This window comes from Mustela nivalis (assembly GCF_964662115.1).
Source record: "Mustela nivalis genome assembly, chromosome: 16".
NCBI classification, from domain to species: Eukaryota; Metazoa; Chordata; class Mammalia; order Carnivora; family Mustelidae; genus Mustela; species Mustela nivalis.
The window spans coordinates 51,777,426-51,849,514 of record NC_139035.1 but is presented as its reverse complement, the minus strand read 5'-3'; the positions used below and the strand labels follow the sequence as shown (position 1 = coordinate 51,849,514).

Here is a 72,089-nt window from a genome sequence, read left to right as displayed (position 1 = left end):
CAGGAAGTAAATACAACTACAGTACTATACTTGGTTCTTCTAGCATACATGGTGTGAAAACAATCCTCCCTATTTTAGAAGGGTAAACCAGAAGTCTGCAATCTGCTGGCTACAAGCAACAACATGACCTTCTGAACAACCTGGAAGGTAAGAAGAAAGAAAGAAAGAAAGAAAGAAAGAAAGAAAGAAAGAAAGAAAGAAAGAAAGAAAGCAAGCTTGTTTGAATTCCATTTTGTAGTATTTTATCTTTAAGATAGAACACCATGGACTATACATTGACTTATTTTTTAAAAGAGGGAAGCAAATTTATTGTGACATAAATTAGTTCGCTAAAACATGTTTAAAAGTCTAACCCGTAAGATTTGCCTCACCAAAATGAATATGCAGTTCAATTTTCTATATCCTTTCTCAGTTCAAATGTTCCAAGAAGGAAAACTAGAACAGGCTCTACAGAGCATTGTATGTTAGATGGCGAAGCGACCTAACTACATCAGTCTCCTGCCCATAAACCTGGGAAAGTGAAACTCTCTGAACAATATTATTGGCTATATAATGAGACTATAGAGAAAGAATGATTATCTTTAAATATATATTTTAATACCCTTGGAAATGATCAAGCATCATCTCATATTTGAATTGATTGCCCAGTAATACACATGGAAATGTGTGTGTAACTACAAAATGTTTCCTGCTTTTGAAGTAATAGTTCAGCTAACATCTCTACAGGGCTTTTCAACTTGTATAGCAGTTCTATATGCACGATACCATTTAAATCACTGTGAAAAGAGGCCCAAAAAGATTAAGTGGCTTGCTGGAAAATTCACAATCTGTGAAATGTCTACAATTTGAACCCATCTTCTGCTTTACATTCCCATGTTTTTCCTTAACAAGTAAAAAGATTAAACCAAAACAGCAATACTGTGTATTACATAAAACACTGCCTGGTTCATAGTGAATTATAATAAATATTTGTTGAAGGAAATAAATGTATTTTACAACTATTAAAATCTTTCAAGTTAAAATAAGAACAACTTTCAGTAAAGTGCCCAGGTGGACTGGGCCCCTCCCAGGCCCTCAACCCTTCACCCAACCCACCCCCAGGCCATCATTAGTGGCTCTTTGTCTGGCCCCAAGAAGAAATACAGGGAAGGCCAGACACAATGACTGAATGGTGCAAGTGGGAAAGTTTATTAAAGTGAGAGTACATTCAGGGTTCCTGCGTGGCTCAGTCAGTTAAGTGTCATGTCAGCCTTTGGCTCAGGTCATGATCCCATGGTTCTGGGATCGAGCCGTGCAACAGGTCTCTGCTCAGTGGGGAGACCTTTCTCCCTCTCCCCACCTCCTGCTCATGCTCTTTCCTGTGTGCTCTTTTCTCTCTCTCTCTCTCTCATAAATAAATAAAGTAAGAGTACACTCTTTACATGTGAGAGTGGGCAAGCTCAAGGGAGACTTGTACACCCTACCTAGGATTTGGGTTTCTATCTGTTATCGATGGTGGTTAACTAGGGAGTGGAATATTGTCTGCTTGGGGAAGGCATTTCTTGGGAGCAGTGTTTCAATTTTGTCCCCTTTCTTTGTCAAAGTCTCTGACCTTGGTCTTGAGCCTGCCTTGTTTGATCTAGCTTCCTGTGGCTTTGTGTTGAGAATGCTGACAGGGAAAGTTTTTAACTTTCCCCATAGGAGACCATGACTCCCCCTTTGCTGGCTTCCAGGCTTCCTGTTAAAACCTAACTAACTGACTATTCTAATAATAAAGGTAACAGAGTCTATTGATTTGAGTTTTTTTGTTTATTTTGTTGTTGTTGTTGTTTTGTTTTGTTTTGTTTTTCTGGTTAGATGACAACAGAGCCTATTGATTTGGATCTTGATCTAAGGATGCTGCTTTGAATGTTACATTGCCAGATTGGTACGGTATCGGTATATATGCTAGATTATGCATGGTCCCTAACACTTAGCATGCTCATGTATGCTAACGCCCAAGAGTCCAGTAAGGTGTTAGGCCTCATTTTTCATTTTGGAAGAAAAAAAAAAAACAGTTTTTTTCTTGACATTCAGAGAGATTATTTGTTATGAAATCACTCAGGTAGTTCTAAACAATTTTCTCAGTGAACAGTCTTGGCATTTTGTGGGGCTTTTTAACCATTTTAGCTGGAGGAAGTGTAATAATATCATAGTCATGGCCATTGAGATGGAGGTTTCTGAACTGCCAACAGGCAGAACATTATATAAGGAAAACTTTGGATATCAGAGAGTAAAGGCATTCTTACTAAATCTTTAAAAACCCACTGGTAACAAATGGGGGAAAGTTTATCTCACTAATATGCTCCCCATTTGAGTCTTCCATCTGGAGTATATCTTTTTAAAATTATGGTACAGGGAAATACAAATATATAATATACCTTTTTATACTTTACTTGTACTTAAATCTTAGATATGACGAAACCATACATTAAGTTGGCACAGAGGATCCCACCAACAAAGTCACATTAGCTTCCCTTTTCCTCTGAAAACCGTACCCAAACATCATTAGTTAAATTTAGTATGACATAATTATGCCAAAGAACCAAGCTAGATTGCAACTTGGGTTCCTGTATCTCACAAAACCATACACGTTTGAATCTCTCTCCTATGCAAATTTCCCCAACTTACTCAGGTGTCCATCACTTTTGATCCCCTGTGGGGAAAATAATTCCATTTTTACTCTTATTTCTCTGTGCAATATTAAGGTTATGATAGAGGGAGAGGAAGAAACTTGGGGACATTAAAGAGAGAATGGCTCTAACTCATTTACGGTCTTTTTTGAAGGAAATTAGTGGCTTTTATGATTCCCCTAAACAAATTTGTGATGTTTCCCATTCACCCAAATCTTTAAATCATTATGACTGACACTTAATTTTAGCTTTGGGACCTCATGACTCAACTACAGCTACATTGCTTTTTGGCTGAAATTAACATTTGCTGCTGGTTGTGAGAGCACTCCTTCCTCTTCCAGCCCAGAGGAGACAGGAAAAACCAAAGCATCATTGCATCATGTAAGCAGCCTCTTCCAGTCCTACTTCAACTGAGCAGGCTCTGAAGAGTCATTAACAAGAAAGACAAATGCTCAGTGACAACAAAGGTAAATGTCTCAGCTTCCTCACTCACAGCTTGACTAAGACATTTACTAGAAGATGCCAGGACAGCTTCTCATATCTCCTAAAAAGCCCAGAAAACCCTCATCCATTTTCTTTAAGAAATGCATGTCTTTGTTAACAACCCATTCTCTTTGCCAAAACTTCCCTAACTATGAAGGCCTATGTGATTTTATCCGACTTTGATGCCAGCAAGCTAGCCTACTCTGTGTTATATTGTGATTTATAATAAGAAATACATAGCTGACCATCTCCATTTCTGGATGAGAATAGTTAAGGTGCCTTTTGTTATGTTAAAGAAGTGACATTTGGAAAACACCTGAGCCTGAGAGCTGGTTATTAAAGAGAACCAAGAAGGCAATTAGAGGGTTAGAACTTTCAGTCCTCCCACTTCCCCAGAACTCCTTGGAGAAGAGAGGGGTTGGAGATGGAATCCATGGTCAATGATGCCATCAGTTACATCTGTGAAATGAATCTTCCATAAAAACTCAAAAAGATCTTATTGGCTGAACAAATTCAGGTGGTGGGAGAATGATACCCTCAGTGAGATCATGGAAACTATGTGCATTTTCTCCATAACTTGCCCCTATGCATTTCTTTCAATCTAGCTGTTTAAAAATTATACCATTTTATAATAAACCAGTAACACGGCAAGCAAAATGTTTCTCTGAGTTCTGTGAGCCACTCTAGCAAATTTATTTGAATAAGGAGGGGGTCATGGGAAACTGATTTATAGCCAGTTGGTCAGAAACACAGGTAATAGCCTGGTCTTCAGACTAGCATCTCAAGAAGAGTTAGTCCTGTGGAACTGAACCTTTTAACCTATGGGACCTAATACTGTTTCTCAGTAGATGGTGTCATAATTGAGTTAAATCATAGGACACTCAGTGCCTAGAGAATTGCTTGTCAGTGTGAGAAACCGCCCACCAAGGATGAAATTGGTCCAGGACCTAGAAGATTTCTGTCTTTTTTTTTTTTTAATTAAATTTATTTACTTGACAGAGACAGAGAGATCACAAGTAGTCAGAGAGGCAGGCAGAGAGAGAGAAGGAAGCAGGCTCCCTACTGAGCAGAGAGCCCAATGTGGGGCTCGATCCCAGGATCCTGGGATCATGACCTGAGCCGAAGGCAGAGGCTTTAACCCACTGAGCCACCCAGGTGCCCCAAAGATTTCTGTCTTATGGATGCTAACAGAAGACACAAGACTCCTGGGTCAGACACAAAGGATGATTTCTTATTCACAGCAATAGCTGTAAGCAGATTATCATCTTATTCTTGTGTCAGTTTTCCAAAACTCAATTCTCACACGACAGTGCCCCAATGGCCAGTTCATGTTTTCATATGTATTGGGTTTTATTACAGGAAAGGAATTCTGAATTAAAGAATTCTGAATCTTTCAAACTGGCTTGCAAGCAAACCTGTCTAATCTTTTCCCATACAGAGATATTATCTTTATTACACTGGATGGTAAACAAGCCTGCTCTTTGCTGTAGCAGATAGAAATGATCTCTGTCTTCCAAGGTTGTTTGCTATGCACACATCTTTCAAAATACAGTATTAAATGAAAGGACAATTATTGCATCTGTTCTCAAGAGAGGCAGACATGTGAGAAAATGTGGAGAACAGTCTTACAACATAGTGATACTGAGGTTTCCCAGGAGGTATTACACTAGCAACCACAGGGAACAATTATTACTAATACCATGTCTAAATATTGTAATAGTAACTACATGAATCTGAGTGCATGTGTGTGTTAGAGCACCTGCACATACACACAAATGTTTTCCTTTTTTCTTTTTTACTGTTCCTAAATAATTAAATTTTATGGTACATAAAGAATAAACACCCAGTTTAAATATATTATATGGTGGCCTTAAATAACCTAGAAAAAGTCCACTGAAACTAATATAGCATTCTATATTATTTATACCTGAATAAAAAGAAGAAAATATCCATTAGAAATAGCTTCCAAAATTAACAACAACAAAAAAAGTCCTGAAAAATGCAGTTCTGTGTTATTATGGGTAAATTATTATACTTCTAAAAAGTACTAAAAATTAGCACAATGTAAAATTTTTAACTTGGAAAGTATGTAAATTGTGTAACGTGGAAAATGACTCATCCTTTACCATCCATATCTAGACTAACAGTATATTATATATTATGCATTATACAATAAAGAATAACTACAGGTTTAACCTACATGTTATGCATTTTATATATACATATGTATTGTCTCTTTCATAAGCTTGAATCTTTTGTGGGTTTTTTTTTTTCATAAACTTGAATCTTATTCAAAGGATCATTCTTTCAAAAATACATGAGTTACACAGAGATCATAGTTTTATACAACTTTTTTTAAAAGATTTTATTTATTTACTTGACACAGAGAGATATTGCAAGTAGGCAGAGAAGCAGAGAGTTTTCTAGTTTACAGTTTTCTAGTTAATAGCTTTCTAGTTTACTAGGTAATGACCATTTTATTTTAGGAAAAATTGCTTTATTAGATATTAATGTTAAGTTATATCAGCAACCATTACCTTAATTTTTTTTAGGTAAAAACTACCTACCTGTATACATTCCAAAAATATATTAATTTTTCATACTGCTGAACAAATTACCACAAACGTAGCTAATGAAGTACACAAATTGATTATCTGAAAATTTCTGTGTGTCAGGAGTTCAACATGGTATTGGCTGGGTTATCTGCTTAGAGTATCATGAGGCTTAAATCAAAGAGTTCTTAGGGCTGAGTTTTTGTCTGAGTTTAAGCGTAGGAGTTTGTGTAGTCTCAATTTAATATTTTTTGTTGCATTTGTAAAGGTACAGGACATTATTCATACAAGTACGTAAGGGGAATCCCACAGATGTTACCTTTAGATGATAATAAGTAGGAGTAGCCCCATTAAGAAGTGATTCAGGAAAGCAATTCTAGAAACTAGTAATATCTCCCATTAAAAAGAAAGTATTAGAGAGTACCTGGAGACCATGCTTTGTTATTGGACACTGGGAAGACTTTCTAACTATATAAATGGTCTACACTATAAAATCATGTAATTACTGAATTAATGTGATAATAACTTTAAAAGAAATGCATCATATTCTATAAAGATATGCATATAAAGTTGAAAAATCCATCAAAAAAAAAGGGAGTAAATCTTTTTTATATTAATTCATGTATCGAGGCACCTGGGTGGCTCAGTAAGTTAAGTTAAGTGTGGCTCAGTCAGTTAAGTGTCTGTCTTCAGCTCAAGTCATGATCCCAGGGTCCTGAGATTGAGCCCCACATTGGGGTCCCTGCTCAACAGAGAGTCTACTTCTCCCTCTCCCCTTGTTGTTCTCTCTCTCTCTGTCAAATAAGGAAATAAAAGCTTTAAAAATAATAAAAATAAAAATAATTCAAGTATTGGGTCCTTATATAACCACCTCAACTTCCCTTGTCCATGACACAGCACCCAGGAGAAATCCTACACGACAAAGACTGAGGAAGTATAAGATGCTATATATAAGCATACTAAGGAGCATTAAGAGAGTAGTAGAGTAGGAGGATCGTAGGCTCACCTTGTCCCATGAACACAAGTAGATAACTACAAAAGCATTCTAAATACCCCAGAGATCAATCTGAAAACTGACAGAACAAACTCTAAAGCTAAAGGAAGAGAAGAGGTCACATTGAAGAAGTAGGGGACATAACCGACTTTTCTAACACAGATTAGGGAAGTTTTCAGCTATTATTTCTTCAAATAAATTTTCTGCCCTCTTTTCTCTTTCTTCTTCTGGGACTCCTATAAAACAAATGTTATGCCATTTGATAGCATCCCTGAGTTCCCTAAGACTATTCTCATTTTGCATGATTCCTCTTTCTCTCTTTGTTCAGCTTCAATGCCTCCCATTACTTTGTCTTCTAGATCATTCATTTTTTCCTTTGCTTCTTCTAGCCTATTTTTCATTGTATCAGGTGTGTTTCTAATCTTGTTCATTGTGCTTTTCATCTCTGATTGATTCCTTTTTTAACTCCTTTATCTCTGTGGTAAGGGTCTCACTGATGTCTACTTTTTCTTTTCTTTTTTTTAAAAAGTCCCATCAAAATCAACAAAAAATAGGTCAGCATTAGGACATATTGTAATTAAATTTTCAAAATTTGATGAGAAAGAAAAATCTTAAAAGCAACAAGATAAAAGAAGTCATTAACTTACATGAGAAAACCCATAAGGCTAGCTGGAGATATTTCAACAGAAACTTGGCAGGCCAGAAAAGAGTGGCATGATATATTCGAAGTGCTGAATGGGAAAAATCTGTAGCCAAGAATACTTTAACCAGCAAGGCTATCATTTAGAATAGAAGAGATAAAGAGTTTCCCAGACAAACAAAAACTAAAGGAGCTTGTGACCATTAAACCAGTCCTGCAAGAAATATCAAAGGGTATTCTTTTTTTTTTTTAAGATTTTATTTATTTATTTGACAGACAGAGATCACAAGTAGGCAGAGAAGCAGGCAGAGAGAGAGGAAGGGAAGCAGGCCCCCTGCTGAGCAGAGAGCCTGATGTGGGACTCGATCCCAGGACCCTGAGATCATGACCTGAGCCAAAGGCAGCGGCTTAACCCATTGAGCCCCCCAGGCGCCCTTAAAGGGTATTCGGTATTCTTTTAGTGGAAAGGAGAGACCACAAGTGACAAAGACAAGAGGATCAAAGAAAATCTCCAGAAACAATAAGTAAAATATGCAAGTAATAAAATTACAATAAATACATATCTATCAGTAACTAATTTGAATGTAAATGGGTGAAACACTCTAATCAAAAGATATAGAATGTCAAAATGGATAAAAACATGACTTATCTATATACTGCCTACAAGAAACTCATTTTAGACATAAAGACACCTACAGGTTGAAAAATGAGGGAATGGAAAAACATCTATCATGCAAATGGCTGTCAAAAGAAAACTGGAGAAGCAATACTTATTTTGGGCAAACTAGACTCCAAAAAAAGAATCTTACAAAAGACAAGGAAGGGAACTATATCATCATAAATGGGACAATCCACAAGAAGACATCACAATTATAAATGTGGGAACTCACCACACATGGGAACACCCAAATATATAAAACAATTAGTAACAACCATAAACAAACTTACTGATAATAACAATAATAGTAATATATGTAATGGTATAACACCTGGTTATACCAATGGGCAGGTCATCTAAACATAATGACACACTGGACTAAATGGACTTAACAGATATATTTAGAACATTCTATCCTAAAACAGCAGAATACACATTCTTTTCAAGAGCTCATGGGATATTTTCCATAATAAATTACACATTTATTATGGAAATGTGTAATTTCTCCCCTCTCATAGTCTTTCTCACTGTCTCTCTCCCTCATATAAATAAAACAATAATAATAATAAAATAAATCACAAAGCAGGCCTCAACAAACACAAAAAGATTGAAGTCACACCAAGTACCTTTTCTGATCATAGTGCTATGAAACTTGAAGTCAGACATAAGAAAAAAATCAGGAAAGACCAAAAAATATGGCGGTTAAGCAGCATGCTATGAAACAATGAATGGATTAACCAGGAAATTAAAAAAAAAAAAAAAAGAAAGAAAGAAATTAAAATAGAAACAAATGAAAATGAAAACACACCGTCCAAAAGCTTTGGGAGGAAATAGATAGCAATACAGGTCTACCTTGAGAAGCAAGAAAAATCTCAAATAATTCAAGTATTTAGTGTATTATCTTCTATTATTTTATTAATATTTCCATTTGATATAAACTATGCCTTTTCTAGAATACAAATATTATTCAGATCTGCCTCCTTGAATAACAACTATTTATATTGACCTTGAGGATGTTACATTAAATAAGATAGGTCAGAAGAACAAAGACAAATACCATATGATTTCACTAATATGTGGAAGTAAAAACAAAACAAAATGCATTGGTACAGAGAACACATTGGTGGTTACCAGAGAGGAAATGGATTGGGGTGGGCAAGATGGGTGAAGGGATCTATTGTATGGTAATGAATGATAATTATACTTAAGGCAGTAATCACTTTATGGTTTATACAAATATTGAATTATAATGAATACCTGAAAGTTACATAAGGTTTATATTAACTTTACCCTAATATAAAAAAATATTATTTATGTAATTTTAAATATGTTTTAAATTATAATCAAGAATGGCTAAATTGTGTATATATGTTGTTCACTGACAGAAACAAACTATTCCTAAAAGAAATTACATTCTTGGATTTTTTTTAAACTGATTTGTTTTATAGTACTTTTCTTATAATAATATCTGTGAAACCTGAACAAGTATGGGTACCATTTACTAGAGCACCTGGGTGGTTCAGTTGGTTAAGTGACTGCCTTTGGCTCAGGTCATGATCCTGGAGTCCCACGTTAGGCTCCCTGCTCTATGGAGAGTCTGCTTCTCCTCCTGACTTTCTCCCCTCTCATAGTCTTTCTCACTGTCTCTCTCCCTCATATAAATTAAAAAAATAATAATAAAATAAAACAAAACAAAACAAAAACTTAAAAAAATATCATCTCCTGTAAGTTAGGAAATCTTATTATGTTTTACAAAATATTATACCTACAAGAAAGTGATAGGAGTTTATTATTTTTTTAATACTTCCATTTTAGTATAAGGCTAGGTCCACATGCTATTCTCAGTTAATTACTGAAACTTTGAGTCATTAGATGAGATTGGTAAATCCTAATTTTGTTTTATTTTTGGAAAATAAAGAAATTTTTCTCAATATCTGGGATTAGTCACATAAGCTTTGCTTTTTTTAAACAAATATTTGATAGAATAGATGTATAATATAATACATTATTAATATTTTCCCTAAGTCTTAGTCAAAAAGTCAAAACCAATATATTGTTACATATTGTTAACTGACAGCTTTCCATAATAACAATTACAATATTAACAACAAAATTCTTGCAGAATATTCCATTTTAGACTATCAACTATAATTATTTCTGTACTTAAATAGGCTCTACTACCTCCCTTGAACTGAAATAGGAACTCACTAATGAGAAGTTTGCAATGATTAATTAGAAACCTGTTGAAAAATGTCTTTTGAAGGTAGTTAAATTAGGCATTTCATTTTTTCCCCCCAGATAGAGTTTTATACTAATTGGCTTTTTTTCTTATTCAATGGCAAAATTTGTGATTTGGGAAGTTAGTTCTTGCCTTAGTATCTTTTAAGCTCATAGATGAAAAGAAAAAGTAGTTTTATTTTATTTATATATTTTTTCTTTTATGTAGAAGAGACCCACACAATCTAATGTTGTATGAACATGGCAGAATATCTGAGAGCACAGAATGGACAGCACTCTATGGGAATGCCCAGGGGTTATTCATTGAAACAGGGTCATTAGAAAGATAAGCAAAAAAAAAAAAAAGAAAAAAAAGAAAAAAAAGAAAAGAAAGAAAGAAAGATAAGCAACAATGCTAAAGAAATAATGTGGCTAGCAAATCAATTAATCATCATTCAATCAATCTCCTTCAACTCTATATTTATACCCAAATAATTACTAATTCAAGAAATTTCAGTTGTGTTCTTGCTTTCTTATCACTAGTCTAAAATAATTATACATACATTTAGAGCACTTTCAAAATGTTTTCAAGCCCTTATTTTTCTTGAAGTTATAGTGACATGCCAGTAGACTCATTAAACCAGAATGGAAAACATATCCCACAAGATAATTACTGTATTTTGTTTTATGTGAAGCAATAAGTCTTGCATATGTTGGTTAGTATGTAATAAATATTATTTTAGTGATAAAAAGATGATTATAAATATCAACTAGCCCCAAAATCTTCAATGTGCCTTAAATTTCCTTTCTATAAACAACATTATGCAAATAAAAAGCAAACTCATCTTACTTGGTGCTATTACAGAAACCATCAAAAAGGGCAAAAATCAAAAATTATTCAAAAATGTTGGGAGAGAAGAAACTGTGTTAACTAGATAGACCACATATTATATTTCAAATTAGTTAGTTTTATTGCCTAAAATAAATTTTCTTTTTATTTTTTCTTTTTATTATTTTATATTTATTATCACTACCTTTTCACTTTTATCTTTATAGGGTCTTGAAAAAATTGTCAAGATAAAACATACATTCTGCTACATTAGAGAGACAGACTCAAATTGTGTATACTCATTTAATCTTCACCCTCAACTCATCCTCCTCCTCAGTTGTCTTTAAACATAACTACATTAGGGAGAAAAAATAAAATTTGAGGCAAATTTATCCATGCACTTAGATTATATGGATCTAGTCTTGCCCTTCTCCAAGATAAACTGTATCTTTTTTTTCTTTTTTTAGATAAACTATATCTTAAGGGAATTCCCAAACAAAATTTTCATTGAAAAATTGACTTTATAAAGGCAAGTTTCCTAAGTTTAATGTGGTCAGGAAGCAACCTGAATAAGTGATTAACCATTCTGTATGTTTTTTCTTTGTAAATTCAGGACTTTAAATAAAATTATCTCACATTCTTGCCAGCACTGATTTTATACTTCCTCCAGTCATGGAAAGCACTAGTTGAGTGACTCTGGGAAATCTAGATTGTTTCTCAGTTTTCTCATTTGTAAGTCTCTATTTCATCAACCTTAAAAATATTTGTGTGAAGATAATTATTGTTAGATAAATGTTCAAAAACTATTTAAATGTCATAGAAATATGTGTTAGGGTCTGGTTATGAAATTATTTTCTGTAAATTTAGGGATAATTACTTATAAGTTGGAGCACCCAGGTGGCTCAGTCAGTTGAGCATCTGCCTTTGGCTCAGGTCATAATCTCAGAGTCCTGGGATCGAGCCCTGCATCAGGCTCCCTGCTCACCAGTGAATCTCCTTCTCTCTCTCCCTCTGACTCTCTTCCCTGCTTGTGATCTCTCTGTCTCTATCTCAAATGAATGAATAAAATCTTAAAAAATAATAATAATTACTTATAATTTAATTTTTTAATGTATATATGACTGACAATACCAAATATATATTTTTTTCAATTTTATTCAGTAAATGCATTGCAGTTCAATAATTACCATGTTCAATTTGTTATGTTCATATCTCCACTTGTCTTCAAACCAGTGTATCTAGAAAAAAAAGGACTATTTTTTTTAATTTTTTAAAAGATCTCTTATTTGTTTTTTATATTATAAAAATGCACATTATCTAAGTATTCTTATTAATGTTAGATATTAATGTCTACATAAAATTAAATATAGTTTAAACATTTTTGTTTATGTAATTTTTCAAAAAATAAACAAGAATTGGGCTCCTGGGTGGCTTAGTCAGATAAGTGTCTGCCTTTGGCTCAGGTCATCATCCCAGGGTCATGGGATTGAGTCCTGTATCTTGCTCCCTTCTCAAGCAGGGAGTCTGCTTCTCCCTATCTCTCTACTGCTCCCCCTGCTCGTGCTCTCTCTCTCTTTTTAGCTCTCTCTCTAATTAAAAATAGTCTTTTTTTAATATTTTATTTATTTTTTATTTATTTATTTGCCAGAGAGAGAGAGATCACAAGTAGGCAGAGAGGCAGGTAGAGAAAGAGAGAGGAAGCAGGCTCCCTGCTGAGCAGAGAGCCTGATGTGGGACTCGATCCCAGGAACCTGGGATCATGACTTGAGCCAAAGGCAGTGGCTTAACCAACTGAGCCATCCAGGTGCCCTAAAAAAAGTCTTTAATAAATAAATAGATAAATAAAACAAATAAACAAGTATTATAAGAGATACTCAATTTGACCTTTTTCTATTTTCAATTTCTTATAGCCCTCTTCTTGCTTAGCATTTTTTGTACTTCTTCTCACATCCCTAGATCCAACAAAGTGTTAGCTCTAAAAAGAATAATGATCTACTCTATCAAACTTTAATTGTCCAGAATCCATCCACTTTCCTCTTTATATTCTTCACATAAATTCATGTTAATAGTCAAACATTAAAATTACTAGATATTATGCAACTTCAACTTATTAAGATTTCCTTTGCTTTATGGATCTCTACTGTCGAAAGTACAATATTAGTGAAATCTAACTTGTGGTCTAATTCTTGCCTGCAACCAAGCAGATAACATGTCTGGAAAAAACATGTGACAATGATTTTTAATTTTTTTAAAAAAGATTTTATGTATTTATTTGACAGAGAGAGATCACAAGTAGGCAGAGAGGCAGGCAGAGAGAGGAGGAAGCAGGATCCCTGCTGAGCAGAGAGTCCAATGCAGGACTCGATCCCAGGACCCTGAGATCATGACCTGAGCTGAAGGCAGCAGCGTAACCCAATGAGCCACCCAGGCACCCTGATTTTTAATTTTTAACCTCCAGACTCAATTCTCTCAGATTTATATACCCAAATGCCTACTTAGCATCTCCAATTTAATGGACATCTCAGACATAATATGCCCTCAGCTGCCAAAATCTTCACTCAAAACGTTCCTTTTAAAAATAAAGTTAACTCTGTCTTTCCAGTTGTTCCTTTTATTTTATTTTTATTTTTTTTAAAAGATTTTATTTATTTATTTGACAGAGAGAAATCACAAGTAGATGGAGAGGCAGGCAGAGAGAGAGAGAGAGGGAAGCAGGCTCCCTGCCAAGCAGAGAGCCTGATGCGGGACTCAATCCCAGGACCCTGAGATCATGACCTGAGCCGAAGGCAGCGGCGTAACCCACTGAGCCACCCAGGCGCCCCTCCAGTTGTTCCTTTTAAAAACCTATCATGATCCTTCTCCTTTAGTATAAAACAATCTTTTGAGGAATCCTGTTATTTCAAAATTGCCCAAAGTGTATTTTTTTTTTCTAACTCTACATTTACCTCATGTTCCAAATCACCATCATCTCTAACTTGGATTTATCTCATATCTCACTACTTTCACACTGACTCATCTCGAGCAATTGTAAACAAAGAAATGAAAGTGACTGGGACATTCCTTGGCTCAGTATCCTCCATTTGGTTCCCACCGTATTCAAAGTAAAACCCAAGATCCATCCAAAGACCCTTAAGACCCTTTATAATCTAATGTAGTTTATTCCATTAACTAACTGCCCTGGCTCAAAATTTTCTTCTCATTGTTCTATTCCAATCTCTCCCTTGGTTTTTGTTTGTTTATTTACTCCTTCTTGTTCTTGTTTGTTGATTTCCCCCCCCCCCCCCAAACTGAGCAGACTCCTGCCCTGTACTTTTTTTCCATAAATGGAATGTTCTTTCTGGAGATAGCCAAACTGGTTACCAGTTTCTTCTTCATCATTTTACTCAAGTATCTATTTAAAGTATTGCCTTACGTAACTATATTACGAAAGGTTTCAACTCATCTCTCTCAGTGCTCCCAACTTCTTTTTCTCTGCTGATTTTTTGCCTGTGAATGATCTGGCATACAATATATCTTACATATATATTGTGTATTATCTCTTAATCCTCTAGAATATAAACTACATGAAAACTAGGGATTTTTAATTATTGTGTTTACTCTTTAATGCCAGAAACAAAATCAGTACCTGGCATACCACAAGGATAGATTATTCTGAAATGTCCTCTAGCTTAATAGAACTGCAAGATTCATTTCAGTGAAGTAGTCTATAGTGACTTAAAAATATACACTCACTATATTATATTGTCTTGGGCAGCTACAGTGATTTTTAACAGAGCAAAAGTATTGAAATCATTTTAAAATAGATCCTTGATATTCTTTAATGGACTCCCCAACAACAAAGAGAACATTCTCTGTTGGCAATTGATGAGCTTTATTGTTTCTTTTTTATACCTAAAGGTATAAATTTTTTAAATACAATTTTATTAAAATTAAAAAAAATAAAAATTTAATAAAAAATTTAACTCTCTAAACAGCATTAAAAAGTCCCCATAAACTTTGCCTAAAAATATCTACTTAAATGCCTAAAAAAAATCAAGGGATATTTTCATCTAAAGCTTGGAGGCATTTAAAACAATCTTTAAATTTTGATTTATGTTGACTTATATGCACTTTCTTAGGACAGTCAATGAGTTTGAAGAATATTATGCACAAGTTTGTAGAATAAGCATTAAAAATAAACCTGAAGAATCTAGAGATCCTTCATGAGTCTCTACATGGAAAACCATTTGGCGTAACCACATCGACTAAAAAGTGAGCTCTGATATAAATAGTTTCTGAAATCTTCTGCTGTTTAATGTACTTACCAAAAGCACCTTGACAGATAAATCAAGTTAAAATATAACCAAGGGGCGAGGGTATTCTCTGGGATGCTAGTGAAAAAGAAATACGAGAACAATCCCAGGAAAAAGATGATCCAGAAGAAGAGACTTGAGCCAGGATTTGGAGTCCTTTTTTATAAAGCGTCTGTACCAGCAAAAGCAGAGGAACTTAGGAATTGGCAAATTGATTGGAAGGTAAGCCTGGGAACCTTGTATTAATCCCATTTCTAATTACATTGTTTATTACATTCTATTTATTTTAAGAATAATGTGGATTGGTGCAGCCTCTTTGGAAAGCAGTGTGGAGATTCCTCAAGAAATTAAAAATAGAACTTACCTATGACCCTGCAATTGCACTCCTGGGTATTTACCCCAAAGATACAGATGTCGTGAAAAGAAGGACCATCTGTACCCCAATGTTTATAGCAGCAATAGCCACGGGTCGCCAAACTATGGAAAGAACCAAGATGTCCTTCAACGGACGAATGGATAAGGAAAATGTGGTTCATATACACTATGGAGTATTATGCCTCCATCAGAAAGGATGAATACCCAACTTTTGTAGCAACATGGACAGGAATGGAAGAGATTATGCTGAGTGAAATAAGTCAAGCAGAGAGAATCAATTATCATATGGTTTCACTTATTTGTGGAGCATAACAAATAGCATGGAGGACAAGGGGTGTTAGAGAGGAGAAGGGAGTTGGAGTAAATTGGAAGGGGAGGTGAATCATGAGAGACTATGGACTCTGAAAAACAATCTGAGGGGTTTGAAGTGGTGGGGGTGTGGGAGGTTGGGGTACCAGGTGGTGGGTATTATAGAGGGCACGGATTGCATGGAGCCCTGGGTGTGGTGAAAAAATAATGGATACTGTTATTTTGAAAATAAATAAATAAATTAAAAAAAATAAAAGAATGTGGATTATGTGAAAAGATTTCCTCTCTGTCTCAGTCCATCTTTGTCACCATTGTTACAATCAATACAGTGAGCTAGGTGTTGTGCCAAACACATTACAAACATAATATTTAATCTTCTTTTAACCTTGTGGGGTAGGTTTTATTATCAGAGTTAATGGAGGTTAAACAACTTACTCAGAGTCAGTGACAGTTCCAGGATTCCAACACTAGTTTATCACATTCCTAAATTCCCTTAGCTGGTATTGCATATTCTTCGCATAGGAGGCCTGGAGAAACATGGAGAAAGGGAGAAAAGGAGAAGGCATTTTGGGGGAATAAATAGTAAAATGATACTTGGGTATAAATTGCTACAAAACTATATGCTATGAAATCTCCCCAAATGTTAAAACCTTAAGCAAAATTTCACATCTCAATTTTTCTTTGGAGCGTTCTTCTGAGTATTGGAGAGAAGTGTTAAGTTTTCCTCTAGGGTTAATTGCAGAAATAAACAAAGATGACCCTGGAAATACAGCTATTCTTAAGAAAGGCAACTATCCCTTTTTAATATGAGCAGTCTTAAAAATGCATAAACATTTTGTCTGTTAAAGGGTTTTTATTTTTCCCATATGTTTAAGGATTTCAGTTATAGAACCTACCAACTATCATTCACCATGTCTTATAATTTGTAATATTCTGATAATTAGTATTCTTTATATAAAAATAAAATCTATCCTTTGTCATATATGTTAATTCCCGAATGCATGTTCTTCTTTATATACTGAATAAACTACTGTTGGGAAGCAAGAGTGATAGGAGAAAATCAAATTTAATAGGCATACATACAGGGAATCCACATTAACATGAAAATTCTAAGGACAGGAAAAATGAGGTTTATATTTCATTCTGTACTAAGAAGAAGAGAGTAGGGGTTTGTGTCATTAGAGGAAAGGAATGAACTTCATGGGGCAATAAGAAGAACAGATATTTGATAATCAGGTATTTGCTCTACAATACAGATGGGTTACTCAGATAAAATTTACTTCTGTTAAACCCTGATTCAGTAAAAGAACTTCAATTTAGATTCTTCTATGTGGTGGTTAAGACAGGAACAGAAGTTTCTCTTGAGCCCATGAGGTCTCAAATGTCTTTAGTTCAAAATAATCCACATTCTAAAGTGGCAAAGTCTGAGGGAATCATAAAGCAGAGAAAATTTGGTCCATAAGTGATACCTTGACCACAACCAGCCTACTGTCATTCAAAAGATGCTTCCTACAACAGAGGAAAAAAACTAATTTTAGTTTTGTACCATCTTACTTTGGCTATTAAAGCTCTTTCACTTATTTAAATTCATTCCAATCTTAGCCAGTCCTGACTACACACACACACACACACACACACACACACACACACACACATCCTTTCTTAAGATTCCTATCCCACAAAGCTCTGACAACTTTCTCTTCCCTTAACAAAACATACATTTTCTATACTTTGCATATAGAGATGTTTCCCTTATTATTTTAAAAACTTTAGTTATATAATTAATTATAATTCTTAACACTTAGAAACCGCAACTTTTAAAGAAAACTAAATAAACAACTGTGAACGGTTATACCAGCATTCTTTAGATTGACAGATTTATTAACACATTTCATAAATTCTAGAACATAGGTCTTTTTCAATTTTTCAATGTAGCACTAAAGCAGTCAAATATATTTTAGTTTCTCTGCAATAAGAAGTTAAAAATGGATAAACCTATATTCAGTAATGACTATTTCAGTATTTTTACTTAACTGGAAATGATCTAGATATTTAATGACTATCCATTATCTAGTGTAACTTAGCAAAAATTTTAAAGTTTGAAATTACCAAAAAGATTTAGAGAACTACTTCAGACATAAATATTGCTGAAAAGTTTCTTTATAAACTTTCATCTTATATACATCTCTTTAATTCACTTCTTAATAATTATTAGGTTGGTCATTAAAATTTCATGAGACATTAAATAGCTATAACCTTATCTTTTCTGCTGACAAACTCTGTAAGAGATAACATGACCTCATTTGACCTTCAGTAAGCCTAGTTAGAATGAAAGTATTACTGCAGATAACTCTAAAGAGAAGCCTGTTTTAATTAAATCAACAAGCTTAAACTAGCTTAATACCAAATATTTTTCCAGATTCCATGAACCTGAAATTCATTTGGATTAAGTTTCTATTACATTTATGAGAATCTAATTTATATAAGTACTTAATTTTATTTACAATTAAATATACCTCTTTTGCAAATTGATTTGGGCAATATCACCTGGACATAAGAAATACCACACATCTGCAATACACATAATCATAGGTCCACTTGAACCTAGAGATAGACACAAAGAGAAACTTCATAATTCCCACCTTTTAAGTTTCTGCCATGAAATGGGTATAATAAAAAACTCATTAATTTATAAAAGCAGTTAGATTTTTCAAATAACTTCTCCTCTTTTATTCTAACAATTACCCTCCTGAAGTGTGCATGTCAGACAGATGAACTAGGTAAGAGTTCTGGACAAAACCCTACGGAATATTTACATTTCAAGGTCATAGGAAAAAAGGGCAAGATCCTCCAAGGAGAATTTTGATTCTGGAAGTCCAATATTTAATGACCTTTGAGATAAATAGAGAAAGTTTTGGGATTGGTAGAAAGAATTAGTGGATTTTGATTTGTTTCTGAAACTATACTTCTGATCTTGTAAAGACTAGATTTGCAAAACAAGAACAACTATCTTTAATTTCTCAAAGAATTGACAACAAATTTATACCAAAGGACTGATACACCCATTCATTTATGTCAGCATGTTTTTCTTTCCCTCGGGTACATTTTGCTCAGGGTAGAAGCCTAAAAAGCATTGTCATGAGGTTTTGAAATTACCTTTCAATTTGGCCAAGTTTTTGATCATTAAGTTATTAAATCATATATATATACACACATATACACATATATGTGTATATATATGTATATGTGTGTATATATATATATATATATATATATATATATATATCATCAGGTTTTAACTGGAAGAAACAGTAAATACTTCTGGTAGTTTTAAACAACCCCAAGAACCCAAGAGGCATCCTCAAAAAAAGTACAAAATATCTTATCTTTCTCAAAATCTAGAATAACTTCCAAAGAGATCCAAAAGAAAGACTTGAGAACCTTTATGTCTCAGGCAGGCAAAAAGCTAAGCCAAATTCTTAGGATGGAAAAATGAGACAAGCAAGAAGGCCATAGCTATCCTAGAGCAAGAAAGGATCAATAACCAATTAGTTTGGATGTGGAAAGGAAGGGACAATATGAAATTTTATTTCCTTCTCTCTACTACGTTTAGGAGGAAATCTATTTACAATAACTTTTGAGGATCCTCCCTGGGTTTAAGAAATTTTGAAACTATGACCCTTAGTTTGACTTTTGACCAATGAGTGAAAAGTGCCTGTACAGGATTGGCTATATATCCTCTGGCGGTTTTATTTTAAAAGGACAATGCTTAATAGTCTCTTCAGGGTGGAAAGGCAATTCAAAGTAATGAATGATTGTTGGAAGAAAGGCAGTCAGGGACAAGGGGCTCCTGCCCTAAGAAGAAATGACCTTCCAAAGGATTTTAAAGGGCACCCTGGAAGGAACCCTTCACCCTTTCTCATCCTTCTCTGATAGGTAGATAACAAAAACCTAATTGGGTGACAGGGTCAGGAAGGGTTAATCAGATTAAAACAGCCCACAAACAAGTCCATAAAAACCAGTAGACTTAGAAACTTCAGTGGCAACCCACTAGGGTCCCTTCCTTCTTCAGGAACTTTGCACTATTGCTCAATAAGCTTTATTACTCAATGTTTAATGCCCACCATTCTTGGTTTGGTCTACTTCTTCAGTTTTTGAAGCAGCATGACCAGGAAGAGAGAGCACTAAAGGAAAAGAAATCCCACAACAAAATAATTACCAGAATGAGTACTCAAAGGATAGAGGAGAGCAGTGGGAGTTATGTCCATCTGCTATGTCAGTTTTCTGTAACTTTTGTCTTTATTTATTTATTTATTTATTTATTTATTTATTTATTTTAATAAATATTTTTATTTATTTATTTGACAGAGAGAGAAATCACAAGTAGGCAGAGAGGCAGGGAGAGAGAGAGAGGGAAGCAGGCTCCCCACTGAGCAGAGAGCCCGATGCGGGGCTGGATCCCAGGACCCTGGGATCATAACCTGAGCCGAAGGCAGAGGCTTTAACCCACTGAGCCACCCAGGCGCCCCACTTTTGTCTTTTTTTATTAAGTTATCTTTTTTTATTAACTTTTTGCAATGAGTCTTTCAATAAAACTATTTTGGAATTTTAAAATCTTTTGGAGGCTTTTGCATGCCAAGTCAAATAGGTATCCCATTCTATTTCTTTAATTTGGTAATCCTTACATTCAAATGCATTTTAAAAATAATTTTATTTAAATGGAAATCTCTTCATAATGGCTATTGAAATTCTAGTTGTCTTTAGTAAGATTATGCCATTTTTATAGATATCTACATCTTCCAGGACCACAGTTCTTAGACATAAAATAAAAAAAGACATCTTATGGCACACTCAACTCTTTGGATATAAAATATCTCATTTCTTTTAGCTTAGGTCTTTAGGTTTCTCAGAACCAAACTAATACTGAAGAAGGTTGTGTGAGGTATTTTACAGTACTTTGTTGCACGGAAATTTTCTTCAGTATGGCAGGTGAACTAGTGTCAATCTAAAGCCAAGAGGCCAGTCTGAGGACCCAGAGGGAAGTCCCAAAGAACCAGCCAAGAGGACCCTTGACTTCATGCAGGATAGTGAAACCATAAGGGGAAAGTAGAGTTTATTGAAGATATAAAGATTGCAGATGCAGAGGTACAATCGAGGAAAGGATCATGAGTTTTATCTTTGACGTCTGGGTGTCTTTACTGAGGATGGTGATCCGGTATATGTGTCCTCTCATGTATCTGCAAAACAAAAGGACAAAGTCCAAGTGTCCATGATAAGTCACTTATTCTTGAAGCCAGAGCTCTTGGCATTGGGATGTCTAGTGTCACTGGTTTAGATATTACCTATTTGCTGGAAGACTCCAAAGATGCCATTAACTCTTTGTCCCTTACAAGGAAGATGCATTAAGGCATGTGTAGGGCAAGAAGACCACCACCACTTCCCATGTCACTTGGGACGAGGAAAGGACTGAACAACCATACTTTAACAAATGGGGACTGTGGACTGATTCTATACAAATGAAGAATTTCAGCTGCCACCAGCAGTTCCTAACATGGAATCTGGAGGTTTGGGGACAAAACTAGGGCTAGGTTTTCAAATGGGGGAACTGACTGGAAAGCCAACTAGATTGAGAACTGAATCGCCACCCCATTACACCAAAATGGCCGGAATGTTGGGTTGGTGGCTTCAGGAATGCAGGAGGAACAATAGAAATGACCTCCAGGGCCACCATCTTCCAGCCCCCTCCCCCACCCTTTTTCAAGCCTTGATTCTACTGCCAAAAGGATGTACGCCCAGGTCACATCTCCATAGGTAACCCAATACCTATGCAGGAAACAGAAGTATCAGGACGCCCACCCCATACCCTCTGATCACTAAATACCCTACCACATATGGATGTGAGCCCATGCTCTGCCTTGGTGGAATAAAAGACCCCCACCAACTCGCTCCCAGTGCGACTTTCCTGACTCTGCTTTCCAGAGTCACGGGACCTCACCCGAGGGTGCCCACCTCCTCCTGGTGCGACTTTCCTGGCTCCCCTTCTCCTGAGCCCTGAAACTTCGCCGAAGAGTTCCTTTAATAAATCTTGCCTTGTGCCTACCTCGCCTCGTGTCGTGTTTATCTCACCTATGAAAACTTACAAGAACTCAATGCAAAGAGAACAGAGCTCAAAACCAAGAGAAACTTACAGCTCTCAGAAATGGTGAAAAAGTGAACTCAAAGTGCTTATGGGTACTACACCTGTGTTTCTCCTTATCCCTGTATGCCACAGAAAGTTTGCTTTGATCCCATCACTGTGACTAAATCTGTTTAATAAAAGAAAAATTCAGAGTAAATTTAAAGATCTAATTGCCTGTAGTCAAGTAGTCATAAATTGGGCAACACTTCACTTAGCAAATAGAAGGGAGTTCTGAGGAGTTGTATAAAATGACTATTTTTATAGCAGAAGGAAGTTAAAAGAGTGGATTATTTCAGACAAGTTCACCTCACCTTATGAGAAGACAGGGGGTCTTATGCAAAGTGTATCAGAAAATTCCAGACTGATTGGTAAAATTTTACCCCTGGGTGAAACTGAAACTACAATTAGATTAGGCTTTAAGTCTTGGTGGAACTTAGCAAAAGTGATACCATTTTGGGCCTATAGTTTCTTTTTAACAGGGTAATGGTAATTATTGGATTTTTTACCATTCATAACAAAATTCCATAGTACATTATGCATACCAGTATTACGAGCCAGTTTACTTTTAATATTATATTAAGTTCTATTTATGTATAGGTTTTGTGTTTTAGTCCTAATGTGTTTTTTATTATTTTATTAACTAATTATTTATTTATTTGTGAGAGAGAGTATGAGAGCAGGGAGAAGGTCAGAGGAAGAAGAAGGGAATTTCAAATGGACTCCATGCTGAAAGCAGAGCCTGACTCAGGGCTTAATCACAAGACCCTAAGATCATGACCTGAGCCAAAGCAAGAATCCAATGCCCAATTGCCCGAAACACCCAGGCATCTCTAGTCCTAATGTTTTATTACTATTATATTGTTTCAAGCTTAAACATTTTGCAAATATAGTCAGCACTTTACTTTTTTTGGCCAAAGCCCAATTTAAAAATCAAGTTATCAAGAAGATATCAATTTTTGGTCTGTTTATAGGATCACATTTTATTAGGGATAGTAACCATGCGCCTAATGAAGAGAACTATTCACGAATAAGCTCTGAAATATTAGAAAATGAGCTACTGTTTTAACTGTGGTTTTTGGCAAAGTGTTATGGTAGGGTGAGATTATATCTAAGGACTGTGTAAAAATATGGATTTAGAGTTTTAAGGCTGAGATTTTTAAAAAATTTTCTTTTTATTTTTTTAAAAGATTTTATATATTTATTTGACAGATGGAGATCACAAGTAGACAGAGAGGGAAGCAGAGAGATTGGGAGGGTGGAGCAGGCCCCCCACTGAGCAGAAAGCCTGAGGTGGGGTTCCATCCCAGGACCCTGGAATCATGACTGAGCCTAAAGCAGAGGCTCTAACCCACTGAGCCACCCAGGTGCCCCATTGCTGACATAATTATTAATAGTACTTCAACCTCAGAAATGTTCTGTTTTGACAGTGAATTACATAGTCATTCAAAAGAAGTAGAACTTGCCACTACAAAATACACCTCTTTGGCATTAAGATTATCTTCAGGTGATTAATTTTTAAGAAATCATGGGCACAAGAGAAGCTCTGAAAACTGGCAGAAGGGGTCCTCTGTAAGAGACATTTACATTTATAAGAAAAATCTCCATTTGTAAGGGTGACTTCTTCTCTAAACCAGGAATAGGAGGATGACAATCTGTAGATACTCTTAAAAAGGCACCGACTTAAGTCTGCACAACAATCACACACTTATTTAGGGGCTTTTCCTGAAAACTTTGCTCTCCCAGCCCAGCCTCCTTTTGTCTTTATCTGGAGATGATGTTTAAGGTGAAGGGTTGGGCCATTATGTGGAGTTTTTCCATTTTTCTGGATATCATTTTGCCTCCTCTGTTGTTAAGTCTTCACCCCAAGGTGAACAGCTAATGAGAAAGAAAGAGAGAAAGATCAGAAAGGACCTATCTCTAATTTTACTCCTCATGGACACTTAAGTTAATTTTCTCCAGAAATGACCTGTAGTCCATATGACAATAATTCTTCATTTAGGAAAATCCCACCTTGTTAAATTGTGAGAATGTAAATTTGAAGTGCTTTTGACTTGGAGAAGTTTATCATAACAAAATAGTTTAATTTCACCGAGAATGAAATGTCCCTCCCCCGCAAGGAATTTATCTATTAATGGCATGCTATGATTAATTAATTGGCTCTGGGAACTAGTATACCATATTAGTCACTTTCATATTAGTGGGCCCAGAAGTGTCAAATAGATAAGACAGTGATTGTATTTCTACATGTCCATCCATTTCCCTCCAAGACATTTTGTTAATGTGCAGCTTCTATGCAATTTCCCGCAGTGTAGGTCTGATCTAACTTAGTTCAAGCTTTGGTAGTTTAATGCTTAGAAATGACTCATGTTCTAGCAGAAAATCTTTCATTACTTTTTTGTGATATTATAGACAACAGTGTCCCTTGGGGGCATGACAACTGATCCCAGCAGGGTTATTTACAGTGACATGGTGACACTATTGTCAAGGGGGATTGCCAAAGGGTAAGTTTCTTCAATGTCAATTTCAACCCAGAAGCAATTTCTGCAGTTGTAAATAATTCTATTTCATCTCTAGTCAGGTAACTGCTGTCAAATTAAAGAGGTGTTCAAAACTCACAGCACAATTTTGCTTTTTCATTATTATATCTGCAATTTGATTGGTGTGATATATTTCCTTGCATGAATGAGCAAATTTATAGAAAATTTATTCAACTAGAGATGCTTGCAATTCTTTACATGTCAACTTCTAAATTCATAGTGCAAGATATTTGGGAAATATATGAATGTAATTCAAGTAAAAATTTTAAGTGTAATATAATTATTTTCTTAAAGTATTAAAGCTCATCTTTCATTAATATTAAAACCCATTAAAACATTCAATTGTGTAAATAGAAAAACTTGACTAAGAAAGTTATGTGTCAGCCATTTCACTTACATTATTTAATCTCAGTAGCCTATGAATAAGCCATTTATTGTTATACAAGGTAACTTATCCTCAGACACATAAATAACCTTCCAAGTCCACAAAATATTTATGTCTATGATCTGAAATATCTGACTCAAAATTTAGCATTCAAGCATACCTCCTTTTATTGTGCTTTGCTTTATTGTGCTTTTCAGATAGTTGTGTTTTTACAAATTGAAGGTTTATGGCAAGCCCTATGTCCAGCAATCCCTTGGTACCATTTTTCCAGCAGCAGCTGGTCACTGCATGTCTCTGGTAATTTTCGTAATTCTCATAATATTTCAAACATTTTCATTATCATCGCATTTATTATGATGATCTATGATTAATGATTATGACTCACTGAAAGCTCAAATGATGGTTAGCATTTTTTAATAATAAAACATTTTTAATTAAGATATACATATTGTTATTTTATTTTATTTTTTAAAGATTTACTTATTTATTTATTTGACAGACAGAGATCACAAGGAGGCTGAGAGGCAGGCAGAGAGAGGGGAGGGGGAAGCAGGCTCCCTGCAGAGCAGAGAGCCCGATTCAGGGCTTGATCCCAGGACCCCAGGATCATGACCTGAGCCAAAGGCAGAGATTTTAACCCACTGAGCCACCCAGGTGCCCCACACATTGTTATTTTAGATGCAATACTATAGCACACTTAATACACTACAGCATTAGGTAAACATAATTTTTATATGCACTGTGAAACCAAAAAATTTATTTGACTGCCATTGTTGCACTGGTCTGGAACCAAACTTGCAATATTTCTGAGGTATGCCTGTAATCTCTATGCCACATTGCTCTCTCATATTTAAAAGGTACTGAAGAACACTGAATGAGGGTCAAGGGCCTTTGTTTGCATTCCAAGCACCAAAGTGACTGTCACACTTGTTCTCAGACCTACCTTGAGATCAAAATAAGTGCTCTAATCAATTTTCAGCATGATAGACATTCAAATATATGAAGTTAATCATATCACTCTAACATCTCCTCTTTTCCATTTTCCTAGGACAGTTGGAGTTAGAGTCTGGGTTAAAGTTCTCAGTAGCTCACAGAATGCTTAATCCACTCATGTTTCTCAATATTCCTCTTCATATGCAGTTGCCAAGACTTAAAAATATACTTTAGGTATAATCTGCTTATCTCTCAAAAGTTTGGGTTATTTTAAAGAGTACTTCTATGAATGGGGCATTAATTCTTTAATTATTTTCTATGTGGTCTGCATTTTTTGACTAATTGATTTAACCAAACCATATAAATCTTTATTTTTTTTCCTATTTTTTTAATCTCACAATGCATAATTTTCACCTGTGGGAGGGAAACTACTAAAATACATCTGTTCATGATTGTGGGCATATGGAATTCAGATCATAACTTTCTATAAATAAGGTTAGAATTTAGGAGATTTTTTTTTTGGCCAGGATATTTAGATTTTAGTGAATAAGTGCAAATAAAAGTATTTAAAATGTGGATAAAACATAGATAATCAATATCAATATATTTTTGTTTTTTTCAGTTTATTAAGCAATGTTTGTTAATTGATAAAGCTTTTTTTCCCATTTTACTAATAAAAACTAAATGGATCTTAGATATCAACTTATCCTTTCCTTCTTGGACAAGAGTCTGACACATATAGATACATGCATCACCAAATATTTACCTAAATTATTATTTTCCACCTTACATGGTTGATGTTATTTATAAACACATTTACTTTAATAAGAAAAAATTTAATTTCTCTTGAATGTTTTCTTTATTGCTTCACCTACCTTGTTTTGATTTAGAAGATAATATTTAACAAGAGTTATATATTTCAAAAAATGAGATAAATATAATTTTAAGATGAAGGAAATGTAAAAAAATGATGATGTTAGAATTGCTTTGATTCTTTGAACTTTGTATTAAATAATGTTTGGATTATGGGAAATTTAATTTAAGTACACTCTAAATTTAAATGAAGAATGAATATCAGTTTGAATGCCTTTATTTTATTTTCAATCAAATGAACAAAGAAGGGTAAAAAAATAATAAATTATAATAAAAAAAGAAACTTCAGATCAAAAGATATGATAGTTAATTATTCCAGAGAATCTCATATGGGAAAATTCCAAAGATAATTGGAATATTAATTAATGCAATTAATTAACATAAAACAACTTAGCCTACATGTCAATGTCTATTGGTGTAAATAAAGTTCTTTGATTGGAAAATACTGCACCCAGGAGAATGAGCTATTAGCAAATTAATATCTTGTTTTTATTAATTATCAACATGTTTCAAATAAACACTGTGTACAGGCACTTTGCATCTACTAATCTAGAGTAAGATATCGTCCTTACACTAAAGATCATTAATGAACTTAAATATAGGTAAAGTTAAATTACAATTACATTGCTGCGGAAAATCTGAAGCGACTGAAGAAACTCAAGCGGTGCACGGAAATCTGGGAGAACACAGTTTTATTTTCACTGGCGGGCTCAGTGGGATCATTCCCCAAAGACTGAGCACCCAGCAGGGTTAGATGAGTTTTTATGGTTAAGGGCAATGGGGGATGGTAACGGGACATTTTTCCGCAGTGTCTAAGGCCGATTGGCCCCCTTTATGCAGAAGAATGATCTATATGGAAGGGTCTCAGGAGAGTGCTAAGTCATCCTGGGGGGACTTGTTTTATTTTCTTAACCAAGTGGGATGGCCATTTGGTCTTTTTCTGCCTCAGCAGGAGCAATGGAGAGCAGCAGACAGGAAGGGGCTGAGGCCTAGGGGTCTCTATCCACCTCATACCCCCCGTCTTGATGACTGGCAGGAGTACCCTAAAGATCATCATTATCTAAATCTAAGGGATATTTGGGGCACCTGGGTGGCTCAGTGGGTTAAAGCCTCTGCCTTCGGCTCAGGTCGTGATCCCAGGGTCCTGGGATTGAGCCCCACTTTGGGCTCTCTGCTCAGCGGGGAGCCTGCTTCCTCCTCTCTCTCTGCCTGCCTCTCTGCCTACTTGTGATCTCTGTCTGTCAAATAAATAAAATCTTAAAAAAAAAACACAAAAACCTGCTTTAAGAGATACCCTCAGACCTTGAGGATACGGGCAGTTGTGTGTTGAAAGACAGTATCTCTAATAAAATGGACAAGGCTGTTGGAGAGACAAGGACCAAGGGTGACTAGGAGGAGTAGGGACGATAAAGGGCCTGCGAGGGGTAATAACCAAGATGTCCATGATTGTGGATGGAAACCCCAATATGTGAGTTCTTCTTGATGATGCTGGATGGGTTCCTGGAGCTCACAAACCTTGGAGTGACAATCCTGGACTGATTGATACAGCAGCAGCATTCTTCCTGTATGAAGAGACAGGTTTCTCCCTTTTCAGCAGTGAGGAGATCTAGGGCTCGCCCATTTTGGAGGGCTTTTGCCACCAGACTGGAGAGTTGTGTCTGGAGGGATGTTAATGAATCTGGGACTGGTTCCATGTCATTGTTGAGTTCCAGTGAAAGCCTGAAGTAAAAGTGAAGGGAAATCCCAAGGCCCGTTTTGCCAGTAGCTATGCTGGTGAAGATTTTGGCCCCTAGGAGGAACAGTAAGATTACTGCCTGTTGACTTCGGTGGTGAAGAAAGAGCTGGGACTGGAACTGGAAGTCTGAGTATAGTGAGGCAGAGGGGGACAAAAACACAAATATGCAACCAGAAAGAGTGTTTGTTACCTTTGTTGCAGCACCTAAAGAAAAAGTTGTTTTCACAGGAGAGGAAGAAACTGGGGTGGGGGGTGTGCAGTTAGGCAGAGGGTGTGAAGTTCTGGCCATCTGGATCAGGGGTCTTGGTGCAGCTGGGAGGGAAGAAACCAGGTTAGATTGTTAGCTGGAAGCAGCATGACTGAGTTTTGTATAGGGTCAAAACTCATAGGGCTTGTATTATTGGGCAATGTCCAGTTAGGAGGGATGGGGATATTGAAGAAAGCCGATTGAGTCAAGGTGAGACTAACCCAGCAGGCGGAACCAGTAGGGAAATGGGTGGAGTTGAGCCATAAGTGGTAGGAGGTGTTGACAAGTATAGTTTTGAATGGTTGACCCTAGGGGAGTGGGAGGAGTACTGCTAAGAGAGTAGATATGTCCACCCTAAGGAGGTCTCAGCATGTCATTTGGATAAGTTATCCTTGAGAGTACGGTTCATACACTCTACTTTCCCCGAGCTCTGAGGCCAGTAGGCCATTGTCAGTGTGCATGGTAAGCAGGATCCTGTACCGAGGCATGACTTCCCAGAGGAGTACTCTGGTGACTTCTCTGGTCTTCTCTGTCTGGATTGGATATGCCTCTACCCACCCTGAGAAGGTACAGACCAGAACTAGCAGATATTTTATACCTTGGTAAGGGGTCATTTCTGTGAAGTCCACGTCCAGGTCTTTGAAGGGAGCTGTCCCTGTGTGCTGTACTCTGGGGCATGGGGAAGGTCTGGTTTTTGGGTTGTGTCTAGCACAAGTGGTGCACCAATCTGTGAGCGACTTGCATAAGGTTGCAAGTCTGACGATGTAGAAATATTCTGGCAGCTGTTTTCAAGCCCTGTTTTTCCCAAGTGTGAAGCTGAATGTTGTTCAGTGACAGCATAGCGGGGGCGGTTTTCTGGAATGAATAAGCGCCCATCCAGGAGGATCTGCCACCCTTGGGGATGGTGAATGGCTCCCTCGGTTTTGGCCCAGACATCTTCAGCTGCTGTGTAAGTGGGATTTTGTAAGGGGGAGGGGGATAACTGGTACTATAATGGCAGGTTGTTCATCTTGGGCAGCTTCCCTGGCTTCCTGGTCAGCTAAGAAGTTCCGTGTAGCTGGTTCAGCATCTCCTTTTTGGTGTTCCTGGCAGTAGATGACAGCTAAGCTCTGGGGCACCCATAATGCTTCTAAAAACTGGAGGATTTTACTTTTGTTCCTGATGGTTTTCCATCTGATGTGAGGAGTCCTCTTTCTTTATAGATTGCCCCATGTATACATAGAGTGACAAAGGTATATCTTGAATCAGTATATATGTTGACCTTTTTGTCCTTAGACAGTAAGAGTGCCCAGATGAGGGCCCAGAGTTCAGTTCTCTGAGCTAACCATCCCTCAGGGAGTGCTTTGGCTTCTAGGACTTCTGTAGCTATGGCAATGGAGTAACACGCTTTTCTTAGGCCATTGCTTAGGAAGTTGCTAACATCAGTGTATAGGGTAAAGTCAGCATTTGTCAAAGGGGAGTCCTGGAGTTCTGGCTGGGTGGTGTAGACTTCAGTTACGATTTCCAGACAGTTATGTTCTGGTTCCCCTTTCACTGTTGGGAGGAAGGATGTGGCCAGGTTGAGAACCTGCACAGTCTGTAGGTTTATGTGAGGATTTTCTAGAAGTAGCCCTTGACATTGAGTGAGCCTCACATTTGATATCCATTTCTGACCCTGACTGTTCAGAAGAGAGATCACTGAGTGGGAAACTTCTACTGTGAGCTGTAGTCCTAGAGTGAGCTTATCAGCCTCCTTGATAAGAAGTATGGAGGCTGCCAGGGCCTGTAGGCAAGGGGATCATCTGGAGGTGAGAGGGTCTAATTTCTTTGACAGATATGCAGTGGGCTTTTCCTAAGGGTCTATTGGTTGGGTTAGAAGTCCTAAGGCAATTTTGTTTTTATCACGAACATACAGGCAGAAGGGTTTCCCAGTATTGTGTAGGCCTAGGGCTGGGGCCCTTCCAGTTAAGTCCTTGAGTTACTTGAAAGCCTTTACTTGTCTGTCTTCCCATTGTAGAAGCTGATCATCCAGTCCCATTAGTGAATCATACAGGGGCCTGGCTATGACTGAGAACTCTGGTATCCAGATTCTACAGAATCCTGTAGCCCCCAGGAACTCACACAAGGCTCGTTTGGTGGTGGGCCATGGGAGGTTAGTTATCATGGCTTTGTTCGGTGCTGAGAGCCCGTCTTCCTTGAATTATCTTGAGTCCTAAGTATTTGACCTCTTGCCTACATAAATGAACCTTTTTCCAGGATGCTCGATATCCTCTTTTTGATAAGCGATGTAGGAGGTTGAGTGTTGCTCAGTGGCAGGTTTCCTTAGTTGGGCTGGCGACAAGAAGGTCATCAACATACTGGAGTACCATGCAGCCAGTTCGTTCCCTGAGGAAGTAAGCCAAGTCAGAGGCCAGGGCTTCACTAAATATTGTTGGTGAGTTTTTAAACCCCTGTGGAAGTCTGGTCCAGGTGAGTTGCATCTGGTGTCCCGAACTGACATCAGTCCATTCAAAGGCAAAGAGAGGTTGACTTATGGGAGCTAGGCAAATACAGAAAAAAGCACCCTTTAGATCTAGGCAGGGATCTGGTGGAATCTAGCTTAAGAGGGTATAGGGGTTTGGCACTACCAGGTGTAGAAGTCTGAGCAACCCGGTTTATGACATGCAAGTCCTGGATGGTTCGGTAGTCATCATCGGGCTTTTTGACTGGGAGCAGTGGAGTGTTGCAGGGAGATTAGCATTTGACTAGAATGCCTGTTTCTTTTAGTCACTCTAGGTGGGCCTATATGACTATTTGGGGTTCTCATGAGGTCGGATACTGCCTTTACCATTGCAGCTGTGTTCCAGCCTTTAGTTCTATAATGACTGGCACTCACTAGATGTCAAGTCTGGAAGATTTATCGTCCGCCCATACATCAGGGACTGCAGTCCAGTAGGCCTCTGGGTTTGTTTCAGGGTGTTCTTGTTCCAACAGTTCTCATTTTTCATCCTAAGATGTGTTGAGGGACTAGATAAGTTGAGCTCTGGTGGGGTTTAGACTCATGGTGACCTGTCCAAAAGATTAGAAGGAGATTTGTGCTCCTAATTTTGAAAGCAAATATCTTCCCAGTAAAGGGAGTAGGCAGCCTGGAACATATAGAAATTCATGGGACACACTGTGTCTGCCTAGTTTACAATCCGGGATTGGCAAAAGGGTTGGCTTATGGCTCAATCCCCTGTGGCACCCCTGATGGTTAGGTTTTGTCCTGTGCCCTAGGTGCCTAGGGTTCGTCCTAGGTGCCACTGGTGGCTCCTAGGAGCCTAACATTAATGAGCCCAGTCTCCATCAGTCTGAGTCTATGTTGGCTGGTCTGATAAAGTCTGGATCCCAGTCTTCCTGGGTTTCAGGTCAGGTAGAGGATGTGAATGGTTTTGGCCTTTGATTTGAGCATTCATTCTTCCAGTGCCCCATTTCCTTGCAGTATACACATTGATCCTTTTTGAGGGTTCTGCATTGTTGAGGCTGTCCTCTTAACTGTTCTAGCGGTTCCCATAGTTAAAAGTTTTCTTGAAGGGCTGCGGCCAGCAGGGTGACCTTTTGTTTCATCTTCTTTTCAGCCTCATTCATGTTCTACTACAGTGTCTCGGTTTTGCTAGATCTTATTGGCTATTTCTAATAGCTGGATGATGTTCATCCCAGCAAAACCCTGAAGTTTTTGTAGCTTGTGACGGATATCAGGGGCTGACCATGCTTGAAGGCTGCATTTACCATCCATTAGTTCTTGGGTACTTCTGAGTCAAATAGAGTGTATGTGCGGAAAATCTCACAAAGCTGCTCATAGTAATTACCAGGAGTCTCTTCCCCATCCTGGGTCACATCAGCTATCTTTAACATGTTGGTAGGTTTCTTGTCAGAGACCTCGCAGGATGGCTTCCTGGTAGTGCTTGATAGCATTATGACCTTCTTCGTGTTAGGCCAATTGTCTGGTGAAGACTTCTGAGCCCATCCCTCAGTATTCATAATGCCTGCTGGAGCCACCTCCTCAAGCCACTTATGCACCTCCTGAAGGATTCTTCTTCTCTCCTTGCTTTTGAACAAGGTGTGAAGAACATGTTGACAATCTTTCAACGTTGGTGGGTTTGGAAGAGGGATTCCATGAGGTCAATCATTGCCTGTGGTTTCTCTGAATATGTGGGAGTATGATGTTTCCCATTTAGGAGGTCAGTAGTGGTGAAAGGCTGATAATAAATGATGGGCTGGCCCAGTTGGGGGGTGCCATCTGCACCAATCATATCAGGACCTCGAGTCTCATGCAGGGGCAATTGGTAAGCTGGGATGTCCCATGTTCAATGGTGGCATGTGGTGTTTTGGGGTTTGCGTTCCAGGGAAGAGTTCCCACCATGAGGAGTTGGGGCTGAACACAGGTTGGTAATAAGAACATTGACAGTTGGGGAACCAGAAGCAGCAGGAGTTGGTGGAATCAAAGGTGTTGGAGAGACAATAGTTGGTGCTGAAACAGGAGAATGCAGGGATGGTGTAACCAGTGGTGAAACCAAGGGTGGTGGAGTGCTCCCACCTCAGGAGCAGTCAGGAGGACCAGAGAAATGTAGGGTGGTGGGAGCTCTTCCTCTCGATCCCCCTGATATATGGCTTTATTCTGAATACCTCTGGCTGGCTAAGTAAGGAGGATCCTGCACTGTCCCTTACTATTGATGCAGAGCCATACCCATGAGGGAAGAGTTCCAGCTATTTCTAACCAGGAGTCAATATATGAAAAGTGATCTGGGTGCCCTGGGTTTTCCGTAACTATGTGATAAACATGTTGGATGGTGGGCAAATCTAAGGTTCCTTCTGAGGGCCATCTAAATCGAAACTAGACCATTCTAGCTTGCATGGGGTCCTGCGTTTTCCTGGGGTCATATGAACCCTGTAGTCACCACTGAAGCCCTTTTTAAAATTTTTAGGCATGCAGTCAAAGACAGTGGGTTTACTGGGTTTCCCTCCCATCATGAATGATGTTGCAAACAAAGGGAGGGGATTCTTTCAGATGCTGTCCTGCTCACATCCCTCTCAGGAACTTAGCAGCATCTTAGCTAAGGTCTATCCGTATAAGCCCCGGACCAGGCTGCTCCGTGGAGTAGATGACCATTATGCTGTATGACACTCCTGTGAGACTCGGGGTCTAGCCCACTCAGAAACTGTAGCCTAAGCAATGGAGTTGTACAGACAGATTCACATAGTCAGGCACTCTTTATATTTAGTCAGGTTGGACAGCCCCCACCCGGGTATCCCTGACTAATGGGAGGTGATTAGGCTTCCCATCTGTCCCCAGTGAATGGGTCTTACTTGGGCAGTGGCCCCAGGGCTTACCTGGTCCGACGGGTGGAAGTGAGCCGCAGCTGTCTGGGAGAACCCAGGTTTGGGTCCACTGAAATCAGCAGGGTGCACCTAAACCCTAGTGTAGGTACCCCGTCGTCTTCTGCGGCCTGTCTCCTGTCGCACACTGGTGGCACAGTGGGCCAGCACAGTTGGGTTTCCCAGTCAGAGAACCAAATGTTGGGGAAAATCTGAAGCGAACAAAGAAACTCAAGCGGCACATGGAAATCTAGAACACAGCTTTATTTTCAGTGGAAGTCTCAGTGGGCTCATTCCCCAAAGACTGAGCACCCAGCAGGGTTAGAGGTGAGTTTTTTATGGTTATGGGTGATTGGGGGATGGTAATGGGACATTTTTTTTGTGGTCTCTCATGCCAGATTGGCCCCTTTTATGTGGAAGTGTCTATATGGAAGCATCTCAGGAGAGGGCTAAGTCATCCTGGAGAACTTATTTTCTTTTCTTAACCAAGTGAGATGGCCTTTTGGTCTTTTTCTGCCTCAGTAGGAGCAATGGAGAGCAGCAGACAGGAAGGAGCTGAGGCCCAAGGTTCTCTATCCACCTCAACATGAATATGCATATAAAGATTTTTTTTATTATATATTTTTCCTAACTGGTATAATACAAATTAAAGTCTACCTAATTCCATGAAGACTTGAATCAATTGCTAAGGTGTTCTTACAAGTTCTGACTGAAGTTCCAAAAAGCTAACATTTTGTCATTAATGAAACACAACATGGCTAACATATAAAAAGTAAAAAGGAAAAACAAAAACAAAATAAACCTAAATAAAACTAAATATTGACCAATGCATGTACTGTGAACTGCAATTGCTATTATTTCTATAGATTCCATATATTCTATTTTTTCTCTTCTTCTCAGGTATAGACATTAACTATCACATACCTATGTGCACTTTTTTTTTTTTAACAACAAAGTGCTATGATTTGTGAATAGTAAAGAGTGACATTAATTTTACTTTTATTATTCAAGAATCTTCTTACTTGGAAAAAATTGAATTAGTAAGTGATGGGTTGTAACCCAAGTATAAATAATAAATAAATGCATTAAAAATTATGTCAGAAAATATATTTTTAAATCAAATCCACCCATGCATGTATGACCACAAAGAACACAATTATAGAGGAGATAGTTTTTCTACAATCTTTTACAAATACCTTTGAAATATAAAGCATATTACCTGTCAAAATTTCGCATGAAAAATTAATGTAAAATTTGTAAAGATTTCTAAAAATAGCAGTTTCCAGAATACTGTTTTATACCTAAAATATAAAAATAATGTCTTTTTGATGCTTTTTAATCTGATGAAATTTCCATATTCTGCATACATTTGTTAGGTGTTTATTTTATTTTATTTTAAAAAATATTTTATTTATTTATTTGACAGAGAGAGATCACAAGTAGGCAGAGAGGCAGGCAGAGAGAGAGGAGGAAGCAGGCTCCCTCCTGAGCAGAGAGCCCGATGCAGGGCTTGATTCTAGGACCCTGGGATCATGACCTGAGCTGAAGGCAGAGGCTTTAACCCACTGAGCCACACAGGCGCCACTGTTAGTTGTTTATTAAGTTGGTAGATGACATAGCATAAAAGAAATTCTTTTCTCTTCAATTTAGATTTCATCAGAATTTTCCATGGGATATAAGAAAAATGGAAAACCATTTTAGTGAAATGCCTCTAAATGAACTATCTAAATGCCTGAGTCTCAAATGGTGGCTAGTGTATATATCACAAAATTACTATGTGACTTTGGACTGAAAGACCCGCGGATCCCCTTACCCAAGAATCCAACACTGCCACTGGATGCAATCAGCAAGAGGTTCTTTATTGTTACGCAGGCGCCTGCGGGTGGTCAGCGCGCGCCTGCGGGTGGTCAGCAGCTCCTGCTAGCTGAGCACACCTGGCTGGGGTGGTGCAGGATTTTTATAGACAGGTGCAAACAAGTTTTGGGTGGGGCGCAACTGATTGGTGGACAGTTTGAACTTTTGAAAAAGGCATATGTGGAGTTTGCTGATTGGCTTTGGGGACCCGCTCGCGCGGAAGAGAGAGGCGGGAAGGGGGAACAAGTTGATTGGTTCTGAGGGCCCGTGCGCGGGAGGAGAGAGGCAGGGAGGGGGAACAAGAAGGGGGAAGGTAGGAATGCCATCATGGCGTCTTCTATTAATTCTATAAGCGAAACAGTTACAGAAGGGCAAAAGAGCAATTAGTCACGCAATTAATAACCTAATCTACGCCTAAAAGCCAGCGGTTCACAGAAAAGCAAACAAGCGGTTAGTTATCCTCTCTATCTTCCAGGGGAGGGGACTTTTCAGGGCAGGGGTCTTTCATTCCCCCCTTTTTCTTTATCATGGATAGAATCTTCTATCCATTCGCTTGTTCTTGCATGTCCTGCCCTTCCATTGAGCTAGTCTGGGGCTCTGTTTGTTTGAGGAGTTGGTATCGCTGTGTCAGTACCATAGTCTGAACAACAGACAGGCGATCTTTAATGAACTGTACTAACCTGTTTAAGACACAAGGACCAAAAGTTAGAATTAATAACAGAATGATGAGAGGGCCCGTTATAGATGACAACAAAGTAGTAAGCCAAGGCAATCTGTTGAACCAGTTTTCGCGGTGGAGAAGGGTGGAGAGGGGTGCAAGGCATTAGCCCCTTCTCCGTCCTCAGCCAGCCTCCTGCTCCTTCATTTCCCCCTGAACAATCTTGACCCTGAAATCTTTAAGGGAGTTGAAGGTGGAAGGTCTCATCTTCTGTAACTTCTTCATGCTGAATAGGGGCGTAGAGCTGTCCCTACCTGCTCGGGTCAATATTGATCAGGGAAGGAACGTATAAGGGAGTTACAAAGGTGGAGGCAGCTGAATCCAGTGCTGACAGTGAAGAGGCGTCCTTGCGCGCGACAAGGATCGTCTGTCGTGGCAAAGTCATTGTAGCAATGGAGTCTCGGCACCAAGTAGAGAAACATGGAACAAAGCAACATATTAAGATTAATAAGGCGATAAGAATGAAAAGCCCGAAAAAGAGATTCGGCCATAGTCCTCCTTCAAACCAGGAACTTAACCATTCACTGAGAGAGAGAGAGAGGGATCTTGTAGGGCCTTAATCTGGGTGTTCATATCCTTTATTATTCCTGTGACATTTTTGTGATAGTCTGGGATGTATACGCAACATTCTGTCTTGATAATTGCACATGTGCTACCCTGGGCTGCTGTCAGGACATCTAAGGCCATCCTATTTTGTAAGACTGCCCTGCGTATCTGTGACACTTCAGTATTAAGCTGGGAGATGCTATTTAGTGAATCATTGAGTGCCTTTGTAGTATATTTATTAAGGGCTTCTACATGCCACATGACATCCTCTAGTCCCGCAGATGGAACAAAGATGGATGCTAAGTGATCATACCATTTAAAAACAGATCGTGTCCATCTTTGTTTCAAGTTGGGGAGATTAGCTGGAGTTGTAATGGTTTTAGTAATGAGCCCATGAATCCAGGCAAATCCTCAAGTACAGCGACCTATCCACCCTGGAGGAAGCCAGGGCCACAGGTTGGTTCCACATATCCAGTGGCTTCCGTTTGGAGCTGGCCATCTAATGCCAGGTCGCCTTGCCCAATCAGTAGCAAATCAGTCAGTAGCCTAGAGTACTATTACTTGGGAACACATTTCTAGTGAGCCATCCTAGACATCTTGTGTTATTTGCCCAAGTACCACTCGTATGATTCTTGTTCCCAGCATAAAACTGCCTTCTGACTGAGCTGTCCAATCATGGGTGTAAGACACAGATGTGTATCCCAGATTTGATATATGCCATCCTTAGTATAGCGATGAGGAGGGTTTTGGAACTTCGGCCCATATTGGATTGGGGAGTTATGGCTTGATAGCAATCCCCTTTCTTTCCAAATAGCTCCATGGGCATGTAGTACCAGGAAAGCATATTTGGAGTCAGTATAAATGTTAATTCTTAGGCTTTGGCAATTGCAAAGTGCTAGTGAGCACTATGGCACACCTAGCTTTTCTTATTTTTTCTATGAAAACTATTGACATCAGAAAATCAACTGTCATTTATATTTTTAACAGGGGCATCTTAAATCTGGACAAATAGAGTAAGCAAGATCAATAACTTTTGAACATTTTTGCTCTATAGAGAAAGAAGTACAGTGGTCAGGTTCAGGCATACAGGTAACTAGGTTTAAAGTCTGACAAGTTTTAAGTATTAATTCTGGCATATCTATAAGTATAGTCCAATATTTAATAAGTCGGCCTCCATCATCCATTGGTGGCCTTTGGCTTCTAAGACAAATCTGGACCTGATGTGACATCATTACAGTCAAGGACTGTCCCATAGTGAGCTTTGAGGCTCTTTTATAGGAGGGCTGTTCCATGCTTAGCTAAAACATCTGTTTGCAATTGAACCTCAACAGAGGTGGCCTCTAGGATAAATATGACTAAGGGATGAAACCAATAAGACGACCTTTGAGTGGTCCAGCCTTAACAATATCCTGATTACAGAGGATCACTGGCAAGTGAGAAAACTTGTCAAAAGATAAGGGGAGTCCCCCATGGATCATCCAATCCACTCATAAAGAAAGTAGGGTCATCCATTATCTCCACAAGTCCATAGTTAATCCTATGGAGTGCAGTATGCTGGCTTTTAGACAATTTCATTATTCCAGTTATTTCATCATGTGCCGTGGGGTCTGCTAATATCCCCACAAAACAGTAAGATTGACTAAAGAAGCGATTGTACAACTTCTCTGAAGTTTATCTCAAATTGTTTAGCTTAGGTAAACATTTAAAGACAATCAAATCTAGAATTTAACATTCATAAAGGTGTGTTACTAAAACAATTTTTCTCTCTAAAATAACCCTCATTTCCAGAGATAGCCAAATCAGGACTAATTCACTTGTGAAACAAGTCCAGTTTTAACAAACTTGGCCTAATTATTTACATAAGCTCAGCAAGAACAGTGACTGTGATCAATAGATCTTTTAGAATCTGCTTTGCTGGAACTTTGTATAAGGAATCTCTAGGTTGAACTTTTAGTAGCCTCTCCAGGCCAGAAGCCAAGCCCTGTACTTGCCATGAGGCATGCCTGCAATGCCTTTGGGCCAATTCCTCTTCCTACCAAGGAGTGACATTCTTTACTCACCTGGTGGGGCTGTTGGGAACTCTGTAAGCAAGGTATCAGGCCAACAGTCCCAAGGGGCTTTATGGCTCCAGGTTTCATAAAGTCAACCTTAGTTCCTTAAAGCTGTCTGGTCATATCTGAGTCTTTTCAAATATGACATCCCAGTCAAAGCCTTGGTAAAATAACCAGTTTCCAATTCTTTCCTGTTACAAGGAGAACAGATTCTTATTGAACTTATGCAAATGACTGATTGCCATGGAAGAATGCTTACTGAGACCCTTTGGTTTCAGAGGGTTCAGATAGAGAGAAAATTTGAATGCCTTGAGCACTTTTACAAAAGAGCACTTTTACATCTCTATAAGTTACAGATAACTAGGAGGGAGTATCCCTAGTCTGTAAGAGCAAACAGTAGAGAGAACCAGCAATGTTTAAAGACAAAACATTAAGGGACACAACACTATAATCTTTTAGTCCCATGTTACTAAATCTGGTGAATGCGGCTTTAGTCAGTTCTGGAAATTCTTACCCATTTCAGTTTTAGGATTTTCAAGCATATCAAATATCTGTAGAAGTCCTTTATAGGAATCTCCTTGAAGATAAAACTCATTTTACCAGAGAATTAAAACAATTATAAATGACGAAAACTCAGAATGGATATGGTTAGAGCTAAAGAGACACGGGAGTTTACAATTTAGCTGCAAGGAAATCAGGTTATTTCTGTGATACATAACATTTCCATAATTACAGTATCAAGCGATGATCTCTCAAAACGTTAAACTTTAGGAAGTGCGTAGAATCTCTAGAATAGTTCTAGCATTTTCCCAAATGTAACCCAAGGTTTATCATTGGTTCAGTAGTACTTCATGAGCAACTTCGCATACCTTTAACCTGAGTTAAAGAGATTTACAACTTAAATCTTGTCAACATTTGCTAAAATCTTAGAAAGTTTTAAAGCACATGCCTAAATATAATTAGGGATGTTAAACACCTGATAAAACTGAACATAGAAACTCGTTTTTCTGGGCAGGCAAAGAAAAAACCATTTACATTTTCTTAACAGCAGATCAATTGATCTAAGAAAACATTGTCCTTTTGAACAGAGAATTTCAGTCTTGTACCAATGTACCTTTAAAACCCATTCATTTCAATCTTAATCCTTTCTTGACCATAGATAAAATTCCTTTTCTGAAGATTTCCCTTCACAAACCTACAACTTTCCTTTGCATTCAGGTTTTGTCCCAAGCCACTTCCTTCTAAACAACCATCTCATTTAGGACAAAATTATCTTTCTTTACCTTCAACAAAATGTATTCCCATTCCTTAAATCTTTCCTACATATCTCCTACTTTCCTACATACAGTTTCCTTTTATTTCCATCAGTCTTAGTTACACTAAGCAGAACTTTGTATTCTTAGAAACACCTTTAGTTATTAACCAATTGTGAACTGCTACAACAGAATTCTTCAGGTGGCAAATTTTATGAATCATTTAGGTGGAAAACAAGCTTACCAGCAGATTTAAATACTCTTAGTTTCTTTGCAGTAAGAAGTCAAAAGCACAAACCTACATCCAGTAATTTATGACTTAGTATTTTATCCTGTTTGGTTAAGACCTAGATGTCCACAATTCAATTCCATTTGTCATCCAAGCAAAACTTAAACTTTCAGGTTACCAAAGACTTTGAAAGCTACTTCAGCAATTACCCATTAGAACTTTGAGATAGACAATTAACCATCAGTTTCGTCATTTCTTTGCTAACAAATTTTAACAAGTAACACAAGCTTATTTGACCTTCAGTAAATTTTGAAGTTTCACATTTACTGCTGATAACTTAAAAGACAGGTCTTAATTAAACCAACAAACTTAACTTAGTTCCAGTAGTGATTTATGTTCCACCTGGGCCCACTCCACTTTGAATGTTTACCTGAGACATGCGTGGGAAGATCTGGAGTGGGGAGTGTTAGGTCCAGGGGTGCTCTTCTTGCTCCTTTACAGTGGAGAGAGAAGGAGCCGTGGTGCATGATCTAGAGGCCAGTCATGCAGGCTGCACACACGTTGGTACAGAAACATGTAAGGGGGAAACAGAAGAAACAAAGTGCTGCCAGGAGGCAAAGAAAAGATTCCCGGTTTCAGAGCTCATAAGCCCCAACAGAGGAGCAGACGCCATGCTTTCCCACCAGCAAGGGGGGGGGGGATTAGGCAGTCCAAGTCAGGCCAGAGAACACAAGGAAACTTCCCCGAAACAAAGAGAGTTTCGGCAGCTGCTTGGGAATATTCCTTATAGTCTCTGTCTCGAGTTAGACCAACCCCAGTTGGCTCCAGTAATAGTCATTTACATGGGAAGTGAGTGAGAGAGAAGCCCCCCACATCTATTAGGAGAAACAGAGAGAAATAAAGCCAGAGTCCCCTTAAACAGAATGTAACCTTCATGACCAGTACAAGGCATGACCAGTACAAGGAACATATATCCACATTTAAAGACATAACATGGAGACATGCATGAAGACATACATTGTTGGCCTCCATTCGGAGTCAAAGAAAACACCAAGGACAATAAGCAAGACACACAAAACAATTAACAAGAAGGACGCTGTGCGATTTCGGTACAAAACCGAAAATACAAATTCAACCGGCCCAGGGGAACCACGAGGTCTCCCTTTGGCGGACAGAACCAGCCCAGGGGAACCACAAGGTCTCCCTGTGGCGGACAGAACCAGCCCAGGGGAACCAAGAGGCTCCTCTGTGGCGGACAGAACCAGCCCAGGGGAACCAAAAGGCTCCTCTGCGGCGGACAGAACCAGCCCAGGGGAACCAAAAGGCTCCTCTGCGGCGGACAGAACCAGCCCAGGGGAACCAAGAGGCTCCTCTGTGGCGGACAGATCCCTGGGGCGTCCCCCAGGGTGGCAGGGGAGAAGTCCGAGTTCGTCAACTCCTTCTCAAGCTGCCTACAGAATACAGAGCAACAACGCGCGCTGTTGTACAGTCCTATTCTGCTACCCGCAGAACAGGCAGAACAGAGGCCTCACAAGACGAGAGACAAACAAGAGCACGAGACAGGAGACAAAAACACATAGTTATTAAAATTTAAATGCTGGCCAGCTTACCTCCCGGTGGGAGTCAGTTGGATCCGTGGGCAGGAGTCCGATGATCTCGGTGGGACCTCCAAATGAAAGACCCGCGGATCCCCTTACCCAAGAATCCAACACTGCCACTGGATGCAATCAGCAAGAGGTTCTTTATTGTTACGCAGGCGCCTGCGGGTGGTCAGCGCGCGCCTGCGGGTGGTCAGCAGCTCCTGCTAGCTGAGCACACCTGGCTGGGGTGGTGCAGGATTTTTATAGACAGGTGCAAACAAGTTTTGGGTGGGGCGCAACTGATTGGTGGACAGTTTGAACTTTTGAAAAAGGCATATGTGGAGTTTGCTGATTGGCTTTGGGGACCCGCTCGCGCGGAAGAGAGAGGCGGGAAGGGGGAACAAGTTGATTGGTTCTGAGGGCCCGTGCGCGGGAGGAGAGAGGCAGGGAGGGGGAACAAGAAGGGGGAAGGTAGGAATGCCATCATGGCGTCTTCTATTAATTCTATAAGCGAAACAGTTACAGAAGGGCAAAAGAGCAATTAGTCACGCAATTAATAACCTAATCTACGCCTAAAAGCCAGCGGTTCACAGAAAAGCAAACAAGCGGTTAGTTATCCTCTCTATCTTCCAGGGGAGGGGACTTTTCAGGGCAGGGGTCTTTCAGGACCAATCAAAAAATGTTATCTCTACTTTATCTCATATATCAAATAGGCATAATAATTCCTCCTACACTAAATTCTATACACTTTATTATGAATGCCATAAGAATATGTAGCTAAGATGCTTTTAAAAATACAAGGTGAAAGTAAAGGCACATGATACAATTGATTAATTAACTAGTTAGTTAATTAAAAAAAGATTTTAGAGAGAGAGCAAGAGAGAAGGGGGGGGAACAGAGGGAAAGAAAGATAATTTCCAACAGACTCCACACTGAGCACAGAGACCAATGGGGAGCTTGGTCCCAGGACCCCAAGATCATGACCTGAGCCAAAACTGAAGGCCAACACTAACTGACTGAACGACTTAGGTGCCCCACATTATTTAATTAAAAAACAAAAACAAAAACAAACAAACAAAACAACCAAACAAACTTTTTTCTCTCTCCTATAAAAACTAGGAGTCTGTACTAAGAAGGTATTCATTTTCTAGAAAAGAAAAATGTTCATGTAAAAATTGTAAGGACCTATTTAGCCAGAGCACTCCCATCTGGTTAAACAATGACTTTGTTGTTTATACAGTTAAACTTAAACAGTCCCTGTCCCCCTTCCCCCAGGGGACTTACTTAAAAACAAGTCCAGGAAACCAGTCCCATGTAACAAAGCCTAAATACAAGGGTGGGTCAGGCTAGGTCCCTAGATTGGGTCCTCAATCATTGGGGGGGGCACATACTGTCTCCCTAGCTACCAAGGAGTATGGGCCCCGCCCGTTGGGTGCTTTTTGGGTGCCAATTCTGACCAAAGTGATAGGCTAGTTCAAATGTCTACTATAGGGTAAACTGTAATTCGATTGATCACTTATGTGTGACCTAACATGACTGTGCAGCTTTCTTTGTGTGTTTCGATCTCATTGGCCACCTGTGCATGGCCAGGCCAAACCACATGGACTTTGCCCTTAAAAACTAGTCTGTGAAACAGAGAAAGGTCACCCTCTCTGTAAGAGGCACAGTTCCGAACCCTCAGTTTGATTCTCAATGCCTGGCGTGAAATAAAGCTTTGCTTGACCTTCGCTTTGTATGAGTCTCACTCCTTTAATCACGGGCCCATTATTGGGGGACGTTTCAAAAATGACCCAAAGCTCTCTGATTAGAACTCAAGGGTAGCCACAGCAGAGGTCTTGACACCCCACTACTGCTCCTCATTCCCCACTATTTGCTCTCCCTAAGAAACAGGTGGAGAAGGCAGTCACCCACTGCAAATGGCTTTTAAAGACACTGGGAAGACAACCATGGAACCAGAGGTGATGATTCACCAAATTAGAATTACTCTAACTGGCCACGGAATAAAATCTTTGTAGAAGATATGTGCTGATTTGCTCAGAGGCATAAAGGAAAAGAATCTCAAAGTGGAAGAACCAGTTCAGATGCCTACCAAGACTCTGATAATCACCATAAGAAAAACTCCTGGTTGTGAAGTTTCAAAGACTTGAGCTCATTTTCAAAGAGGATTCACAAGTGACTCATTAATTTTTCAAGGTCCTTCTGAGATTGTTAAACAAATTACTTCTATCAGTATTGAGCCAGAAGTGGAGGTTCAAGTCACATTTGCGGATGCTTAAATCAAACTTTTAAATAAATTATCAACTGTCTAAAAAATAAATTAAAATGACCAAAAAAAGAATGATGGAAACAAACCCCCCAACATCCAAGAAGTTTGAAAATAAATTACAAAATTTGGTAAACATACTTAGAAAACCTAGGGTCTTTATGCCTGGTCTGTGGAAACCCTTTTACTGATTCATTCAAATAGCATTTTACTGCATTTAATTTGTGGTACTGTTAGAGTTCACTTAGGTTTTACCTGTATTAAAAGAGTTAACACATGTAATATAGAGCATTCTGCTTATCTCATGTTAATAACTCAATACAAGCTAGCTGGAAACAATATTTATAGTAGTCATAATACTATTACCAATTTTTCTCACCAAAATTTCACCCACCCAGAGGCATGGATACAATATTGAAATGGCTCCTTTTTAAAATAGCCACATCAAGTGCCTCTTTTGATTATCGCATTTGTTTGTTAAGAAAGTTTCTCTCTACTTGTATGGAACTCGCTTTGACAAGTGATTGGAAAGATGAAACAACCTGGTAGAGTTCCTTTGATTGGATGCAAAAGGTTTTCTGAAGTTCTGCCTGATATCTGGACTAAAATTGAATGCATATATTATTGCTTTGGTATCTGAAAAAATTGAATCTAAAGTAATGTTAATTACTTGTTGTTTGCAGGGGGAAACATGCGGAGGATGGAGTAATAAAACTTGTGTTTAAGCATTTGAATTAAGTGGAGCAAGCCATCAGGCTGTTTTGCTGTAAACACTGTGCTGTGGCTTCCTGCATTATCTACAACCAATTACATTATTGGTTTAAACAATAGCCAGTGGTAAACCACATTTGCAATTTTTTAATGTAGTTTTTACCCTTGTTTGAAGCTTTAACACATACATGAATAGATTCATTAACAAGAGGTCATAGAAAAAGAGATTAAAAAGTCAAGGTGATGAAATTTCAGAAATAGCGTATGAGCAAGAATATAGGTGTCATCAAACATACACACACACAAACATTTTAAAGGTGAAACCAGACCGATAAGGTTGAAAGCACTGGAATTACTGTGGCAGTAAATAGGGAAATCAACAACAACAAAGAAGTCATTGTTATATAGAAACAATTCTAAAATGAAACTACGTAAGAATAGCACACACTATATAGATTCTTAGCTACCAGATGTAATGAATACTTGATAGTGATGAGCAAAGGGAAGGCTAGCTGAATGCAAAGCATAAACTAATACCCTGCACCTCCCCCACCCTCCATTCCTGGGTGGGACATGTGTGAAATTTTTCCAGGAATCTCCCAACTATCTTAATGTTAATGCCTTGCTAGAGGGGAAAACAATCTTAATAAGGCAAGACCTCCAGTATCTCTAAGTCCTCTTTAGCATATAAAAGTTCTTTTGAAACCTAGCTTTTTCCTTGCCTCCCCCAATCCCTTGTATATATTCAGCCACCCCTAAGGATCCCAGGGCAGCTGTTCTTTCTGCCCATGGGTTCCTGTCCTGGGGCTTTAATAAAACCGCCTTTTTGGTGTGTAAGCCTGATGGTTCACAGACCTGTACCCCTGGGGCAAATAAAACATTACATGTTAATAAAAATAATTAATTAAACACACACACACACACACACACACACACACACACACACGCCTTTTGCACCAGAGATGTCTTAAGAATTCTTTCTTGGTCATTGGCTCCAGACCTCTTCCCAACATACTTCACCTATATTCCAAAACCACATCAATAGGACACTTCATTAACCTGAAAAAACTAGTACGACCTCTGTCAGATGAAACAATGACACACCATCACTGAGGCAGTGCTGTAAGTAATGGGCGAAGCTTTGTAACTGGGAGTGACAGAGGTCAACAGAATAAAATACTGTGAATTGAATTGCCAAGTGTTAAGAAATTAGAAAATCAGGGAAAAAAGTACAGCTAGAAAACTAAAATTTCCAAGATGGAATTTTAAAGTGGCAAGTGTGGACCAAGGAGACAAGGAGGCTATAAAGCAAGCACAGGTGTTTATTTTGAATCTCAGGGACTGTAACCCTGGAGACACACGGTCAACTGAAATCTGTGTGTGTGTGTGAGTGTGTGTGTGTGTGTGCGCGTGTCTGTGTATCTGTGAGTGTGATGAAGTCCCAGAACCTAAGTCAGGTTCGGTGTGGTGAGGAGGTTCGGAGCCGACGACTAAAGAAAGAATTCTTAAGACGTCATTGGTGCAAAATGGTGGTTTATTAAAGCACGGGGACAGAACCCGTGGGCAGGAAGAGCTGCTGCCCCGGGTTGTGAAGGTGGGCATGTTATATACCCCACGGTTGGGGGGAGGTGGTAAAGGGATGGGAGGTTTCAACAGAGTTCTCACATGTTAGGGAGGGTCTACAAGGTGCCGGGGGGGGGGGGGGAGTCTTTGCCATTATGGCTTGATTAATGCCGTCTTTAGGTCAAGCACTAACATCAAGATAATGGGGGATTCTTGGTGGGGCATTATGATCTGGCTATCATTTACATTCCTTTCTACCCCAGTCTCCTCCAGTTTATGGTGGGAGGGGGACATTAGGGCTTCAGGAACCAAGAGTTATTTGCCTCTGGAAATTTGTGCTATTGATAAGGTAACCTCCCTGTTTAGGTCTCTAGGACATCTTGTAGAGCAAGGGAGATTCCTGTTCTGCAGGATTGCGATCCCTGCAAGTTAACTATTTATCATTTTATGGTGGTCAGGGGTGCCTGAGGAATGCTACACATATGGAGGGGAGCGGGTGAAGAGGGGGTGCAAGGTGCCAGCTTTTGCTTTGTCCTCATCCAGCCTCCTGCTCCCTCATCAAGTGTGTGTGTGTGTACACATATATCCTATGATATGGATTCTTCCCAGCACACTTATAGGGCTAAATAAAGGATTTTTGTGAGGTTATTGTTTCAGGGCAGGACACATAATTTATAAGGAACATGAACATATTCCGTATACATGTGGAAAGCAACCCATGAGAATGGAACCCACAAGAAGAGATGAAATCTGAATCTTAGTGCTGTCAAGCCTCCTCCTTCCAGTGGAAGTATTCTTCAGCATAATGATGAACTTTTAGAATTTAAGTGAGGTTCAGTGGAATGAAGTCTGGAGCCCACAAGCAGGAAAGAATTCTTGAGATGTCTTTAGGGGTGACTGATTATATACAGTGGGGTTGGGGAAGGTAAGGAACAAAAGGAGGTTTCAAAAGAACTTTCATATGCTAAAGAGGGCCTACAGGATACCTAAGGCCTTGCCACTGACAAGTTAAGGTTGTTTTTCCTTTTAGTAAGGCATTAACACTAAGAGTTGGGAGCTTCCTGGAGGAATGTCACACACCTGTTATCACAATGAGCTTTAGGTTTAAAAGAAATTTAACTTTACTTACTCTTCCCTTAACCTCCCTCAGTCTTATAGAGGGGAGCGTGATGTTAGGGCTTCAGGGACTGAGTTATGGGTGTCTGAAAGTTAGGCTATTGATAAGAAAGCTTCTTCCTTATAAATCACTAGGACATTTGTAAACTGAGGGAGACTCAGTTTTACAGATTCTGATTGAAAGCTCCCCCAATAATGGGTCCGTGATTAAAGGAGCAAGACTCACACAAAGCGAAGGTCAAGCAAAGCTTTATTTTGTGCCAAGCATTGAGAATCAAACCGAACATTCAGGGCTGCACCTCTTATAGAGAAGGCGACCCCTCTCTGCCCCACGGACTAGCCTTTAAGGGCAAAGGCCATGTGGTTGAGCCTGATCACACACAGGTGGCCAATGACATTCTAACACACAGAGGAAGCTACACAGTCATGCTAGGTCAAACATAAGTTACCAATTAAATTACAATTTATCCTATAGTAGACATTTGAACTAACCTAACACCTTGGTCAGAATTAGCGCCCAAAAGGCGGGGCCCATGCTCCTTGGTAGGTAGGGAGACAGTATGTGCCCCTACTGATTGGATACCTCCACCTGGCCTGACCCACCCTTGTATTTGGGCTTTGTTACCTAGGACTGGTTTCTGGGACTTGTTTTAAAGTAAGTCCCCTGGGGGGAAGGGGGCAGGGACAGTTTAAGTTTTACTGGATAAACAACAAAATGATTGTTTAATCCAAGATGGAATTACTCTGGCTAAATAGGCCCTCACAGTGATCTCTACGAGTTAACTATTTATTTTGTCTAAGAATGTCACACCTATTACAAAGGGGGGAGGGGTGTAGAGTGCCAGCTTCTGCTTTGTCCTCAGCTAGCCTCCTGTTCCTTCATCAATAAAATGGAGCCCTTCATCATTATGCTGGCTCAGGATTCAAGAAATTGAAACAGGGGATTCAGGAGACGGAGCCGCTCTGGGCCCTACTGCTTCTCACAACAACCACATGATCCAGCAGGTAGATAACAACATCATGTGTGAGCTGCAACAGTCCTGCATGCCCTGTACACACCTTCTAGTGCAAACATAAGGCAGCTGCTACTTCTTTTGTGCCTGAAATTCTTCCACAAAATGTCTTATTCCACATGATAACCCGAGACTATCCAAAGAAGAGAATTCTAGGAAATGTGATTTTCTAAACTGGCACAGTGCAAAGCTACCACAAAAGAAATTTTAAACATTGCATAAATCAACTATTAGCTGCTTTAATCAACACCAGAATATAACAATTTCTTTTTCTCAACAGCAAAGATCTCCATTTCTACTCTTTTAGGTTTCTACAATTGTGAAATTAACTTGAGCTCATCATCATCTCAAAATGTTTCTCCTATGTAATCATAAGTACAATATTCCTATTCTGTTTCTTATAAGTGATATAATATTCATATGTTTATTACACCTATTATTTATTTTTCCTTGACTATCTAATTTTTTGTTGAGTTTCTGTTTGAAATATTCTGTTTATATGTTACCCCTAACTCTTTCCAGATTTAAAACATAATAATGCAAGTCAGAGCAGGAAGATACATGTACAAATGTATGCAAACATACGTTTTAAAGCTGATGTGATACATGTGCCTTTGAGGGTCAGAGTGAGGAAATGTTCATAATGACTACTGCTACTCCACCCAAGACATTATATTCAAGAGGGGATATAGGTTACAATACAAAAAGAACTATTTTAGGTTGTTGTTTGTCATGACTAGGAAAGACAAAATTAGTAAATGTCTAATCAAAGTTTCACTAACTTTCATAACTTCTTGTTGGAAGAATAAAATATTTTTCTTCAACCTCTGTATCCCATCAGACCACCTCACTTAGAAGAAAGAATAGTTCACCCAACCTACATATTGAAAAAGATGGGAAAGAACAGGAAAAAAAAAAAAAAAAGAAAGAGTGGAGGGGAGAAAGTAAGAAGCAACAGCTGTGTATACAGAATATTGATATATAGTCTAGAGAAGATTTAATCTCAAATAAGCTAATTAAGGTGAATATTCTTGGAAAAATAATTCCCTGTCTTTTCTTCTCTAAAATAAATCCTCTTTCAAAATTAAATGGTATAACATTAAATGTCAATGAATGGTAAAGCTGCCACCACAAGTATCTACAGAACCCTAGGAGTTCAGAAAGCCCCTTGGGATAGCTTCTAATATGTAAATTTCTGGGTTGGGAGAGGAGAAGGAAAGAACAAAATGAACAGGAAACTTAATTTATGTTTGAAACTAATCAGTGCCTCAAAAACTTATGTTCTCTTAGATTTCTTTTTAGACTGCTATATTTGTGACTTTTATCAAAATTGTGTTTATTGTTCTGAAAATAAAATGAAAGGTGTTGACATCCAGCACGACTCTATGCCTACTGTTGGATCAGAACAGTTATAATAAATGACTTGGAAGTGATTGTCAATTTCATTTTAACTAGCTAGTTTCAACAACATGTCAAAATTTGAGATTGTCACTACACGTTTGCAAATTTGAAATAGAATTGTTCAAAATGTTTTAAAAGTTAGACTTTGTTAGGTTGTAATGCAATACAAAGCTTGCTACGTTTAAAGAGAAAATAATCTTTCACTTGTGTCAAATTAGGAGGCAGCTCTTAAACAGGAGATTGATTCCCAGAGGTTAAAATGGCTTTGCTAAGAATAAGGCATTCAACAATGTAAAATTTTCTTTCTTGGTAAATTTACTCTCAGGTGATCACTTTAGGAAAAAGAGATAACTAAACTTTTCATAATATTATTTTTAACAAGGTGGAGAAAGTGCACTGAGGTATTAGTAAATTTAGCATATATAGACCTAGGAGTATAATTGAGGCAAAGACTATTTATTATTATTCTAATGCCATCCTGGAGAAAAAGCTCTTAGTGGTATGCAGTAGAACCAAATACTTAGTTAGCAAGCTCTAGATATTAAATATTTCTTCCAGTGATTTTGACAAAAGATGTACAAAAAGAGAATTGAATTTGGGGATAAATAATAGCAATAGATATGACACACTATCTGAGATGAATAGTATTTAGAATATCCCAAATAGGATAAGTCTAATAAGTTAAAATATCACAGAGGTTACTGTAAATTCTAAAGTTAGTATTAAAAGAAAAAGAGATACTGAATTCAGTATCAGCTAGATACCAAAGTAGAAAAGAAACATAGATGGAAAGGTGAAACGAAATATTGGTCCAAAATTGCAGTAAAGATTAGTCCGAACAGGGGCGCCTGGGTGGCTCAGTGGGTTAAAGCCTCTGCCTTCGGCTCAGGTCGTGATCCCAGGGTTCTGGGATTGAGCCCCGAATCCGGCTCTCTGCTCAGCGGGGAGCCTGCTTCTTCCTCTCTCTCTCCCTGCCTCTCTGCTTACTTGTAGATCTCTGTCTGTCAAATAAATAAACAAAAATCTTTAAAAAAAAAAAAAAAAAGATTAGTCCGAATAGACATAAGAATGAGAATCAGAAAACACTGATATATCCACAGAGAAAACCAACAAATAGACCAGATTGGACAGGAAGGATAAATCAGTGTAATTCACATGTTATGTCTACATATTTCCACAGTGTTAAAATACTGAGTTGAAGGACAAACATATTGGATCATTCTGTACTCAGATACTTACTCAAAGACTGTGGAAATAATATAACATAAAATATTACTCAAAGAATATGGCTAGAAGTAAGCAAAATCAAATTTTATTATTTTCTTCCCAAACAAAACTATCTTGTATATGACATAAACGTTATATGGACATTTAAGAGAAAGCATATTCCATTCTAAAACAACAGTAACAGCAGACTTCATGGCTATGATCCCAGACGCATTGTAGAAAAGGAAGACTTATGTAATTATACTCCTTTCGCATTTGAGGTACTCTGGGAGAAAAAAAAAATAATAATAAAAGTAATCCTTTATGGCTTCACCCTCTTATTATAAAACATAAATATAATTGTTCAGGAGTATAATCTTTGAAATTGCCACCAAAATAAAATTCAAAAGCCTGACTCATATAGAAATAAAATACTCTCCTGGTTTATTTGTTAAAATATTTTCAACTTTGAATAAGTCTCTTAAATGCAGCCAATGATTTCTAGAGGCAGAACTAAAATGTGTTAACCTATCAGCTTTATCATGACATATATATGTGCCTCGTTACTGTATTACAACCAACTGTAGTGCCTTCGGTATGTGTCTCTTTTCTGGAATCTTTTTACAAACCTCTGGTTGACAAGGTCAGTGCCATTTATCCAGGCTCATTAGATAATTTGGGAATGAATGGATAAAAATTCATAAGAAATACAAAGTCAAACAAAGCTTTGTTTAAATTCCCCTACCCACATACACTTTCCCTTATAACTGACTTCTTTATTTTCTTATAATAATTTTATTTCAATTATATCCAGGACATAAAAGCCATGGTGACAGTTTAGAAGGTGATTTGAATGTGTCTGATTTCTCCCAAGTAATGTAAATTTTGTAATATTGGCAGGCTTTAAGGAAAGATTTTTACCTTCATACCTTATTCAGTTGGGATAAATAAATTCTATCAATAAAGCATTTTATTAACTCTGCTTACAGTATATACAGTAGTCATTTGTTTTGTCAATAAATTGCTGGTTTTATTAGTCATGCCATTTTAAACAGAGCATAAAGTGCAGCTACATAATAACCTAAAGCAGAGAAGAAAAGCTTTTACTGACAATATATAAAAAAAAAAAATGGAGAATGTGAAAATGTGACTAGTAAAGTAAAAATTTGATCACCCCAGCAAGGACTCCAGAATTTGTGCAAAAAAGAGAATAACACTATATTACCAGCGAGAACAAATTTTCCTTGCAGTGTTGTACATCATATATTAATATAAAATTACCTATTTTTTAGTAACAGCCTAATAAATATATCTTGAGTGAATCTATAGTTGACAAGTATCTATGCATATATATAATGATTCATTTTGCAAGCATTTAAGATTGACATTCAAGTTTTATTTTCTCTTTTATAATTTGCCTAATATGAGAATTTAATATTACAAGTTTCCCTTTATTTAACACAGTTACTGTATCTCAACTTTTTTTTAAATATGCAGTGATTCCTTTAACCATTAGTTCCCAGCAGGTTTTTTGTTCCTATTATGACTTCTTCTTTGACTCATTAATTATAGTATATGTGTTTTTAATTACCATATATAAGAGTTACAAAATTTAGAGATATAGTTTGCAAAATATACATTGTTTGAATATTTTTGAGGATGATCTATGAATAAATTTAGCAAGTATTTTATATAGCATATATTATGTCTGAAACAGTTCCAAATGGCTCACATATCTTATGACATTTAATCATCTTCAGAACTATGAGATTATGGTCTCTACATTTATGTCACATTTTATAGTACAAGGCATAGGTTGCTAAAAATGACAGGAGATTGTGGAGATGAGTTGTTTAAAAGTAACATATAACAGTTCCAAGGCTGAATTATAATAAGGTTCCTCAGCCTTTCCTCTGTTTATAAAAATTAAAACAACTCTGCAGAAACTTCTTGTGTAAAAATGGAACAGAAATATGCAAAGTGGCATCTCATGCTGAGAAAATATCCATCATGACTATGCGAATTTTCTCCATCGCTAAGGATGAAAGAGTATACCCTGAATCAAAATCTGCATCATCTCACTTGGAAGGGGATGTGCTCCAGTGAAACTGATGTGGAACTGAAAGCTTTGTTATAATGAAAGCAGCACAGGCAATAATAAACCTTGAGAAAAAAAAATACAAAACAAAATAAAACAAGAGAAGAACCTAATGCCAGGACTAACATTTATCTTCGTATTGATTTACTGTGTCAAATACATTCTCTCACCCCCAAATCCTGGCGGCTGACTCTTAATGGCTCAACTGAACTTGAACAAAAGGCAGAGAGAAGTAGAGTTTCAATCCACAGGTCAAAGCTTCTCACTGTACAGAACAGGATTAAAGAGGGAGAATACATCTAGAGGAGAACATGGAAGATAAAAACATACATCTAAAGACAATACTTTTGTTATCCAGTTATCACAAACGCAACAGTGTCTCATGCTAGCAAGTGAGCAATATCTTTATACTACTTATAGTAAGAATAAATTATCAAGTATACTCCATAGGCTTAAAAAAAAAAAATTACTGGGCACCTGGGTGGTTCAGTCAGTTAAGCACCTGTCTTTGACTTGGGTCATGATCTAGGTCCTGGGATCAAGTCCCACATCAGTCTCCTCACTCAGCAGGTAGTCTGCTTCTCCCTCTACCCCTCCCCCCTGCTTATGATCTCTCTCTCTAATAAATAAATAAAAATATTTTTTAAAAAAATTACTTGTGGGATACCAGGTGGCTCAGTCAATTAGGCACTGAATTCTTGATTTTGGCTCAGGTCATGATCTCAAGGCCATGCGATCAAGTCCTCATTAGGCTCCAAGCTTAACAGGGAGTCTACTAGAGATTCTACCTTTCCTTCTTCCTTCTCCCTCTGTTTGTTCTCAACCCCCCACCCCCTGCTCATGTGCTCACTCACTCTCTCAAAATAAATAAATAAATATGAATTAATAAAATTAAAATTTAAAAATTTAAAAAATAAATTACTTGAAATAAAAGTAAATTCTGATTCTAGTGAGGGAATTGTAAGTAGAAATATTACATTGAAAGATGAATACAATTTCTTAATTTTTAAGTTAAATATTTTGTGTTTTCTTATGCTCACTAAAAAAGATTTCTGATACACATGTCTCAAAATGAATAAATCAATTAAAATAAACTCTAATACTAAGCACAATACTTTAATATGAAATAAACTATAAAAACCCTGTATTTAGTATATTTACATATAAAATAAGATTTTAATAACAAATTATTTTAAATCAAAATCACTCTGTTTTGAATCCAGTTATTAAAAGAAGTACGTATGTTTCCTAAGGGAGTATTAGTAATTTAATGTGTAGTCTTCATGGATTTATTCTTTAGGAGATTTTTTGCATTTATAATTATGAAGGATTCTCTTTTATTTTTAAAATTTGTTAATTTCAGTATGGTGATAAGCATAATTATTGCATCATTTTATATGTTAAAATACTGTCTTATTACATATAGAAATTTTTCTGAAACTAATCTTAACCCAATGAAAAATATTAGATTTACCTGTTCTAAAGTAATGAAAGAAAGCTTGGCCAAGGGAAGTTGTCAAATTAAAGACTGACCCTACACCTCTGTCACTTTTGACCAACATTTTTTTAAAATCCCAGTATTACTGTTTTTAAAACCAACAGGGAAAAAAAAATGTTGTTTGCAGCTCACAAATCTCTTCATTATATTCATTTGAATCATGATTATATTAGGAACAAATATAAAAATAAATGCAAGTATAAGTAAAAAAATGTACATCTTATTAGCTTGAATGGTAAGCATTTTGAAGGAAGAACTACTTGTATTGTATGTAGTATTTTCTCTGTTTAATGTATTTGTATCACTGATGAAATTACTTTCTTATACCATAGAACCTGCACCAGATTTCCCTTCAGAATACAGTTATTCTAAGTAAAATTTAAAAGAAAATGCTCATGGAGAAGTGGTTTCTTGAAATGTTTAATGTTTAGTAGTTGGTGATCACAGGGACCAAAGAACATGTTATTGTTTTGTTCAATTTGTTAAACATTCTATTGCCTCTAGTATAATTTAATTTTTACTTAGTAGTGAAATATTGCTCCAGGCCCTGTCTATAACAGTTACCTATAAATCTTTAATATTATTCAGTCCCAACTAACTGAGGAATTTTCCTTTATTTTTCTCTATGATAATAAAATCAAATGTTATATTTATTCCCAGGTTGTAATCATTTTTATCGAAACCAAATGTTTTATATTAAACCTATGACTTGGCCCCATTCTCCTCAGAGGTTATTCATTAAAATTGATTATTTTTTCCTGAAATGATATGATATAAATTCCTTTTTTCTCCCTTTAAGGTACAGAGTTGTCAGGTTATTTTTTAATATACAAAATGGCATTTAAAACTTTACTGTATTTCACGACCATGCTGGAAACTGCAGAGCTGATTTAGGACGTTTCCACTACTATGTGTCCCTGTTTTATAGCTGCACGAAAGTAAACCTACCTGAATATGAAACTGATCTTCTAAGTTCCAAAATCATAGATATGTGAAAAGTATTGATAGTTTCTGACTTTTCCTTTCTTTCTTTTTCTATCCCTTTAACCTTAGTCCAAACATTTCTTTAAAGGATCTGTCCCCTACAGTGCCTGGGTGGCTCAGTGAGTTAAGCGGCTGCCTTCAGCTCAGAATCCTGGGGTCCTGGGATTGAGCCCGGCATCAGGCTCCCTGCTCAGTGGAGAGCCTGCTTCTCCCTCTCCCTCTGCCTGCCACTCTGCCTATTTGTGCCCTCTCTTTATCTCTCTCTCAAATAATTAAATAAAATCTTTTAAAAAATCTATCCTTTAAATAAGGTATGTAATCGTTAGTTACTATTCATTTTTAATGGATTAAAAGTGTAGAAATTGAAAAGCTAATTTTTTGAGTACGTGTGCTAAAATAATATCTGAAGAAGACCACCATTATATGAGGGCCATCTCCAGGTCCTGTTCTAACCTCTCACACTATATCTAAGAAATAACCAACTGCCCAATCCCTTATCCTCCACATTTGTTTGCTAATGTGAGATCTTTTTAATTCTCACCAAGTTAGCAGTTTATTTTAATCCTATTTCCTCATGTCCAGACTCGGATCAGAGCTGAAGTTTCATTGCATCTAACCTAACACTCTCCCATTTATCCTGAACCTAACAAATTTCATTTTGTGGACATTTTTTATTTTATTTTAATTCCAGCATAGTTAGCAGACAGTGTAATATTTCAGGCGTACAATATAGTGATTCAACACTTCTATAGAACACCCAGGGCTCATCACAAGTCCACTCCTTTGTCACCATTACCTATTTCACCCATCCCCCCCCCTCACCTGCTTCCCCTCTGGTCACCATAAGTTTGTTCTCCATAGTTAAGAGTCTGTTTCTTGGTTTGTCTATCTCTTTTCTTTTCCTTGGCTTGGATTTTTTTTTTTTTTAAGATTTTATTTATTCATTTGACAGACAGAGATCACAAGCAGGTAGAGAAGCAGGCAGAGAGAGAGGAGGAGGCAGGCTCCCTGCTGAGCAGAGAGCCCAGGACCCTGGGATCATGACCCGAGCCGAAGGCAGAGGCTTTAACCCACTGAGCCACCTAGGTGCCCCGGCTTGGTTGTTTTGATTCTTAAATTCTACATGTGAGTGAAATCATAGGTTATTTTCCTTCTCTGACTTATTTTGCTTAGCATGATACTCTCTAGCTCCATCCATGTCATTGCAAATGACAAGGTTTAATTCCTTTTTATTGCTGAACTAGTATCATTTTTTTAAAATTTCCAAAACCACATTTCCCTTATAGCTTTTCCTCTCAAAATTTTTAATGGATCCTTAGCGTCAAAGAAAATGTTAATACTGCAACATTAAATTCAAGGCCCTAGAAAATGCCAGCCTTCCAGGGTTACCTTCCACTTTTCTCCTACATAAAGAATTTACTTCAGTCAAGCCATGCTACTTGATGCATAAAATTTTCATTGCATTTTCCACTACTATTCTTTTATCACACCATTACCCTTTTATGTAAAATGGATTCTTTCCTCCATATTATTCCCTCTCTAAAGTCTACCCTACCCTTCAAGCTCTAGCTAGCTTAAATCTTGCTTGTTCCAAAAGCCCATTTTTAAGCACTCCAGGCAAAAGTGTTATTGTTTCTACTCTAAACGACTATGTAATTCCACATCTGTCTACACTTATGAATGTATTATTCACTAGTCCATGGAACTGTGAAAGGCATTTCATATGTTTAATTTCCTAGATTGATTTTAGAGACCTATTTGTATCACCCTGCCTCTTAGGAGGGTAGCTTCCTGACATTGAATGTATATTTGATGAATGAAGATGGTATTTACCTAATAAGAAAAGTGGAAAATAATAGAGGAATTTTTCAAAAGAAAGAGTTAATTTATAGTACTACAAATGCTTAGTTTTCCTCCTAGAGTGTTCTTCCTTATTTCATGTCTTTCTTCAGTGATATTATGGTTTAACATTTATTGAGCATAGAAAATGTGCTTGGCACTGAACACAACTCAATAGGTAGGCATGGATTCTGTTCAATGAGCTTGAAATATTCATCATAAAAATAGGGCCAAAAAGGATATGAATGATTCAGACCAAAGTGATATCTTTATTATCAGCTCCTTCTTTTCCATTCTTTCTGTTTACTCCCTTGTATATTCATCTACATTAAGAATCTCATCAATCGACTGCATGTCCACCCTTTCTCTATTTCCTCGTGTTCACTTATGCCAACTGTATCCTACCCTAAGGAAAGAAACCAGACTAATTTCACAAACAAAAAGACCCTGGATTACATGTTCTCTCTAGCTTCCCAGTACAGTTTTATTTCTTATCATAGCCATATCAAAATTAAGAATCTTTGTTTTAAGTAGCAAAAATCTTAAACCAAATAGTTTCAAGCAAAAAATGGAAATATCTATATGATGCACCTTAAAAAAAAAGCTTGTCTTGATAGGAAATGTCAGTACCTCTGCTTCCATCTTTTCCACAAGCCAGTTTCCCACATGATGGTAAATGATTATTAGAGCTATGGATCTCCTGTCCTTAACCACCAGGACTTGGGGGAAGACAATATGTCATCACTGTCTTTAAAATCCCAACCCAGGCTTATTACATGTATTGACTCTGATTGGTTACTTGCCCATTTTTGAATCAGTGGCCTGGCCATTGATACGGGCTATGCTTACAGACAAGCCCTTGAACTGGAATGAGATAAACATTTGTGAAAATGCAAGAGAGGTAACTTTTGCAAAGCAAAATCTTTGTGCTATTGATTAAATAATGGATTATAAGTGTATGTGACAAAGACCAAATACATACGATGCTAAGCATATACTAAACATCTTGACTTAGTTGGCTCTATCGTTCATTTTCCTTCTCATTTACACCTAACAAAAATGTGCTCAAATTTTTAACTTCTCTATCCAAATCTATATGTAACATCTACATTTTTTTAACCTTTTATTTATTTATCTATTTATCTACCTTATTTATCTATTTATTTATCTCAACAAAGGTTGAGAGTTTTCTCTGTCCCTGTCGCTGTTAATATACACTCTAAGTAGACTCATAAAAACAGTAGACATTTTTGTCTTAATGAAGCTGGTGTCCAGGAAAAGGAGACGAATGGGCATTAACCATTCTAATTTCAGGAATGTATAAAGTATGTAGGAGTGCCAGAGTAGGCCCCACTGAGCAAAAAACATTTAAACAAGACACTGAGGGAGGTGAGGGAGCTTGCCAGTTGGTTGTATGGGATGCAGGATTCCAGGCAGTGAGAAGATCCAACACCAACAACCTAAGGAAATGAAATAGCTGGAGTAGATAACAAATGGCAGGGAGGCTGGTGTGGTTGCAAAATTGCTTCAAATAAATGTAGAAAAGTTTAGGTCAGAGTTCAGGTTTAGGTATATTCAGAATGGAAAGCCATTATAGGAGTACAGATTTTTTACTCTGAGTAAAATGGACTGGCTCTTGAGCATTCTGGAAAGAGGGGTACGGTGATCTCATTTATATCTTAAAAGGAATTGCATTCTTATTTGAGAATATTGTAGATCAGCAAAAGGGCGATTCTTTGATGAGGTTGATAATTCCAGAGAGAGATCTTAAGAGCTCTGAACAGAGTGGAGGTTGTTAAGGTGGTGAGAGAAAACAAATTTTGAGTATATTTTTATGAAGGAGCCAAGAGAATTTCTAATGACTTGAATAAGAGGTGTCAGGAAAAAACAAACAAATAAAAAAATGAACTAACAAACAAACAAACCAAACAGGAAATATGAATGATTTGTTCTTATTTGGCCTCAGAAATTGTAATCAAGGAATTTCCTTCAACTAAAATGAGAGGACAAGACAAAGAGCTACCATAGGTGTAAGATTTAGACTTCAGTTTTGATTGACTAAATTTCACTATACAGTAATAGAATACTTCTCAGATTTTATGTGCTTAAGTCACTTTGTGATAGTAGTAAAATAGTAAATGTCAATTTAATAGAGTAGGACTTTATAAAATGCATTTTCAACATATTCCCAAGCAATGTTCATACTACTCATGCTTAGACCAGATTTTGAGTAGCATAGTGTTGGACAACCACATGAGAAGTTGACTAAGTGCCTGGTTCTTAGATGAGAGCTCTTCTTATGGATAAAAAGATAGAGTTAACAAAATGTAGATGATATTTAGAGCTATAAAAGCACCAGATTACCAAGTGAGAGACTGTCTATAGGGAATCTAGAGTTGATATCTTACACTTCCCGGGATGAAGAGACCTGGAAGAAGAAGAAACAGTAGTGTAGATTGAAAAGGAATAGATGTTAAGGTAACATGATAAGCAAGGTTAATGTAACATAATACAATTTAAGTGATGAGAGTGTAGAAAGGAAGAAGGAGTCACCAAATATGTCAAATTAAGAATTGAACAACTAAGATGAGGAAAGAATGTTGTCTATCAGAGGCAACATTTTGGAGTTATTTGGTAATCTTAAGAACAGTTTTAGTTAAAAAAAAATGGTTTTGGTATTATGGTGAAGCAAAAGCCAGAATGTATTGTTTTAGAAAAAATGAAAGGAGAAGGATTGTGAACAGTATGTATAAACACATCCTCAGGAGATTTGCTTCATAAGGAGCAAAAATATATGTTAGTAACAAGCAGGTCATTAAGATTAACTTTTTGGTGTTTGTGTGCTTGTTTTTGGTTAGAAGAGAACTAATAGTTATTTAAATGGCATAGTTAGTAGAGAATGAACATTTGATAATATACAAGAGAGAGTTCTTGAAACAGGGTCCTTGAATAGAGGACATATGATTGAGATCTATTACAGTCAACATGATTTATGAATGCTGGTATTTACCTCTGTCTTCTGCCTGGATATTTGGATTTCTACACCATAAGGTTATTCTTTATTCCTCTTTCCACACTGCAGTCTTTAGGAAGAAATTACAGAATCCAGTCCTCACTTAAGAAGTGGGAATTTATGCTTTATTATGTAATTCGTATGGGAATCATCTGCATAAAACATTTGTATCTTTTCTTGAATTTATTAATTTTTCAAGTATTTATGTATTGTAGTATGTACTAAAAGTCATATCTTTTATGCTTTGAATTACAATTCTGTGCTGCATTTTTTGCTAAATAGTTTTAGCTTTAGCCATTTTGAGCTCCTTCCTATGGCTCTTCAGCTCCTGAGCTCCTTTGACGTATAGACATCAATTTGTACTCTTTTGTGGAATAGGGGAGGGGGATGCACTTCCTTATTTCCTGGCACAAGAGTTTCCAAGCTCATCATAATTATTTTCTGTCTCAGTCCTAGAGCCAAGTGTTTCTCTAAGAAGTCTTGATTCATTTTATTGGAGAGTAGTATTAAAAACAAAGATCAGGGTGCCAGGTAGGCTCAGTTGGTTAAATGTCTGCCTTCTACTTGGGTCATGATCCCAGGGTCCTGGGGTTGGATCCTGGTTGGGGCTTTTTCCTCTACTTCTGCCTGCTGCTCCCCCTGCTATGCTCTCTCTCTCTCTTTCTCTCTCTGACCCTCAAATAAATAAAATCTTAAAAAAAAAAAATAACAACAAAGATCTATGTGCTAGGTGTGCTTATCTAACCTGAAGTGTAATATGCCAGTCAGTCTACCAGGTGGTAATCTGATGTACAGGAAGCTTGTTATATAATACCTGCACCCAGGTCCTTTTACACATTCATCACTCTACATAGATTATCTTCCTTTTCACTGATATAACTGCTATTCAACCTTTACAACTCTGTATAAAGGGTTATGGAAACCTCAAAATAATCTACCTTCTAGAAACAGAGATGAAATAGCAGGAGGCTGTATTTTTATGTCAGAACTTCAATTAAGAATACAAAATAGAGGTATACATAGAAGGAAACATAACACACTTTTATTGGAATAACCTAAAAGATACACTTTATCATATTGAATGAGGCATTTAAGAAGGAAATTATTAATACACAGAGTTTTAGGAATGGCTATAATTTTAGTTTTGGATCCTCCAGAGCAAATTAAATCAAAATGAAGAAATATTATAATTCAGAAAAAAGTAACACTCTCTTTGGCTACTAGAGAGAGTCATGGAAACTATACCTGTACTCTCCAATCTAAAGTGTAAATTTTATAAAATTGGACTCATATTGGAAAACACTTAAGCACCTAAAATAATATTATAGTGTTTATTTTGTCTTCTCTAATCAGGTAACTTACCCTTTTAAACTTTCTCATTTTGAATATCTTTCAAATATTTTAATTTATTTGGTATGCAGAGAGAGAGAGAGGGAGAGAGCACACAGCAGAGAGCACAAGCAGGGGCAGGGGCAGAAAGAGAGGGAAAGCAGGTTTCCCACTGAGCAGGGAACTCTACGTGGAGTTCTGTCCGAGGAGCCTGAGATCATGACCTGAGCCAAAGGCAGACACTTAGACTGAGCCACCCTGGCAGCCTGAAGTATTTTAATTTCTTAATTTAGTTATCCATGGCAAGTTTTATAATCTATAAGACACATAATAATACAGAGGCCAAAAAGTAGTTCATTGTCTAGAGCATATTAAGTAAGCAATATACTCATTAATATAAAATAATCTTTAAAAATATTAAGACTGGGGCAACTGGGTGGCTCAGTGGGTTGGGCCTTTGCCTTCAGCCCAGGTCGTGATCCCAGGGTCCTGGAATCGAGTCCAGGATCAGGCTCTCTGCTCAGCAGGGAGCCTACTTCTACCTCTCTCTTTCTGCCTGCCTCTTTGCCCACTTGTGATCAATGCCTGTCAAATAAATAAATAAATAAAATCTTTAAGAAAAAAATATTAAGACCTTTTGCTATTTAATATTTCAACGGGGTTAGATCAATCAATGGGCTGTACCTTTCACGGATAATCATATTAGCGTGGATTTTAAATTCTCTAAAATATAATAAATACTATCATTATTAAAAAAATTTATTTCCACAGGGGCCCCTGGGTGGCTCAGTGAGTTGGGCCTCTGCTTTTCGTTCAGGTCATGGTCTCAGAGTCCTGGGATCAAGCCCCACATCAAACTCTATGCTCAGCAGGGAGCCTGCTTCCTCCTCTCTCTCTGCCTGCCTCTCTGCCTACTTGTGATCTGTGTCTGTCAAATAAATAAATAAAATCTTAAAAAAATGATGTCCACTTAGCAAACAGTGTTACTATTTCTTCTTTTCTACATGGATTTTAACAAATGGAAGATCATCACAATCACTTCACTTATTATAACTGGTTCATAAACTGTACTGATATTTGCATCAGATTTTGTTATGGTTTCCAAAGAAAAGACTATTTGTTAGTTATGCATTATAAATATGAACAATTTACATTTTATAACTTACATTTTCCTGGGTATTTCTTAGAGAGGTTATTTGAGAAAACCTTTGATATAATTATATTTACCAAGTTTTTACTGATATTATATTTTTGATGGCATATTTCACAATATGTAAATATATGTCAAAACATTTGAGTTCATTTTCATGATGTTGTATAGTAATGTTTTATAATAATTACAGTATTTTAAAATGTAAGATGTTTTACAATAATGTAACTAATGCTAGTAGAAATAGAAAACTTAGAAAAAGATTCTCCCATCTATACTTCATATTACATGTATAATGTTGAAAGAAATCACTTACTAGATTTCAAATAAATATGGCATTTATGTATGAAAACGAATCAATATGAGTGATAAAAATGAATGAATGCTTCAGTATTTTTAATAGAAATTAAATTTGATCATACTGATTACAGATAAAAATAAATCCACATGGGATTTTAAAATGACATAATTTTTGATAGAGAAGAAATCTTACGGTCCTTAAGGATTTTTGAAAGTATTAAAGGTAACTAGAAAACAAATATAACTTGAAAATGTAATTGTAGCCTGATTACTTGCAAATATTTAAGTTACGTGACTCTGACTAAATAATTTCTTATTTATTTGAAAGTAAAAATATTTATGACAAGTCAAAATTTTTGTTCTTATCTTTTGCCTTTTGCAGAGATCACAGCTCTCACATGTGTCAAATTCTTCTGAAATGAGAAGGTATAAACTAGTGTTATGATATTCTACTGCGGTCAGAGGAAGTAGAGAGGGCGAGATTTAGACATGGAGCAAGAATACCAACTTTTTCTTGTCATGTCAATATTATGACTTCCAGTGAATTTTTAGTGGCCTCAAAGTAATTTGCTTTTCTGAGGCCCTTTTTCCTCACCTGTGAAACATTGCATTCTGACATCTTCACTTTTAAAGATGAGAACATTAAACCGTTCTGTATACACTTCACAGATTGTGAAGAATAAATTAGTCAATATATTGCATGGGTTTTATATGTTTTTATAACAAAATAATGTGAATTATTATAATGAAAAGTATGTATTTAGTAAAAATATTTCTAAAAGTGCTTAAATATTCTAAAGCTTCTAATTACATATGCCAAATATTTCTGAGGTTTTATGTATGTAAAACAAAGGAACTACATATTTTACATATTTATATGTTAGAGTATATATAGATTTTAAATGCACAAAGTGTGATTTATACATGTATCATCAACACAAAACATAAATTCAGAAGTATTGTCTCAGACGATTCTGGATAGGAAGCACCAGGAACATGTTTCCCTATGTAGATGAAAATTGCACTAGTAGAATCTGAGTAACTATTTTGGAACCGTGGATTCTATTAAAGGCTTGTAACCTCGACAGGAAAACTTGATGACAAATTATGGCCAATTTTGGTGCTTAGCTCAGTAGTAAATACCCATCCTTGCCTGGTGCAGAACCTTTGCAGACAGCTATACGCATGTTCCCAGGACAAAAGGGTTTGCTGGAGGCAAGATGAGCAAAATGAACTCTGTCTCCAAATACCAGGAATCTGTACTCTGATTACTGGATTGCTGCTTCTGTTCAAAGAAATTAAAAAAAAAAAAAAAAAAAGAGGTCACAGTCATTGTTACTGAATTTCTCCTGTACTTAAAGGGCCAGAGCACTTTTTCTTCCACTCCTGACTCCTCCTTTTTCCTTATTTATCTCTTTTTGGGAACCAGACATATTAAAGATTAGGACATTCAAAAGAAACTGCATGTATAAGGAATATTAGGAAGTAACCACACAGGCACAGAGAAAGGCACAAGATCAGAAAAGACATGTGAAAACCTTAAGTTTACACTGAGACTGATGATAGACACAAAGACAGACTGCAAGAATAAAAAAAAAAAATAGCAATAACAAAATATCCCAGTAAACCCTGTGAAAGAATAACCTCATTTTTAGAGTTACATTACTAGATTTAAATGTTCAATTTTAAACAAACAAACAAAAAAAAATCACAAGATATACAAAGTAAGAGGAAAGTTTTTTGCCCATTCTGAAAGAAAAAATAAGTCAACAAAAATTGTCCATAAATTGGCCATTCTATTTCATAAAAGCTAAAACAACTATCTTAGTGGTGCCTGCGTGGCTCAGTTGGTTAAGCATCTGCCTTTGGCTCAGGTCATGATCCCAGGGTACTGGAATCAAGCCCCACATCATGATCCCTGCTCAGCTGGAAAAATGATTCTCCCTCTGCAAACCCCTCCCCATGCTCCATTTTTTTTTTCTCTCTCTCACTCTAAAATAAATAAATTTAAAATATTAAAAAAAAAAACCCAACTATCTTAAAGATGCTTTAAAAACTAAAGGAAGATGTGGATAAAGTTAAAAAAAAAAGTGATGTATAAACAAAACTGAAATATGAATTAAGAGCTCTGTGAGGCAAAATACGTGGTGGGACATTCAGAAGGAGAGGGGAGAGAAAAAGGGAAAACAAGGTATTTGATTAAATAATGGCTGAAAACTTCCTAAGCTTGATGAAAGACATGAATATAAACATCCAGAAACTAAAAAAACTCCAAGTAAGAGGATCTCAAGGAGTTCTATATGTATACATTATAATCAAATTTTCAAAAGTCAATGACAAACAGAACTTCTTAAAAACAGCAGAAAAAGAAGTGACTTGTCACTAATAAAAGATTCACTATGACTTTTTTTCTATTAGTCATTTGAAATTCAATAAATCTTTGCTATATTTTAAATGTTAGGTCATTAACCTTTCCTGAATAGCTTTTCTAATTTCCACAGGTCTACAAATGTCTTTTGTTGTTTTCCTTATGTGTTCAAACATGGTCTAATACTTGTTGAGACAGTCCACGGCTATTACCCACCTCCCATTTCATTTAGACAGTCTTTTTTCTCTTTTGCTTCTGTCCTGATAATTTTGAATATAATTTCCAGTTGACATGTAACAGTGCATTGTCTTGTCTAATAAGGGTGATTCCATTTTGAATATTTGGAAAACCTATCAATTGATTTTCTGTCCCTTTGTACTCCCAGTAAGTTAGAGGCTGCATATTACTCTATTTGTGCGGTTCCTCCTCCATAGCCAGTGGTTAGAATAGAATTTACTAGATCTCTGGGTAGACATGTATTTCTTTATCTACCATTTGCATTTCCACATATTTTTATTATTCTGAGAGTCATTTAGCTGTTGGTGGCCTGTCCCTATCTGAATAGATTGCCATATGCTTACAGCTGTTTCATGATAGATACCATGTAAGAATGTAAGTATAGTCATTTTTATACAATATGATTGGTACATGTGTGTGTATAGATAAAAATTCTAAAAGATACATGTCAGATTATTAGCACTGTTTATCCAAGAAAGGTTTTAAAAGAGGTTTGGAGAGAAATGGAAAGAAATCACTAACTGCTTCTGCATTTTTTACTTAATACTTTACCCAAATATAGTTTATATGACTTAAAACACAATACAAATAAAATAATAAAGCATGGAATACCATAAAATATTTTAAATAGCTATTTGTCACTCTTTCTCTAAGTATAACTTCTGTACACTGCATCAGTATAAACTGATATGATAATTTAAAATGCAGATTCCTCTCCTTTTCTTCCAAGTAACTGGAGTCAAATTTTCTGTATTCCAAAAACATTTCAAAGTTGATTCTTATGTAAATTTAAAATTAAGAACCATTTTATAAAGAGGAGCAGGATTATGTTACTTTCCAAGTATACCTTGATGACATTTTGTCATTCTTACTTCTTTTACTACTTCTATGTATAAAGTATATGTACACTAGTATTTGTTTAATTATATACCAACCCTTATCTAGATTGCCATGACAACCAAAGAAGGGACAAACAATAAAATGGAAGTATATTTCTCAGACTGAATATTCATGTTTAATTCTCAGTACTTCACAAAAAAAGAAAAAAAAAATCAGTGTTTTTTTTTTTTCTCTCTGTTTTATTTTAGTTCCACAAGACAGGCAACAATACATATTTTAGTAGAGGTTGGTTGATTGTGAAATAGTTCCCATAGATCAGAATTTGATTTCTGGTGTGGGCAATTCAATGAATCATTTATTATATCATGCACAGGTGTTCATTAGGAAAGCATCATACTCTAGTGGAAAGAACAGCTATTCTCTCAAGATCATTCAAGTGTAAAATTGCATTAGGGACAATGATAAGGGATTAAGTGACCATAAGTGCTATCTTTATGCCTTATGTTATAAGCAATAGAAATGACCCTTATAGTCCCTATGTTCCGAGCAATAATGGATCGTCTTTTCAAAACTGACCCAGGATGCTTAGCATTTCCAGACAGTATCATATAACTGGGCAGATTCACACTGGTTTCTCAATATTCCTGCAAAATTCTTCTTTTTTTCCTAGTCATCATTTTCTTCAAATTCCTCAAATTACTATTTCAAAAGTCCTCTACATCTCAAATCACTAATCTCCTAGCCTCTATCACTCTGAGTACATGACCTGAGTAATCTCCTACTTCATACAAAAAATTAAAATCCATGAACCAGTAATAAATTCAATCTCCAAATCTTTAAATCTATTCACTCTTACTTAGATATTGATATCTTTGTTAATGGACAAAACATTTCCTGCTTTGGATGCTGCCCATTCTATCCCTTCTTTACAAGCAATTTATCAGATTTTGTGCTTAAACATATCCTCCCCTTTTCCTTATGTTCCATTCATTTCACAACACATGGCAGTCACAGTTATAACTCTACCAATCTACTAAAGGAGCTCTCTTAAAATCCCGATGACGTCCATGACATTAAATTGAATAGAAGCATTCAGACTTCATCTTGCTTGACTCTCATCAATGTTTCACACATCTGACAATTCTGTTGTACTTAAATTATAACTCTTCTTTCTTCTGTGTCACTAAATACTTTGATTTTTCTCTTACTTTACTTCTTATTCACCTTCTCTTTCTTTGTTTCTTAAATGTTATTATGACCCGTACCTCTGCTCTAGGCTCCCTGCTTTCTTAATATAGAAGAGTATTTTAAGAACTCCATCTTCTTCATGGTTGTTAATACACCTGGCCTAAGTATGTGTAATAAAACTAGTAATGACATGTAACCTTGTCACCAAGACATGATAGTATTACATAATACTTATATTACTTTGAAATTATTGATAAGTGCCTTAGATAATTGAATCTCAGGCTGTGCATCTCTTGGTACTGTGAGAAACTCGAAGAAAAAAAGGCCACCAAAGAAAGCTGTGTCCCTTAAAACCATTAAGAAAGCATTACCTAGAACATGAAATATAAAGTAAGATGGTAGCTGTGTTGTTTGTATGTATATGTATATACATATCTGTGTATTTATCAAATGTATTCTTTCTTTAAAGACAGCATGTTCTAGGGAAACACACACATACTAAATTATGTATGACACATGTAAAACATGCAATGAATACTCTCTCACTCTTCTTTCATTGAAAGCAATAGAAGAGAAAAGAAGAGATCCTAACCGTCTAGGGAAATAGGGGAAAATTTACTATGTTCATATTCAATATTTAAATTATTAGCATTTATCTTTTTTTAGAGAAATGTGCATTTTCAAAACATAGTTTTATAGTTGAGTCTACACTATGTTTTAAAATTTAAATGAGTGAAAATAATTGATATAAAAACATTTAGTCATATAAATATCAACATTGCCAACTGAATTCATTAGGAGATGAAGAGAAGTCCATCTGATTTCTAGATATCTTTTTTTAATATTTTATTTTTAAGTAATCTCTACACCCAACATGGGACTTGAACTCACAACCCAGAGATCAAGAGTTTCATTATCCACTGACTGAGTCAGCTAGGCACCCCTTGATATCTTTATTGATGAATCATTGGTCTCTGACATTGTTCTTAATTACTTAAGTACTATAAACATTCTTTTTTTGGTTATCTTAGCTCTGTTATAATCACTGTTATTTCATAGACATTATACTCACAATGTTGTATTCAAATTTTAGTGTCTGAATTTGTTTCTGGCTATCTCTGTAACAATTCCTTGTGTATATTAAATAAGCATGTTTCCTATTTAAAGTCCCTAATCCTGAAAATGTTCGACCCAAGCAAGTGATATCAATGGGGATGGGGTAGTTTTGACAAGTTGATTTCTGCTGCCTAAACTTTTGCAGATAATTTGCAGAAACTACCTGAATATTGTACAATATCCGGGTTTCCACAAACATCACTCCCTCTATAATACGATTGTAATCTGCCCATTTCTTCATACCTCATTCAGTATTTCAGCATTTTCTTGGCTACAGTAGATCCCGTTCTCAGAACTGATTGCATGCTCATTCACATTGTTGAAAAACCTAAATTTCTTGATTATATCTATCAGCTGGTTACTCTGCTTTCCTTCCCAGATTGCAAAATGTTAGCTATAGCTAAACAAAAATATGTGTGTAAATTCATGACATCCTCAAATGTTATGCTTTGAGATTTCAGTGAGGTACTATTCCTTGGGAAGATTTTCATTGTTTCTCTTTATTCCTTAGCGGATGCCCTGCATTAAGCACTGCAAACTATCTCTTGTCTCAGTCCTCAGTTTCATAGTTTTAACTACTCTTTTTTTAAGATTTATTTATTTTAGAGAGAGAGAGAAACAGCGAGTGCCAGCTAGTGAGGAGAGGGACAAAAGGAGAGAGAGAATCCTGAAGCAGATCCTCCACTGAGCATGGAGCCCATTGAAGGAATCAATCCTAGGACCCTGAGCTCATGACCTGAGCCAAAACCAAGAGTGGCTGCAACTGACTGAGCCACCCAGGTGCCCCTAGTTTTAACTACTTTCTGAGTAGGCAATCATTCCTCCCTCCTCATAATTTATTAATACTTAATAAAATAAATTTACTTAAAGATGTTATGCCTTTTCTCATTCCAATATAGTCCCTCCTCTTTCAAAGAAAAGTTTTCATTTAATCCAACAAAAATTAAGACATGCATGATAAATGAGAGAATGAGCCTTTAGTTTTAGAAGCTAAATTATTGACGGGAGTACACAGAGTTTGGAATTCTAAAAACTGAAGAGATCAGCATTATAAGAATCCTTGGTCATAAATGTGAAAAGGCATCCAAGGAGACCCAAAATGGAATAATCCTACGTGACCTGAACTCTTCTGAGTCTTCTCCAGGAATAACTTCATCTCCTTGCACACAACTCCTTCTGTTCTACCTCACTAATCTCGCCATTGTTCTTTACACATACCAAACACCCTCCCACAGTTTCTGTCTTTTCTCTCCCTCTGCCTGAAATGTGCTTCCATAAATGTCACAATTAATAGCATTTTCACTTTCCTCAGGTCTTCAGATATTTTCACACCAGATAGGCAGGCCTTTCCAAATCACTCTATGTCAAACTGCAGCCTCTACCACATCCTCTATCTCTTTTGTGAATTTATCCTTTTTCACAGCACTTAGCACCATCTGACACAACATGAATAATGTTTTCCTTTTTTCTTTTTGCTGTCACCTGTCACTTGGATGAAAGCTCCCTGAGGGTGGAAATTTTGTCGTCATTTTTCACTCTTACACCCATCTCCTATCACAATGCATGGTATATGATACACATAATGAAGTTTACTAAATGAATAAAATCAGCCTCATTGATGCCTGTGGTAAAAAGATGATTCAGGATTAAAAGGAGGAAGTATTCTCCCCGCCCCCACAAAGAGTCAGAAGTCAGTTGCAGAAGGTAAGCGAGAATCTCAATCTAGAAACTTATTCACAAGGAAATGATGGTACTCATTCCAGAATCAGCTTTAGAAGGTCTGGCATCAAATCCACCATCAATGACAATAACGAAATTTAAGCATGTTGCTCTCCTAAAATTACCATTTCAATCGATCCTTGTTATGGAATTTCAAACTATTTTCTTAATTTCAAAATAGAACAAATGAGGGATACCTGGATGTCTCAGTCCCTTAAGCATCTGCCTTTGGCACAGGTCAGGATCCCAGTGTCCTGGAATCAAGTCACACTTTGGGCTTCCTGCTCCGTGGGGAATCTGCTTCTCCCTCCCCCTTTGCTTGGTGTTGCCCCTGCTGGTGTATGTGCTCTCTCTCTCCCTCAAATAAATTAATCAAAACTTAAAAAAAAAAATAACAATAGGTCATGCTTCCTCATGACCTATTTCTGTGGAGTATTATCACTTCCTATTTCTCCACAGGGAACTATCATACACAGACATGAAAATTTTATGTGTGAATTTTCCCCAAACCACCTTTCAAAACATGTGGGCTTCTGGTTCTTCTTGGCGTGATAATAATTATAACTGCTTCATGGGACTTTAAATAATTTTATGAGTTAAGTTCAACTCAACTGATTATTTGGGCTGTCAGTTATCTTCTACTTATCTCCAGGGATTTAGAGTTCTAGCTTGTCAAGACTAAAATGACAAAAGGAAAAATAATTC

General features: G+C 37.1%; 1 long non-coding RNA gene and 1 pseudogene across 2 annotated transcripts; one reads left to right on the top strand and one right to left on the bottom strand.

The window, feature by feature from the left end:
• Positions 1 to 36,551: 36,551 nt before the first annotated feature.
• Positions 36,552 to 42,704, bottom strand: LOC309849734. The gene is made up of 3 exons (XR_014303866.1): positions 42,463 to 42,704; positions 41,283 to 41,402; positions 36,552 to 36,695 (listed from the first exon to the last, which is right to left on the bottom strand). It is a non-coding gene; the product is annotated as an uncharacterized lncRNA (long non-coding RNA).
• A 1,644-nt stretch (positions 42,705 to 44,348) lies between these two features.
• Positions 44,349 to 44,708, top strand: LOC309849673 (small ribosomal subunit protein uS10 pseudogene; annotated as a pseudogene). The gene has a single exon. The product of its transcript is annotated as a small ribosomal subunit protein uS10 pseudogene (transcript).
• Positions 44,709 to 72,089: the final 27,381 nt, after the last annotated feature.